This window comes from Papilio machaon, chromosome 25 (assembly GCF_912999745.1).
Source record: "Papilio machaon chromosome 25, ilPapMach1.1, whole genome shotgun sequence".
Classification (NCBI taxonomy): domain Eukaryota; kingdom Metazoa; phylum Arthropoda; class Insecta; order Lepidoptera; family Papilionidae; genus Papilio; species Papilio machaon.
In genome coordinates, this window is record NC_060010.1 from 2,365,567 (window position 1) to 2,437,655 (window position 72,089).

The following is a 72,089-nucleotide window of genomic DNA, read 5'->3' on the forward strand; positions in this document are numbered from 1 at the left end:
ACACCTGGATGGAACAAAGTTCCTTTCAATTAATTAGTGAAAGAACCAATGTTTATTCTATGAATAAAAAACTTAAGTCTTCACAAGAAGTACATTTTATTTCTATGAATTTTCGTTATATATTGTCACGTCGTTGCCATGGTGAAGTAGCGCTCATTCGTCGTTAACATACTTACTATAGCAAAAAGTGTCGTGACAACTTTTCGTAAGAATTTTTTCCGTCTAGCCCCCTTTCACAACGCGCGATAAGGAACTTCGTTCCAAAAAAATACTCCTAACTATTTATTACCTGAAGTAAATTGTGTTTAAATAAGAAGCTAGTTTGCATTAAAAAAATTCAACGTCGGAAGTAGTTTACATTATAAATGTATTTTTATGTGTGAATAATGTTTTGTAAGTGATGTAAAAATATGTTAATAGATGCACGACCGTATCGGACTCTGCATCAAAGAAATATTATAGACATTGATCTTATGAATTATGCATAGACCTGACTTTGTCAGATACTGTGTCTTGTTAAATATTGATATTAAAGGAAAGTATGCATTTTTATTTTATACGCGTTTTCAATATTACGGTGTAAAAATAACCGTTACTAAACTTTACATTTCTGTTTTTTTTTTTTAATATTGCCAAAATAATCATCAATATAAGCTCACTGTACATCCCCACCGAGGGGTTCAGAGCCTAATAATTAAGCAAAGCGTAAAGTTTTACAGTTTTAAATATTTAACTATTTACATATTCTGTTAAAGTGAAATTTTTTCTAGAAAAAGCTACTGGCAAAAGCCTACAAACTAAAAAAAAACTTTCGTATTTTTAATACAAATTAGACATTTTAAGTAACTCCATTAGCATCAATGTTATAAAGTTCAAATTGTTAATAAAGTACATTAAACTAGCTCTGTGCAGACCTAAAACTGAATTATTAAATTAAAATTAGAAACGAGATGTGTCTGACATTTTCTACATCGCCAAATTTGTAGTCCGACAAACTTGTCTGACCCGGTGGATATAAGTTTTTACGTCCACCTAAATTACTTTAACTATATAACTAATAGCTTTTAATATTGACTTAAGTGTCAGTCGAAGTTAAAAAAGAGCCAAAAATTCATATTTTTGTCGAACGGCTACAGTCTGACAAGAATTGTGTTGTTGCTTTGTCATAAATATAGCATTTTTTTTATATAAGAGAAGGGGGCAAACGAGCAGCGGGAACACCAAGATGGACATCTGCAATACCAGAGGAATCGCAGATGCGTTGCCGGCCTTTTCTATGTGTAAGTATGTTTACTTTCTGACAAAAGTGACTGCGGTAATTGCGATAACTTATCTGACAGAACTATGTACGATAACATACTTTTTTCCACAGGTCGGATAAATTAATCAGACTTTACTAGAGAAAGTTATTATTTCTAGTCTTTTGAAATCGGAAACGTATGTCTATCTCTTTGACGTACTATTTTTGTGGGCCGTTTTAAGCTTCATATAGATTTCGCGGGCAACCCCCCCTTGCGTCTTTCGGAATAGCACCCTCTCTCTCTGGCACGTCTGAACGAAACACCCCAGTGCGTTTTGAACCTTCGCGTTGTTAGGACGGGCACTGTCGGTTACCACTTGCCGCGCTGCGTGTTCGCAAATTTAAATTGTAAAATTTAAGTGTAATATTTTTAATAATGTTTAAAATTTTTATTTTTTGTGTTGATATTAAAAATAAATTAAAATTGAATTTACTTTTATAAATTAGTGCTTGCTTGTTATTAATTAAAGTTAAATTTATATTAACTTAACTGTGATTTTAATTAAAAATTAATTAGTGTTTTTAGTGTTGGTGTAAAATTAATGCAAGGTAATTTATTTATATCATTAATTAGTAGGAAATAATAATTTAATTTAAAATACTTTCTTTATTTAATCTTAAAAATTATTAAATGTACGTTAAGTTTAACTTTTTGTGGAAAACAGATTCTACTAATTTATATTATTTAAATAATATGGAATATACTAAAACTGTTATTTTATTATTTGAAAAATAATTAACAATTAAACTTTTTAGCGTCTTTGTATGCTACTTATTTTTACAAAAAAAAAAAAAATTTTTTCAAAAGCCAACTTTTTAAAATATATATACCAAGCATTTTAGGTAAGATTATTTCCTATCCAGTACGACTTAGGGTCCTTTAAGAAGCGAACGTATCTCTATATCCAAAGCCGCGAACGCATCTGCAGTTTTTCTGGTGTTGCGGATGTCCATGGGCATCAAGGATTACCTTGATACTCTCGCCGATCGTTTACCTTCATCTCTTTTGAAATAATAAGTTTTAAGTTGGTTAGTTGTAAGTATTAATATACAATTTACAAAGAAGAAAAAAATATTCTATAGTAACCGGAACCGGAAAGTCCGTGCTAGCCGGAATTTAAATCTGAACTTTTTTATCGCAAGCTCCAAAGCTATTTCCTGCTTTTAAATTAATAATCTATTAGCCATCAGTCGCGGCTTTGAACAGAATGCAGAATTGAAGCTTAAATTTTTTACAGTTATGCATAACTTTTTATTTTAAACAATCATCGTTATATTCCAAACAATATATTTTATCTGAGTCTAATGAAAGAAATATTATATTTATATCTGAAAACTCATGTGGTAATTTTTGAGTTTATTAGTTTAAATTAAAAATGTAAATACATCATTTTCTTTTATATGTAGTGATTAAAATTATTGCTTGTATTTTGATTTTCTTTTTTTGCTTTTGTTACGCCACGGGGAATTGCGTCACTCTACGCCGTAGCGTTAAACTTGAACGGACTTCTAAACAATTAATACGTTATAACACCTTGCTAACGGGAACAGCAAAGATTATTTTTTTATTATTTACTAATCTTGTCATTAAGGGAGATATACCTAACTCCAGTTAGCTCTAGTTTTTCGTTACAAAGTGAATACAATATTCTAGGTTCCAATATCACAGATTGAAGATCGATTATTCAGTTTGGCCAAGTAAGATAAGATAACGGTCAATGATAAGTGATTACTACGACTTTGAATGCTGCAGGACTTTATACATTTTTTTAAATGAGTTGGATCTTCTTCGTGGCTGCAGTCTTTTCAGACTAATCATGGTGAACAGTGACTCCGCCGGCACTCCTTTATAACCTCTACCTTTTTCGCACATGTGTGATGGGGGACAGCTACAGCCATCTGGTGAGTCCATCTAATGGCCGACCATCCTCGTGTCTGGTCTATACTTAGGTGTTAAAACAAACTTTCAATGGTCCATTATGTTTAATAACTTTTTCTTGTCATTCATTTTGTTGATATAATCTTAAACATAACAATGGTGGCAAGGAACAGCGTACAAGGACATGGAAAAAACTAGCCCCTTATTTTATTGGAGGCAATTTTAATATAAAATTTAGAGTATAGGTTATGATAGATATTAGCGATCAAATATCTAGTACTGGATTTCCATTTCATTCATAAATGCTTCAAATATTTCTATAAGCATTTAATATTATTGATGTCTGTTTATAAATATTTAGAAATTCGCGTTAACACAACAAATTTGTTGGATTTATGCCAAATCGTTCTGTGTTCTGCCATTGCATACACGGGACTTTATACATGGAATATAGTTATTCATTTCATTGTATACAAAAAATAAAAATGAATTTTAATCAAATAGAGTTTTATAATATTTTTAAATAGTCAAAATGTAATTTAATTTAACTAGATTTGTGTCTATAAATTCTGTCCCACAATAGAATGAGATTAATGAAAAGAGATCACAGTTGCCTTCCGGACTATACGTCCGGACTTAATGTCTACTTTACGGTCTGTTTCCAATGTTGAAACGCGCCTCTGCAACATATTGTCATACAATTGTGTTTGTTGTCAACATTATGTTTTGTGCCAGAGTTTTGTGAAAACTCAGTGTTAAGCTAATTTTTTTCAATTAGGTAAATATTGTTATTCTGATTAATTTATTTAATTCACACCATTATAATATTTCTTTGTTATTAAAACTGTGTCTACAGTTGTGTGCTTTTTAGTTTTTACTTTACTAAAACCTACTTTTACGATCAATACAAATTCTTTCATTGGACAACGGACCACTATTATCTAGCGTGTTGAATTTGATTTATCAAAAAAAAAACGGAATATGATTTGTAAATGTCCGTATGATGTTATTAACCTAAACCAATCACGAGGAGAGGCAATTAAGGTAACTGTCATGATATCGTTGACTCCAATCACAGGGGGTCGTTGTTGTGTCGTTGTGGGGTCGTTGTGTCCTTGTGGGGTCGTTGTGTCGTAGCGTCCGCGTCGCTGACAGCGTGTTGTCAGCGCGATAGCTCTGTCATCGCTTTGTAAGTGCTCATCGGAATTTCAGATTGTAAAATGGATTGCACATGTAAAATTCAATTAAGTTGAGTGATAGCTTGAAATATCCAATCGGTGTGGTAAATATTTCAACTGAAATTATTTAGGATTTTAACAGCTAGATACGAATTTAAAACCTACAATTTTTACTATCGAATCTCTGTGCTATTAACACTTGTTAAACAATCGTATTGAGAGTATTAGAAGTACAGTTAGTCAAATTTATATGGCCCGATAAGAGATGCGCTTTTACCGCACTTAAGACTGCCAGAAAATATGTAAAACGTCCGTCCATGAATGTTTTACATAATTTTTGACAGACCTACCCGCGATTGCAGCGCCTCTTTCCACGGCTCAGATATCCTTGTTTGATTATAGTTGCAATACGACGATGATCTTATGTCATTTAGTATCATTTTTCCTCCCCGTCTTATCGTGAGGTTACCAAACTATGTACAACCTTGCAAATAACTAACCCCATATATATATAGATATATATTATAAGGTGGCAAATTAGCAAGCGACTACCTGGTTCGCCTGACCGCTGCCCTTAAACATCCGCAATTGCAGATACGTTGCCTACCTTTAATTGACGGAGAAAGGGACGTGCAGAAAGAGAATATTTCCCCTTCCTATGCGTGCCATCCTCTGTCAAATCCACTGCCCCTTCCCATCCTTTCCCTTCCCACCCTATACACTATACGAGTATACAAAAAATTTTGAAAATCGGTTGAGTAGTTTTTGAGTGTATCGTTCAGTAAGATACGGTAAGCGGATATACGTACATACAAGGGTCATGTTAAAATTGATAACGCACGCAGCACAAATTCTCCACTTTATGTTACTTCACAAGTTTATGTTATAGGGCTTCGAATTCCTTTGGATCATGTTTCTCGGTCATTAGAATTAATCTATTTATTGTGAATTTTTATGTGTCATTCGATTGTTAGCATATAAACAATGTGTAAAAAGGTGTTTTAGCAACGCCTTGTCAGTATTAAGATGTTGCCTTGCCAATATTATAAATGCGAATATTAAGATGGATGGATATATGTTTGTTAGATGGTTTTTCCAGCTCGGCTCAACGGATATTGATGAAATTGAACACATAGGCTACTTTAAAGTTTTTTCTTTAATTCCGCGCGGACGGAGTCGCTGGCGACAGCTAGTATTTATATATAATCATAACATGGTAGGTATGTATTTGTAATTTACATTTATTTCTAAACTATCACTTCAAAAGAATGGTGATAAAATGCAAGCAAACTAAACAAAATGAGTTTTTGTTGAAATCTCTCATAATGCCGGACACGTCGTTATCGGTTGAACCCCGTCCTCGATATTGGAGTTATAATTAAGTTAAGTGCAACTCACAGTTCCACACCTTTATAATTTAACTGAAGTGAAATGTAATAAAACACTATTATCGAATATTTTCAAAATAGACCTTCTGAAATTTCTGTATTTCTCTACTGAGTTTATATTTGGTTCTTATTTTCTTTGCAATCTCAATCTAATGCAAACAGTTTATTTTCCAAGCAGAATGTGTGCTTTCCTACAATGCAATTAAATATCATCATAATCAGCTCACTATACGTCCCCACTGAGGGGTTCGGAGCCTACTCCAAGTTAAGGGTGACTATGACATAGTCAACCACGCTGACCCAGTGAGGGTTGACTTCACACATATCTTTGAATTTTTTCTCAGATATGTACAGTTTGCATCACGATATTTTCCTTCACCGTAAGATTAAATATTTCAATTGAAAATAAGCACTTATAATACTTACTAATACAAGAATGTAGAAATATTTGATGGCTTGTTTTTTTTCTTATTATTATTATTATTTTATTTGGTTAATTTAAATTATAATTTAGTTTTATACTTCTACCGAAAGATGCTTATGATTTTTTTTTATTTTGTAGTATCTTAATATAGTTACTACTCATGTAATGGAAATTACCTGCAATAATTTAAAGTTAATTAAAAATAGAATTGTTCAATTTGCCAATTAATTATATATTTAAAACAATTTATTCAGTACTAATTGATATTCCGTTTCAATGTTCGATTTTTAAAAGTTGAAAGCTTTTTCTGTTAATTAAAACTTATTGTAGTTTCACTTTGTATCTTGAACATTCGTAGTTAAAGAACATTTTAACTTTATAATTAAGGTAAAAAACTAAATTGAGGTAGAATAAATTGTTAGTATATTATTAGCAGGTGTTTGTATGTACTACATGTTCAAAGTAATTATTCAATGAAATGACATGTTTTAAAACATTATACAGTTTGTTTCTTGGACCAAAATCTCAGTGTAAAACATGTTGTCATCCCTGTAATTATGTTTGACAGACAGAGATAATAATATGTTCTAAACGCAAATTTTGGTATCAGAAACCTACGATAAATCACAAATATTTGATACGGTATTTGATAAATTTATACAAAAATGTATTGCTGTCTTAGTTTTTTTGAAACGAAAGATAAGGAAAACGATATGTTTTAGTTCATATATTTCAGTTGCCATACTAACAAAACCTCATCCGCAATTTCATTGCTTTGAAGTTTTATTTTTGGGAGAAATTTAAGCTGTTAGGTGGCAAGGCTCTCCAAAAACTTTATCTAAATTAGTTAATTGGGCCTAGCACGAATATTTGTGACAATCGACATCGTATCGTCATCGACAACATTTGTAATAAAATTTGTACAGCACTTCTATCAGGCGTAAAGTACACCAAAAATCTCATATAAATTTAGACATAATTGACATTAACAATATGAAGTCGCTTGTCGCAAATATTCGTGCTAGGCCCACAGTTCTTTTTGCGTTGACAACCTTTATACCTTTATTAATATTGATTAGGTACATAACAGCCTATGTTTCTACAATTGTCCGTGAAGGTTTTACATATTTTCTGGCAAAACCAATCGAAAGCAGCGGCCCTCGCCGGACTAGACATCATTGTTTGATTAAAGGTTGAAAACTTGTCAAAGCGTTACACGTACGTCCTAAACTATAGCTGTTATGGTGACAGTTTGTTGCAGGATACTCGATCCCCAGTGGAAAGCGAATTTAATTCTTTGATTTCTGGTTACTTGTTTTTTAACGACTGCCTATAGTTACTGTTTGCTTCATCCTTGAGCCTAAATTTAAACTATTTTTCTGTTCTTTTTAATATACAATATTGTTTTAATATTGTTATTAATATAACAATAAAAAATTTCTTTGATATTACTATGAGATTCTGCAATTTAGAATAACGAAGTTTCATGAAAATTTCTTTTACGGTTTTGTAGAAGCGTCAAGTGTCGTGAAAATTACTATACAGTTGGCTCAACTCCAATCTCCTCGACTGCGACAAAGGTTTTATCGCTTATGTAAAATCTGCACAAATAGAAATCTAAATTTAATAACTTAAGTTGTTACTGCATTTCCTTAAAATCAGTGAATGTCTATTCTATGTTGATTTCTAAAATAAATGTGTTATAATAAAAACTTAAAAATGTAAAGATAACCGTATAAGCTACTTAAAATCCTTAAACATGTACTTAAATATGTCCTATAGACACACTAAATTTATTTACTATACTTAATACTTATTTCTTTAAATAAAAGTTAAAGAAATAACTTATTAAATTGAATTAAATTTACTAACGACATTTTTAGCCATAAAGATTTATAAGCAGAATTTACTAAAAAGACATGAATAATTAAATAAACTACGAGATTAAACTTCAGGGTTTTTAGTTGTCCTAATAGAATAAATAAGCGGTTAACTCAGAGGGATATATAGAGATTGCTAATTTTCGTTAGCCATGAACCTTCGAATACCTTTTTCAGTCCTTCGTTCCCACATAATAAATCGTAAACATTAAATTCTTTTTAAAAACCAAATTGGAACGTTTACCTATCAAAAGCATATGGTACCAATTAAACAAAATTAACAAGAAATAGTTCGAATTTGAACTTGTTAATAAATTACTTGTCGTCCGCGACTCCATTCGCGCGGAATTAAAAAAAAGATGGAGCCGTTCTGAAGATACATTCTAACAAACATCCATCAATACAAATATTCGCATTTACGAGTATAATCACTTATAATATTAGTAAGAAATAAGATCTAATCTTATCTTTTGTTTTGTTTCAGAATGTTAAAGCAACAGACAATTGTACCATCAATCGTGAACAGATAACAAAGTGAGTGATAGCTTTTTGTATGCAATAATGACTATTAATTTAAGTGATACGTGTGAAAAAATTTTGCTCCAAATGTGACGTTTATAAAGAACAGTGCCAAAACAATGTTTTGCTGCAAAGAACTAAAAGTTATTTACGCTACTGTTGTTATTTTACTCGAAGCGGATTTGTTAGTGAACACTAAAGCAATGGAGTCGCTGAGGTCTTCCAGTATTGCACAAAAAGGTGATGATTTTAAATCATTGGAGCTCTGCACAACGAGAAATCAGCAGAGGCTGGGCAGTGTGTTTGGTAATTTTACAAGACATCATAAGAAAGGTAAGGATGTCACCAATATTTTTGGATTACTCTGAACAAGAATATAAATTAGAATTCAAAAGACTACACTTAGAAATCACAACCCTGGCGGTCATTATTCTTGATAGTGATATATACTTGATAAGTATTTAAGAAGACAGTATTAGAAATCGAGTAAGCCGTTAATTTCCATTAAATTCATGATTGTCGTTGTCCTCATTAGTATCTAGATTAGATTAATTATTAATTCCTTGGTTAGATATAGAATGTTCTAATGTTTTATTGTATTCTAATATTTTATTATTATTTTCAGGTCATAGAAGAAGAACAACTACAACAACATCGACACAAACTACAATAATTTATACATCAACGGATAATATAGAAGACTTTACGACAAACGCCTACATACTAAGTACTCAAGCAACAGTTCTGAACTTACCTAAACCTCTACGATTGTCTTCATTAATGTTAGATAAAGACTACGATGATGTAAATAAATATGACCAGATAAATAAAAATGAAGTGAAAGAAGTAAGCCGGGAAAGACATTCAAAACACTATGAACGAATAAAAAAAGAAATACTTCTTGAATTAGATGACGAATCATTAACAAAATCATTGAATAAAATAAAAAAACTGTACAGGGATTCAGCCACTTCCGCTATTAACAAAGTTAATAGCAAAACAAGCAAAACTGGTATTTTTCTGACTGACAATTGTACGACAGTTGTAGCCCAAATCGGAACAACAGCTATATTACACTGCGAAGTCAGTGACATAACTGAAAATACGGTAAGCATCACACCTACTAAATACTTGTTTGTTAATTCTATCAATAACTAAGATTTTTCTTTCATCAGGTTACTTGGATAAGAAGAAAAGATTTCTCACTTCTGTCCGTTGGTCTTGTTACTTATAGTGCGGATAACAGATTTTTTTCTGCTCATGGGAGGCATGTTAAGGTAAATGTGGATCCTAAATATATCTTATCGCTCTTGAAATAGACATCAAGTTAGATTATCATTTTAATCTCCAGAGATGATGATGAACCAAAAGTTTTACATTTGTTTCTCAGGATTGGGCGCTTCATATAAGGTTCGCCACATCTGCAGATGGTGGATATTACGAATGTCAAGTACCAACACATCCACCAACAAGTATATTCTTTAAACTTGTTTTAGTTGGTGAGTTACGACTGAATGAAAAAGATACTAAACATCTTCTTATTAAATAATTCTTTTTTCAATATTGATATCTGTTTTGCTACCTCATATTTGCAATACCAAATCTTTTCGGACTGATATAAATTGTTATACAACAGAATTTGAACTTGTTTTTTTAATTTATAACACCAAAAATTTGATGAATAATTAGACTTGTTTTACTACAGCCGCATACGCCGAAATTGTTGGGGAATCTGAGAAGATCATTCACGAAGGTTCTATGTTGAAGCTTGTTTGTGTTGTGAAAAGATCTACAGAGCCACCTTCCTATGTTTTCTGGTACTTCGAAAATAGAATGATTAATTACGATTTAAGTGAGTACACACATTTACTCATTATTAATATTGTATTCCTGTCTTTTTCCCTGCGGGTGTTAGCCACAGTATAGGCTTCTAACCATCCTTATCACCCGTCATTTATCCGAATTTACTGCTTTAATACTTATATTCTCTTTAACATAATCAATCCATACTTTCTTCGGTTTTACTCCATCTTTGTATCGTAGTTTGGACTTACATTTACGTAAGAATGTTAATTTTATGACATGAAATTTTACGTTAAATCAGTTCTAAACAAATGGTAAGAATCCATTATAGATTGCTATCTTTTACGTTCATTACCCTAACATTTTCTGCAACATTTCTGCATAGTCATGCTCGTCAATCTCAAATACCTTTTTGCTTTTCTTTAGTGTGTCACCAATCTGGTTGATTTGTTCGCATTCGAGTTTTCTTTGCTATAAATTTTATTATATTATTATTCTTTCATTTACATTAAAGTTAACTTTTTTATTGTGTATCATCTATATCTATATCTAAATGTTAATCTTCTTTATTGTTCTTGTTAATTGTAATATTTAAGAGTACAAAATTACTAAAGTTAATATTTGCAAACGTTTCACATTTGATTTTATCATATTTTAATAATTAGTAGTTCTTTGTTGTCATCTCAAAATCTCCTACCTTCTTATACTATTTTACACGCCGTTTATCCATCTCTTCGTAGGTTTACCCCTAGAAATATCAGACGACCACGCTTAGACATGTACTAAATTCAAAATAATTTGATACATTCAAATTTTTTGCAGATGGTGTGAGTGTAAATAACGGTCGTCAAACAAGTGAGCTGATAATCGGTAAAGCGGAGCCGAGACACGCCGGAAATTACACGTGTGTACCGGCCAACGCCAAAGCCGCGTCCGTCACCGTGCATGTTGTGCAAAGTTAGTATATCTGTTTATTTTATTCTGTTTTACTGCCGAAATACTCGTATATGATACGTATCATGTACGAGTATTTTTATTTGACAGCACTTGACCACAATCTCATCTGCTATTAGTGGTGTGGTCGAAAGATGGTAGGCTCTATGTTAGTAAGTGCCAATTCATCTACCATTATTAGGACGGCTACAAATTGCCTTGTCACAAAATTTTAGATTCAATGGCGAAATAAACGAGATTTTATTTTATTTTTCATCAATGCTCCAAAACTATAGGTTGATGAGCAAAACCCAGGACCTATCTAATCTTTCTTAATATAAAACTGTTAAATTTTATGTGTATCCAACCATTTTTTTATACTCAAATTGCTTGAATATTAATAAGTTTATCTTTTAGGTGAAACTCCAGCGGCGATGCAGCACGGTAACTCATCAGTTATGAAAACTGGTATACATTATACAACACAAGCGTTGATAGCATTGGTGATGTTAATTTTAATATTTAAAGAAAACTATCAAGAATTCGGATAACAGATACTGCGTACTTAATAATATCCTATCATTGTAAAGTAATATAGTATTTCGTATCCAAAAGTTATTATAAACGTTTTCCAGTAACAGAAATATTATCAAATTATTTTGTTAATTATAATATTATTTTTGAGGTTATTTTCTTAGTATATTTTCGATTAATATTCATCACTTACTAGTACTGTTGAAAATAATATCAAATAATATTAAGGGTTATTTTTGTTACTGGTAAATGTTTGAGTTCTTATTACAGTTAAAGTATTTAGTAAAAAAAAAAACAGTTAATAATTAAAAATGGTATACCAAGCGAGTACAATAATTTAATTGTAAATAAATTGTGAATTCTATGCATATTTAAGAATATCTATGTAATTATCTGCTATTCGGATTAAAGAAATAAATCAGTATTTTGAATTGAACGTGCCAATTTTTTCTTGTTTCATTTGATTATATTCATCTAGGAAATGATAAGACATTCGTGTCCACAGTTCATTTAACTTTGGTCCTAAAAATGGGAAACGAAATCGCAGAAATTGTAACAAAAGAGAATCGCGAAGGAAAAAGTTACCTTCAGATTCCAATGCTGCAATATGTACTTGTACTAAAACAAACTGTTGTCTATTTTTTGAATGAGAGTAAAGACAATAATCTGTTTTATGGAAGTATTTCAACAGTGGAGACCAACTCTAAAAACAAACAATCTCTTGCCGCCTGCATTCTAAACTCCTTTAATTTTGACCATATAATAAGACCATCTTGTGAAGAGCCTACAAATTATATGATCATATAAAATTCTAATCTTCTTTATAATAAATCCATCTTGGTTTTAATTCCTTTTCAGCTTTTATTTCTAAGCCTAATTTTCAAAACAAAAAGCAATATTTTGCTTACATTATCATTTTAATTAAACTGTGAAACCGGGGTAAAAGTTAACTTGTTGCTAACTTCAATAGTGTGATAAAATTTACAAATTAGAGAATTGGAAAGTAAGTAACCACTACGTTTCATATTTCATTCTTTATAAATTACGTATAAATCGTCCAAAGATTTTCTTTGAAGATTTTAAATATTTTTTTTTTCCTAACTTTACACTCGATCTAAAAAATCGTTGCCTGTTTTAACTTCTCAATAACATCGAGTATCTCATAAATAATTCATTAAAACCACATCTGTCATTTCCCACAAGTTAATTGGAATATTTTCTTTCATTGTTTTACAAGGCGGAGGAATATTAAATAAACACGAACCTATTAATAAAATTTTGTGGTAATTTTAATATTAGATTCAATTATAATTTAAGCTACATTGTATTTGTTGATTTCTGTAGATATTTTTATAGATTATGAAAACGAGGACTCGTCTGATGTCATGATCACCGACTGTCACCAAACATCACCAATGTCTGACCGCAAATCCGCTTTTGTCCCAGTTAATCTTCGAAACGGCTGGAACGATTTTTTGAATGTTACTCGATGGTAGGTTATGTGTAAGAGAGTAACGTAGGCTGTTTTTTTAATCTGCTCTGACGAGGACACAGGCAACCCCGCTATTAAAAATACATATAAAACATAAAAAATATGCCTATATATATAAAGTTACGTAATGATGCGCAAAGTAGCCATAAATTGCATAAAACGTTTATTTTTGCTTTCCTACACCTACACCGGAAGGGAAGACAGCGACTCTGCTTCCGGTGAAATATTTATTAAGATGATGTATTATGTTTAGATGACAGATATTGACGCTAAACTGAAAGGTTCGCTTTTTCTTGGTCAGTAGGTCATATTCAATCCATTATGGTAAAAAAGTAATATAATGTAGTGCTTTTTTGTTATAAATTTTTGCCTCTCTTACAATGAGTTTTCACTACCAAAAATCTTATTGTTAAGTCTCTCATTTTCTTTTAAAAAAAAAAACAGAGATGGTAATACTTTATTATAAGAGTTACGGTGGAGAAATGTTGCGGTTAAAGGAAAACTTAATTAGCCTATGTGTCTTTTCATACTATATTTTACATTTATGCTAAATGTCAGCGTAATCCGTTGAGCCGTTCTGGAGATACCTTCGAAGAAACATCCATCCATCCCTCCATCTATCTATCCATCGATCAATTCATGTAAACTTTTTCATTTATAATATTAGTAAGATATCCGGTACTTTGCAATCTATTGTTTCTAGTCTGAAAGGCTCCACGGATTTTAAAGTGAGGCGTCATTTTTCAGCAAGAGTAATCCATTATCTGCCTACTTCTTTTTTACGAGCATTCATTTTATATCTTCATAAAAGTATATTATTTAAAATACTTAGCATACACCACAAAACTGTAACATGTTTATCTCAATCATACCATTATAGTATATTAAAACTTTTTATATCAACGTAGCGGCACTTGGAAATCAACTAAAAGTTTGACCGCTTTCTTTCTTAACGGTCTGGTAATAAAACTTTTCTAAGACGATTAAGTCATAAAAATTTCCAGCATTGCCCTCCCGAGGCAATAAAATTTAAACGTTATCAACGGATCTATGTTATAAATTAGTTCTCAAACAAATGGCTCACACTTCGACCAGATGGTAATTAATTATATTATTACATAATTAATATAATAGTTATTTTAGAACCAAAAAAAACTTGATTTACGGTGACCTATGTAACCTATAGACTGGTATTCAAATACACTAGTAATAGATCAGATGTCACGAGCTCTTTTTTAAATATTTTATGAGCAATCCTAGTCGTTACTACCGCTATCAGTAACAAGTGTCAAACTTGATGATCGAAACTCTACTAATTGTAGAATATTTTGATTGCATATTTTGGTTGGTAATGTCCCTTAAATATGTTTAAGTTAAGTAACTTTGCCTTCAGGAAAGAAAAGAAATTGCATGACACTTCACTCTGAAAATTCTTTTTTTTATACATATTATAAGGTGACATATAAGCAAGCGGCCACCTCAATTCCCCACATCCGCTATTGCAGATGCATTACCTACCTTTAATCGATGGAGGAGGGGATGCACAGAAAGGGAATATTGCGCTTCTCCTCCGTCATATCCCAGTCCCCTTCCCTTCCCCTTCCTTTCCTCATAAGAAAAGGGGGGAAGGGAAAGATGACTTAAATTAGGACTCTGGCACTTTATGTCTAACAATATGAAAATAAATGGATGTATGTATGGATCATAATAGAATCGCCTATACTCAATTATTTTTATGTTGATTTGTGTAAAACAGCTTGGAATGTAATTCTAAAGGTTCATTTAGACACAAGCCGGAATCGTACGAACAGCACTCGGATATCGCTTCAGAGCGAAACAAACGTATGGGAATACATGAGAGCGCTATACCTCTACTGATGTCATCGCCAGACAGTTCGAACTGTACGTACGATTCTGTCTTATGTCTAAATGAACCTTACAACTATATATGTAAAAAAATACCGATCTAGAATGATAAAAAATATACCTTGCGTTTACGATGATTATTTTGTTCATATTTTATTTATAAAACGACAGCTTTTTTTTCTTCGTCCTAGCTTTGCTCAAATAGCTAGCCATCAATGATAATGTCATTTTTGCGTGTTACTAAACTAAGCTTGGCATTACATAAATGTACACAGATTAACCTATTTTCCTAATGAGATAAGGTATAAGAAAAACGATGTAGATTTTGATATTTTACATAGCAAAAGTTATTTTTGCCGTCGTTTCTCACTTTCTAAACGCTTACACAAAAATAAATTGTCATCTCTATTTTTTCGAAGGGAATGAAAAAGACGGATAAATGTTATCGAAAAGATAATTAGATTGTGTCAACTCAAAGCTACCTAAATTATCCTGTTGACATATTGGAACGAAGTTCCTTATCGCGCGTTGTGAAAGGGGGCTAGACGGAAAAAATTCTTACGAAAAGTTGTCACGACACTTTTTGCTATATCACCATGGCAACGACGTGACAGTATATAACGAAAATTCATAGAAATGAAATGTACTACTTGTGAAGACTTAAGTTTTTTATGCATAGAATAAACATTGGTTCCTTCACTAATTAATTGAAAGGAACTTCGTTCCATCCGGGTGTCCCTTGACACCTCTCAAGTTTTTTTAATTGATAGTGTATTATAGTATATATTGACTGTTGGTTTCCGAGACATAAATCTCCGTATAAAACATATCATAATCCCTGTTATTATCTTTAACAAAACTGAGATAACAATGTGTTTTAAATGGGGATTTAAGTCTCAGAAACCTACGGTTAACACAGGTTCTTCGATTCATGGACGTACTGTTAGGATAGCGTCCTTGGGTCCTTTTATTAAAAAAATGATACACACTTTACTAACTGCTTATTTATTAGAGAAACACTATTACTTTTGACTACTAAAAATGGACTACTGAAAACGGACTGTTCTGAATGCACTGACAATTTATAGACAACTAGCTGTCGCCCGCGACTCCGTCCGCGCGCAGTTAAAAAAAAAAATGAAAAATAGATGTTGGCCGATTCTCAGACCTACTGAATATGCTCACAAAATTTCATGAGAATCGGTCAAGCCGTTTCGGAGGAGTACGGTGACGAAAACTGTGACACGAAAATTTTATATATATCTATATATATAAAAGAAAGTCGTGTTAGTTACACTATTTATAACTCAAGAACGGCTGAATCGATTTGACTGAAAATTGGTGGGCAGGTAGCTTAGAACCAGGAAACGGACATAGGATAATTTTTACCCCGTTTTCTATTTTTTATTCCGCGCGGACGGAGTCGCGGGTAAAAGCTAGTATTAGATATTAGATTTATACTTTTTGTTTGTTCAATGAAACACGACACTTTACTTTTGATAAAAGAGACTGTTTAATTCTGATACACAACTTTTTAATATATATATATATATATAACAATACACTACGAAACGTAAAATAAACTTTATACAAAACAAACTCGTTACAACGTGAAGAAAAAACACACACAAGAAAGAATAAAAAATAAACAAAAGACAACTCTATTCGATACATTTTTTTTTATAAATAAGTCGCGGCGCCAATATGTGCCAGTTCTGTAAATTATCATTAGTGGCGCCATCTACTAAAATTGAATTGCTCTTAAACACTTTTAGTGACGTCAATGACGTTTTGGGGGTTTCTGCAAACGTGGCAGTTATACCCTATATATTATTCTTAATTGTTCATAACAGTACGAGATACTTATAACAGAAATAAATATAGTTTTCGCGTAATTTACGCAATTTATTAAGTAAACTATTAATACTTTCACGACTTCTATTGTACTTGATAATAAAAAGCTATTTAAAAAGGCTATTCCGTTACAACAATAGCGAAATTTACCATTAGCCTAATGGTTTTTGTAAAAGAAAATGTAAAGGCAATTCATTCTATTATAATTAAATTCAAGGTTGATTATAATCAATTTTTTTACCAGCTTTCAAAATAATATAATCGAATAATGTAAGAGTTGATAGTTTTAAATTGAAAATTCCGAGTATTTATAGAAAAATGAAAAATCACTTTTATAGGGAAAGTACGAATTTTCTGATACTGTAGTGACAGTGACAGTATCTGACTTAGTAATTTGTAATATTAAAATTAACTACCCACAGACAACTGCAACAATATTATGTGTAACAGATAAAAATTTTATATAATCGTTTTTTTGTTATTAGCAACGTAAATAAATAATGTTTACGAAATATTTTTTTCGATATCACATATAGACTCTCCAGTTTTATTAATTTGTGTATATGTATAGATAAACTTTGAGGATATACCCTTTCTTAATTTATCACCGTGTAACCTTTCCTAAATGTGTGTAAAAAGCATAAGTACTGGAATTGACCACCAGTAAACACCCTCAACAGAAGAAGTGCAGAAATTCTTCGCTCCTAGGATCTTCTGGTACTGGTGTATTTACGAATTAATAATATTTTCACAGTGAATTTTACATAAATTTTCTAAAAAAATGTTTCATAAAATATCCTACAAGGTGCGACGCAACACCAAGACTGCAACACTCCTGTCTTCTATGTGGTCGCGGCATTGCAGTGGTATTTCAATGAGCGGGCCATTCATGCAGCAGCTAATACTGCTGCGGACTCTACCACTGAAGAAATTTATGTATCGCATCAAGCGTAATTTGAAGATTCATCTTGCTTATTAATAAACATGTTATTAATACAATTTTGTTCTTGAATTAAAAAATGCCAGTAATTATAAAACACTACAACTTCTGTTCTATAAATGTGCGAGGAAGTAAAAGTTTTGAGTGGTCGCTCGAGAGCTTTTAAGTACACATAGTCGCTATTAAAAAGAAAAATTGCCGGAACGTTGATTGCTAGACGATATTTTCCGGTGTACTGGCAACTTTGCAAATTGCCGGGGAATTTTGAAAATTGCCGTTTCGATGAAACAAGCCACTTCGTTTAAAATATTGAATAGCACAATACGTACGAAATGTATTGTAGTTTTTTTTAATCAGATTAAATTATGTGATATTAAGAAATCGTGGAAAAACATTTTTCTAACAATGGTTATTGAGTTAAAACATTATCAGCAGAACGATAGATGCTAATAAATATATATATATAACGCATAATTATAATTTTTGTTTTTTTTTTTAACTAGTCGTTTCAGATGTCAAAGGCATATAAATACGAATGGTTCAAAGGAACAGAAAGGTTAATAGTTTTCAACTTATATCTGATGTAATAAAATTAAAGGTCCTACCACAAAATAATCAGACAGTATTTCAAAGACATTTTAGGTTAAACATAGCGTACATCATAGCATACATCTAGCGCCCTGCGGGGATTTTTGATATATCATGGTTATTGAAAAATTATTATGCGTAGGCTTGCCAAATGCGATCATTACCAATAAATAATGAAGTAGTTATACCGAAAGCATTGTGGTGATACATATTTATAATGAAACATACAACCACGGTGACGTCAATAATATCAATCAGCGGCATTCAAAGTGTTAAAACACGTGTTTAACTAAACAGTGCCTTACAGTATTTTTGTAGTAATACAGATAGGATTTTATTTTTAGAAATAGATTGCATTAAACATAAAGCTACTCGACTAACATAGCGATTTCTACGTAAATGGCAAATGTGAATAACTTTTTCATATTTATTTCAATTCTATAATCTTAAGATTTCAAATTTCAATATTTCCTCGTCTAAGATTATTGGCATCGTTTCGACTTTCATTTCGTACATTTCCTTCATAGAATACGTTTCAGTTAAATCTTAAACTCGACGTATCGTATTTGATAGAATCTCTTATTTTAAAATATTTCTACATGAATTTCAATTTTATTGCCACTTCAAAATAGTTTTTCCAATTCTGAATTAATGTTTTGCTTGTACTTTTATCAAGGCAAACAATAAAATAGTAAAATTACTCACACATTTAATCAGAAAATGACCTCTAGAAATGTTAATTTAAAACAACAAGGAGCCAAATTTAATGCACCATCAAAATATTAAGTAAATATGGCAAATCGTCAAAAACTGAAGTCTCGAAGACCCCTTTGAGCACACAAAAGTCTCGGCCCACAAAATGAAGAAGAAATGTATAAGCAGATGGTCACGGATATCGGTAAAATCTGAAATGGGCTTACAAAAAAGTTTGGGAATCTCTTGTCCAAACGAAAAAATAAAATGTTGATGTATATTATAAAAGCAACAATAACAAACTACTTAGCTCTTTAATACTCTTAGTTCTTAATTTAAAAATACTTCTTACAAAATTATTCAAATAAAATTACTGTCGCAAATAAAGGACATTAAACGATTTAAAAAATTGCCACGAAGGAAAAAATACGCAGGCCCACAAACATATTTCCACATCTTGATACTTTATATGAATAAAACATTCGACTTGGTTGGGATTTTTTTGTAGATAAGATGTTTTTGTGACCTTAATCAGATGTACGGCCTCATAGGAAATGAGAGAGATGGAATCTAATTTATTAACATTGCTCACATTTTATCAACAGGGGCTTTCTTTTTTTTGATTTTTTTGTTTAAATATTCATACTATTCGCATTTGTACAATTTGATAAGCTACGACAATATGTTTTCTTCAGGTATTTTGGCAGTGAAAACCCGCGGGACGAAACATAAGTCAACAACCGTACTAATTAAAAGATAAACAAACGTAATGAAAAGAGTTTAAAAAGAGAGAAGTTGGATGAGGCAATCTGTCAAACAATTGGGTCTAATTATCCGTCTTGAATTTTGTAGAATCGATTATGTTGTAAAACTCCACAATATGTATGCTGTTTATATGAGGATAATTAAATAAATCTTCTAATATATAAAATTCTCGTGTCACAGTTTTCGTTCCCGTACTCCTCCGAAATGGCTTGTCCGATTCTCATGAAATTTTGTGAGCATGTTCAGTAGGTCTGAGAATCGGCCAACATCTATTTTTTTTTAACTGCGCGCAGACGGATTCGCGGGCGACAGCTAGTATCACTTTAAAATTTAAATTCAGCAGTTACGTAATTCAGTATATACTTCATAAAAATAGGGATTATTATGGATTGATACAAAAAAAAAACACTGAGGGGAATAATACTATGATTATGATATTATATTATATAAAATGCTTTTTCTTATATAAAGTGTGACCGAAAAGTACAAAGTTTGATAACACAAGAGTTAGGACCACATTAACATGTGTTATACGACGCGTCCCCAAAATTAGTTTCCGACGAAACATGCGTAAACTTTTTAATTAGAATTAACAATACGTGACCCTCGTTCAAAATGTAGTTGGTTTTAGTAACTTGTTAGCGTTCGGTGAATTATTTCATAGAAATTTTGATAACATATAGTAACTAACATGTTAACTACGTGACAGGTTAAATATGAAAAGCTAAGCGATACAATCCCCTAACTTGGGGTAGGCTCCGAGCCCCTCGGTGGGGACGTATAGTGAGCTGATGATGAAGCGATACAATGTCACATATTATAATACTATTAAAGTCACTGATTACAATGGCAAAAAAATACTGCTTTCTGTCACATTTTTTTTTGAAAAAAAAAAAAGGTTTTAATATAGAAGACAAAACCAAAAGTCATCATCATCAACCAGTCCTTTTCTACGGAGTGCATAATATACACTTTCCATACATCTCTATAAACAGTCAAATTTGAATTCACTCTCTTAAGCAAATCTACTTTCACACAATCCATCCATTCTTCTCCATATTGTGATGCCATCTTCTAACGAAGATTGGTGATCATCGTAAAAACTTGAACTCTGGACGCAGCAGCTCGTGATATCGCGTACTTTTGTTGTATTATTGACGCAGATCTTTCAGCCAAGATGTCTGATCTAATCCATCCATATTTACCAGTTTTTTTCTATCTTTGTTACCATTTAAAAAAAAATCTTTATATTTAAATATACAATACACCAACAATACTTCAAATTGAGCAAGAAAATGAAACTACTCGTTCACTCGAGTAAACTAAAATTATTGTACCTTTGAACAAACGTTTAAAGCTAACCCATACATATGTTAGTTCTTTTGTATTCTAAACGTACTTTTCCTTTCGATAACGTTTAAAAACGGTTACCACTGTTTTATTATTTTGATTAAAATATATAATCGTTTAATTTAAACATTGGAATAACGATTAGAAAACTTCACGTAACGTAATTGACAAAGTTTTATTAACTCTCCGTATACGTAATTGATGGTAAAAGTTGCTTAAATATTTTACAAACTATTCATTGCAAATAATAATGAATTACTAGCTTTTGCCCGCGACATTTCCTGTGTGGAATTTATTTTAAACTCTTATTTAGTATACTATTGAAGACTGTATTCTATCTTTGTTCGAAAAATCCACGTAACGTGTTAACAAACATACATCCAAACTCATTGGAACAACATCACTTTAAGACTAATTAAAATTTAAATATCGAATTTCAACTGTGTTTTGTTTTTTGATCTATTTAATTACACGCTTTAAACGTGCGAGTAAATATAAACACAAAAAAAAACTTTATCATAAAAATCTGGTCACAAGCTTAACATTAGCTCATTAATATTAATTACAACACGCTATGTTCACGCTCACTAACAAATAGCATGTTTTTCTTGTTTATTCTATTTAGATTGCTTTCATTATAAATTAAAACAGTTGAAATCTGTCAAACAAACAAGGCTAATCGCTAGCAATATAAATGTGTAAAATATGTACAATGAACTTTTTTTATACATTCCTTTTTGGTTCTTTATTGACAGGAAAGGCATCTGCAACTCGCATACTACAAATATCCATCCATGGACAGCGTAGCCGCTAGCTTTTGCCATCTTTTATTTTAATAAAAAGAGAATTCAAACATATACATACATACTTTAATTATTTATTTATACATAGTAGGTACACTTGAAATTGAAGATTACAAAAATAAACATTAATAGTGTAAAATGTACTATGATAAAAATAGTACACCACTGACTTGACTTTTAACAGTGGTAGATCCCACAAACAACAATATTTGTTGGGTGCACGAATTGGCCGGGTCGACCGGTGCAATACCACGACCACACTAAAGACAGGCGTGAAGTGGAAGCAATTCCGCGTTTCGTCTGATGAGTGTGGTGTCAGATGCTTAATTTAGTCCACGTTCCTTTTAAGAAAAGGGTGGGAAGGGGAAGTGGATTTGACGGAGGAATGGACGCATAGGAAGAGAATATATCCTCTCTCTGTGCGTCCCCTTCTATGCAGATTAAAGGTGGGCAACGCATCTGCAATTGAGGATGTCTATGGGCAGTGGCCGCTTCGCTATTTAGGCGGACTCGGTTGACCGCTTTTGCTCGTTTGCCACCTTATTATATTTAAAAAAAAGATTGGAAATCCAAATCCAGCAATCATTACATTTATTACTACGCGTGAAAAAAATTGTATACGGCTTGTTAAAAAGGAGGACCTTCGGTATAAGTTTAGGAATGCTCCATAATTATAATTAACATTAAATTATATTCCAACGTTTTCTGAATTATAGCTAACCTAATTTAAATAAAGTAAAGAAGTACTAGAGGCGAATCTAATTAAGTCTTTAATTAGACTGAATTTGTGTCTTCGTTCTTAACTTGAAATACATTTATTTTGTTTGTTTATCACATCAATTACAGAGAAAGCTTTTGATTCAATTTTACGCAGGTCTTTGTAAATTAAATCTACAATTGTTTCATTGTCTGAAATGTTACGGACTTAAATTCTACGTGTCTTTATCTTGAAGATGGTAAGTTTGTTTGTTATAATTGAATCTTAGAATATAATACTTAAATAATTATTTATTCACGTTTAATAATAATCATTGCTATTTATATGTTCATACATATATTTATCCGACGTTCGTATAATGAAGGAAAACGTAGTGATCCAACCTGAACACTATTGCGAAGAAATTCGAACATGTAGAACATAGTCTGGAAGAACACATAGGCTACTTATTAAGTTATTTTTTAATTCCGCGCAGACGGAGTCGCGAGCAAAAGCTTGTTACCTATAAAAAGATTAGTATTTAAAAATTAAAGTAAAGTCTACTTTCATTTTTCAAATTAAAATATTTAAGATACTTCTCGTCCTCATCGCTGTTGTTTTCATATAATGTGTTAAGATATTTGGAGGTTTGTATAAATTTTTAAGCAGAACGGCTCACAGAAAGAACTATTCAACATTATTCCGTATAAAAAAAGGCGGCTGACACGGAGTACTTTATGTTTTATTCATGAGGAATACCTAAATGCGAAAATGTTGGTACAAATTTGCGTGCCGTTTGGCGCGTGGTACACTCCAACATTGTCAATCTTATGAACATGTATTCTGAAAGATGCGCAAGTGATAGAGAAATTGGTAAACAAAAGAACGTGTTACACTATGAGATTATAGAAATATAAACGAGAAAGTAATGAGATTGAATGTATATAGTTAGAGGTTACAAGTAATCAAGATCGGAAGTATGAATAAAAATCCTAGTAGCATTAAACGTGTTATTATTTCTTAATTAAAATGTTCTAAAATGCAAACGAATCCATATGAAGTGTGTTTGGAAGCGTATTTTCAGTTCGACTATATGAATATAATATAATCGTAGAAGCAATCATTAGATGAACAAGAACACTTCGGAACAACAGAAAAGGTTCATATTTGTATAATTTATAAGGAAACGCAAACAAAACTCCCGGACAAAGCTCGTTAGTACATAATTGAATTGAAGCTTAATTAAGTTACAGTATTATTCTGATATATTCATAGATGGATCAAGGTAATGTTAGTCATGAAATATTAACGAAAACTAATGATTCCCAAAAGTGGTCAAGTTGGACTTCCGTAGTTCCTCTGAAGACTCACCGGGGGTGTACAGTCAGCTGCATAACTATGTATACACATACACACACAACTCACGTCTATGACCAAGAGGGGTAGGCAGAGATCACGGACTTCCATTTGGTGTGGCCAAATGAACCTCCGCAATCCACTTTCCGCCATTTCGCGAGACGGAACGTGACGGGTGGCGAGCCGCGTTGCCCTCTTTTTCTCTCGGGAATTCACACATATGTGCGAGTTGCATAACGATGTTTTCCTTCACCGTACGAACGTCGGATAAAATGAACTAGGTAAATCAAAAATCAAAAACACATTGATACATGGCAGGATTCGAACCCAGGACCTGCAGATTGCAAGTAAAGTGCTACACCCTGAGTCACAGACGCTTTATGTATACATTAACAAAACTTTAGAAACTTGTATAGGCAGTCGGTTTCAAAGACACTTATGCACGTATTTGACTAGAACACGTACTCGTGGATGGAAGCATAGAGACCTATTCACACTTACATACACATTAAAACCATAAGCGTATACAAGTGTATGGAGCTTTTTAAATTGATAAATATTTATGCAGCTGATTGTACAAAAGTGAGATATTAATAAAAAACTTGAGAGGTGTCAAGGGACACCCGGATGGAACGAAGTTCCTTTCAATTAATTAGTGAAGGAACCAATGTTTATTCTATGCATAAAAAACTTAAGTCTTCACAAGAAGTGCATTTTATTTCTATGAATTTTCGTTATATATTGTCACGTCGTTGCCGTGGTGATATAGCAAAAAGTGTCGTGACAACTTTTCGTAAGAATTTTTTCCGTCTAGCCCCCTTTCACAACGCGCAATAAGGAACTTCGTTCCAAAAAAGTTCACAAGTGAGAGTTCACAAGTTGAAAAAGAAATTTAGCGGCACATAGTTCACTGAAACCAAGAAAATAACTAATTAATAATAATAACTAAGCATATGAATGTGGGTACAACATACATAATTCTTAGTTGTGATGCACTTTTTCTGTTTACCAAATTATAAATTATCAATATAAACAATCGAAGAAGAGGGTAATGTTTTCCCAACACACAATCACTACATAATAAAAGAAAAAAACTTGAGAGGTGTCAAGGGACACCCGGATAGAACGAAGATCCTTTCGATTAATTAGTGAAGGAACCAATGTTTATTCTATGAATAAAAAACTTAAGTCTTCACAAGAAGTACATTTTATTTCTATGAATTTTCGTTATATATTGTCACGTCGTTGCCATGGTGAAGTAGCGCTCATTCGTCGTTAACATACTTACTATAGCAAAAAGTGTCGTGACAACTTTTCGTAAGAATTTTTTCCGTCTAGCCCCCTTTCACAACGCGCGATAAGGAACTTCGTTCCAACAGCACATTTGAAAGTTCAAGCAAAAAGATATACTTGAAATCGAAAAGTGGAAATGTATGTTAAAACGATGAAATGTCCAAAATACGGAATGAGGATCACCTCATTCCGTATATAATATATCAATATTACGATATTCGCATGAGGCACTTCGACTACGATATTGATGACGTAATTACGTGTCGTGCAAATACATAACGTACAGCAATAGTACACGGTAAGAGATATGTACATGACAGTCTCGGTTGCGCAGTGGTTATGCAATGTAGTTGTAATCTACAGGTCCGGGTTCAATCCACGCACCTGCCAATGTTTTCGTACTTTGAATTTCATAGAAATTTAGGCCCTTCGTACACGAGGCAATGTAAATTGCGTCACGTCACAATCGTCAAAGTGAATCGTCTAAAATTCGCTTACTGACTAAAATTACAGGGTTTCGAAGATTTAAATGTGTCTTGTGTACGAAGGGCCTTATTTGACAATGATGAATTTTATAATTAAATAAGAGAGTCGTCGAAAACATAGCGATAAAACCTGCACACGAATTAAGTAATTATCTAAATATCAACACTTAGCTGTGAATAAATTCTAATTGTGACTGAAGGTAATCCGCATTGGGCCAGTATGGTTGACTTAAACTTAATCAACCCTTACTTACGGTAGTTTCGAGTCCCTCGGTAAGAACTGACTTCCCTATGAAATTCTGACCGTAAATTTTATCTTGCTACAATTTACAACACAATTTTACTCTGAAAACAAAAAAATAACTTCGGCCACGTTTATTTTATTGTATCCTTAAGGTATTAAATCATTACAAAGGTTATCCGGAGAACGGAAAAACAAAAGAGCTCTGTTTTCAATGGAACCGTGAAGAAAGAAATGAGCCTGTTAGTGGAAAACGCGCTTAGAATTTGTCGCTTTAATTAACCTAGTTTAATTATATTTATGCAAACAACTCAGAAAACATTATTTTATTAAAATATGTAGTAATATTGACATCGGTTACACATTAAAAACGTTTTATAAAATTATTGTCCTGACAAAATTTCTGTCAAAATTCTTTCAAAAATTATTGTGTCAAAAAAAATCATCACCATTTCTCACTAAAAAAAATTATTATTGTGCATTCGTTTCTTTAAAGTCAATAATTTACAGTAAAATTTGTGTTTAAGCAATTAAAAATCCACTACAGTGTGAACTAAACTTTATAGCAGAAATTACAAACCCTGTTGGATGGTGTTCACTAAAAACTAATAAGTTACACATATACGAGTATATTGCTACGTACATATTGCTGTTCCTGGTTTTTGCAATAGAATGAGAGAGAAGACCGTACAGAAGTATTTTGACATAGGTAATTCAATATTATAATACGAATAAAACCTAGATAAGCGGGAGTCCAAGGGAAGGGAATATCGCGGTAAGGTTTCTCGCTTAAGGAGATCGTCGGTCAGGACCGGATAATGACTCTCGCTTATAGAGGTTTCTTACGTATCCACATTGGAACGTTTACTATTTAAAGTTCTCATTTAAGAAATTAATTTACACCAAGTTTGTAGGCCAACTGAAACGTAAACAATGTGTTAAATTTAATTTAAAACACGGAACAGTAACTCACGTTGTATTGTACCGCATTAACGGCAATTAAAAAAATTCCCTCAGCCCACACTTGCATTGCTTTCTGCTTTCATAGCAGGTCTTTACGGTCAGATGTAGCTATGCTAGTAAAAGTGTGGTATAGTTTTTTTTTGTGAAAGAAGCTGCAAGCGGTACTTGCATCTCGAACATTCCAGTTGTTTTATTTTAAGACGTTTTCAGTCTTACAACGGATACATTGACATAAGAAAGGAGTATAGGTGATGTGAATAATATTAAAATTATCAATACTTAAACCATTCAACGATAGCGGTAAATCTAGGAAGAGATGGATGCCGTGACATGATTGAGAGGGGAGAAAAGGAGCAGCGGGAACACCGCAGTGAACATCGACTTCCATGGAGATTAGCAATACCAGATGAACTGCAGATTCGTTGCCTTGATAAATTTTAGTTCGACCGGGAGGATGAAATCCTGATGCACCGCCACATAGAGTGAAGTAATAGCAGGGTGATAATGACTTAGATCAGGGATGACGAACCAATGGCAGTAATGGCACACGACTTAATATTTTGGTCACGTCACTGATTACAAAATTAATTCTGCACTACGAAAAAAAGTGTGTAGTTGGTGCTTATGGCAAGCGAATACGAGCGATCCCTACACTACGGAATATTGCCAATAATCACAAATACAAAATTATTTAATGGCAATTTTATTATCATATTAAACTTTTTTTTAATGTCACATTAATGCATAAAGGTTTACCATTCCCTGACTATGATCATTCAATAATGAATCTAAGCGGGAATATTGTTGTTATTGAGTATTATCATTATGATCATTATTCCATAATTTTGCTTGCATCCAGAAAAATATATACATAATTAAAACTATGTACAAATAATATCGATTTTATAGATACTATATCATTTTAGAAATAAATAAAAGTAGCCGTGGGCGCAGATTTGAAGCATATTTATGGTAAAGAAGCTCATATTGGACTTTTACGAGGAAATAAAAGTTTATGAGTAATACGAACACACCTTTCCTATGTACATTATGGCGGTATCCTAAACGGGAACGACCTAAACTTACCCATTTAGATTACGAGAAATATAAGAGCTATAAACATTGTTACTGCCTCAAGGTGACACTTGTGTGTCCGGACTTAATTCTCTGTTTTAATTTCTAGTATTAAACAAAATAAAAAAAAAAATATTTTCCATTCTAGATTCTAGTTCTCGACTGAAATTCATCTACACATTTCATACAGATCGTTACAGACTTTTTACTTATATGTTAATACACATTTATTAACATATAACTCTATAAAGTAGGTTGTATTGTGTACTAAATAATATACTATGTGCCCATCTATCAGTCCAAAATTTCGAAGTTATAATAAGTTTCAGTAAGAAAGATAACATTATTGTTTACCACACTTATTTTTCGTATTTTTTTATATAATAAATTGGCAAACGAATTAGCGGTCACCTTAATTCGCCGAAACAGCGAAGCGACCGCTGGCCATAGACATCTGCAATTGCAGATGCTTTACCTACATTCGACGGAGGAAGAGACGTACTCAGAGAGGATATTTTCCCTTCCAATGTGTCCTCTCCCCCAAATCTATTTCCTATCATTTCTTTTTTAGAAAAAGATGGGAAGGGTACGTAGACTAAAATCAATCTAAAACTTTAAAACGAAGTAATGTTATAATTTAATACTACTTACTCTTACTGCGGAGCCATTCGCAATATTTCAAATTAGTAACACTTTATAAGCATCTAGCTCATCCCAGGAAACTAGATACTGGAACTAGGTTATGATGAATTACAACGTCTAGATTTACTTTATTTAAAACATCTATGATTAAAATAAAACTCGAAACGATCGGAATATTATTTCAATTTTTTTAATTTACATCAAAGATTAAATAATTTAACCTTGAAATTATTGAGTAGTTTATATTGTGAATAATTTTATTGATATTTAGTATATTTTCAATATTTACGTCACTCATATGAAAACTACATAACGTATCTGTGTGCGACTATGACCAATACACGGATGGCTATAAGCACTTAGATCGTATTGTTCCGCGGTAAGCTACTATATAGTTCGACATATACGAACCATACTTTGCAGTCGTCCCTAAAATGCTAACAGACACCGACTACTTGAAGTTGCCGTTATATTACTTAGAGCAGTCCGTGCATAGCAACCCTTACGACCTGTCGAAGTGGAACCGTCCGAAGAATGTGATAGGCTATTAATTTTATGAATTCCGTTCTTTTCTCTTTTAATAGATTTGACACAAATGTGATTTTTTCTATATTTTCAGCACTCAGTAAATTGTCGTCAACTTATACACTTTTGCACAGAAATAATCAAGAGCCTGTCCAATATTAGGGTTCATTAGGCATTAGTCCCCTAAGTTGGTCCATTGTTGGTTTGGTTGACTTCACACCTAACTTTAAATTTTTTCGCAAATGTTTTTCGATTTTTTCATTACATCATACAATTTATACATGAAAGGGATTAAGCCCGGACCCTTAGATTAGAAGTCAAGTACTTAGTAATTTAATAGATAATATAATACTTGCTTAATTACTATCAAAACTTAATTAAATACCTAATGATATAAACGTTGTAAAATTTAACACGCCAAATGCTTGAGGCGACGAGGTATCTCTCATTAACCAATGTTTGTTTATTAACTAAGGTATAATTTGTAATTATTACATAACTAACATACATGTAATTAACTTGAAGGCGTAACTCAAAATAATAGAAAATTATTATATAAGGGAAAATGAGGCTTAAAGTAATTTTACAGTTATACTGCCGTTTGTATAAGAAATCAAATGATACGTTTTCTTTTTTTATATCATATTTCAGATGCGTTGTCTACCTCTTATCGACGGAGGGACGAAAAGAAAGACAATATTTCCCCTTCCTGTACATTCCCCCCGTCGTCAAATCCACTTCCCCTTCCCATCCTATCCTTAAAAGAAAAGGGTAGGAAGGGAAAGAAGACTAAAATTAGACCTCCAGCACCACACTCATCAGATGAAACGCGGAATTGCTTCCACTTGACGTCTGTCTTCTGCGTGGTTATGGTATTGCACCGGACGAGAAGGTCACTTCGCTATTTTGGCGTAATCAGATAGTCCTTGCATATAAAAATTAACTGCTATCAGTCGGAGAATAAAAGCACGTCTTGGTATTAAATTTTAAAATATCCTAAAACGATTAAGGTAAATTGCAGTACATCAGAGAATGCTAGAAGAATTTCAATGAAAAACCATTATTTCGATAGAAAGATGCTACTGCAATTTACGTAAGCGCTTAAAACACTAAAGTATTTAAAGGTATTCCGCTGCCTTTTAAGATTCCTGTTCACCGCTATTTGATTTACACTGCTAAAGTAAATTAGCTTTTAAAATACTTTATAATTTTAATTAAAATCAAATAAATATCAAATTCTAGATAATTCCAAGTCAGTTTTTTTTTTTTTTTTTTTTTAATATAATTTGGTGAACAAGCTACTAACTGAATACGCAGAAATATCGAAACGACTGCTGACTATAGACATATGTTCTAATCTTCTATGTGATATTGTTATTAGTTTTATATTGTTGTTGCTGGTGTCTACCACTGGTAAAATGATCAAAGTTTCATCAAAGACAACCATTTTATTTTTTAAATCATTAATTACTAATCATTAATCGGATACTACCGTCCGACCGTCAGTGACAGCGGTTTACCGGAAAATATTTTGCGTAAAAAAAAATAGTAAACAAGTGTTTTTCATTGTAAATTATACCGAGAAGTGAAGTTTAGTGTGATATCGATAATTGTTATTGTTATCCAAAAACTATACGCTCGATTTAACCACTTAAGTGCTTGTTATACGTGCGGGAACATTTCTTAGTCTACCGTACCTCTCCGATATAATTTTAATTTCTGATTAAGTGCAATTAAACCGTAGTGGCTACGTAATATTTTTGTAAAATAGTTATTAGTGGTCAAAGAATAAAAGTGTCCGCCTAAATTTCTAAAGAAATAAAACATTTTATTATTATATACGAAATATAAAGTAGCGCCATCTCTTGTCTGCAATGCCGAAGTGCCGTGCGTGTGGTAAATATACGGCTAACGCTGATTGTATACGATGTGCCAAGTGTACAAATGTGTATCACCGCGGCTGCAGCGGCGTACCCGCCGGGTCTACTACCCTAGGGTTCGCTTGCCCGAGCTGTAAGGCTAAACCCACGGATGATATCTCAGCGGAAAGCTCCAGCCCCGGTGAAGATGTAATAGTCCCCGGAAAGGGCAAGGCTGATCATACCCGTATGCTTTTCGAACTCATCCAAGAGGTGAAGGGTCTTAGAACCGACCTGAAAGATACAAGAAATGAGATAAAACAGTTCAAGGAGGATCTACAAGCGTGCTGCAGTCGAATAAGTTCAATCGAGGAAAAGGTTCACGAGGTTGAAAAAAAACTCGAGACAAAAACATTCGCCAATGATCACCTCGAGAGTACGGTAGCCGACCTGAGGTTGCAATTGAATGAACGTGACCAAGAGTTGCTGTTAAACGATATCGAAATAGCTGGACTGCCAGAGGAGAGGAGCGAGAACGCCCTTCATCTCGCCAGCGTTGTCGCTGTAAAGCTTGGGCTAACACTGGAGGAGCGCGACATCGTGCACGCGGAACGGCGGGGAGCCGTGCGGCGCAACCGTGGCGAGGGCGAGGGCGCGTCGCAGCAGCCGCGACCGCTGGTCGTACGGCTGGCACGCCGCGCGCAGCGCGACGCCATGCTGCGCGCCGCACGTGTCCGCCGCGGCCTCTCCACTGCTGACATGAACCTCGCTGGAACGGTCAGGAAAGTTTACGTCAACGAACACCTCACGCGCAACAACCGGCAACTGTTCGGTAAGACCCGCGAGGCTGCTTCCCGTGCACAATGGAGGTACGTGTGGACAAAAGGTGGACAGGTATTTACAAGGAAGGATGATGGTAAGGTCGTAGAACGCATTCGCACCGAAGGAGATATAAACAAAATTTTTGGTCAATAATTAGTTTGGCTATAAGCAACGCTATAATAAATTATAATATCACAACACGTATCTCTTATAAATTATCAGGCATTTATTACATTTATTTTATACATTTATTCAAAACTAGTAGTTATTACTCATTATTCAGATACGTAGATTATATTAGGCTTACAATAAATTTATTTTTTCTTATATACTATTTCAATTTTCTTTTTAATTATCATTTTTTTAAACTGATTAGTCTGCGTGCCGCCGATTTAATCATAATTAATTTTTGCCTATTCCTTGCTAAATTTTTCACCAAGTATACATTGGTCTTACATTTTACTAATAAGTTATATTTTATTTTACTTTTGTTTCACAACTCTTTACTACGGTGCAATATTATAATATTAGGTCCTTACATATGAAATTGGCGTTTTGTATGGGAGGAACAAAAAGTCGAATATTTTTTAATATAATATATTTAATTAATCAAAGTATGAACCATTATTTTCTATGCACTTTTGCCATCTCATAGGTAGTTCATTGATCCCTTTACTAAAAAAATCAGTCGGACGGGAATCAATAAAATCTTTGAAGGCGATTTGGACTGCCCCATCGGAGTTGAATTTTTTCCCTTGCAAGAAGTTATCCGAATTTCGAAAAAAATGGTAATCTGTTGGAGCAAGGTCCGGGGAGTACGGAGGATGTCTTAGACTTTCCAATTGAAGCTCTTCTAATTTAGTAGCCGTCTGTTGCGCAGTGTGTTGTCTAGCGTTGTCGTGAAGCAGCAGTGGCGTGGAGCGATTGACTAGCCTAGGTTGTTTAGCCGCTAGCTTTTCCATCATGGTTTGCAATTGCTGACAATAGACATCAGCCGTAATAGTCTGGCCAGATTTGAGAAAACTGTAATGAACAATACCGGCACTAGTCCACCAAACGCTTACAAGTAACTTTTTTGGGGTTAATTTTCGCTTGGGGCAGGATTTGGCTGGCTGACCAGGATCCAACCATTGCGCTGAGCGCTTCCGATTATCGTAAAGAACCCATTTTTCATCACAGGTAATGATTCGGTTTAAAATACCTTCATTAATGTGCCGGTTTAGTAATGTAACGCAACAGTCGACGCGCGTTTGCCGGTTTGCTTCAGTCAATTCGTGAGGTACCCACCTTTCAAGCTTTTTAATCTTCCCAATTTGCTTCAAGTGAATTAAAACAGTTTTATCACTAACATCGCAGCCTGCAGCTAACTCGGACGTGGTTTGCGATGGATCCGCTTCCATAATAGCCTTCAACTCTTCATTATCAACTTGAGTCTCAGGCCGTCCACGGGGCTTGTTCTGCAGATCGAAATTTCCAGAACGAAAACGTTGGAACCAAAAACGAACTGTGTTTTCTTTTGCAACACGACCGCCATACACATCATTCACCCTTCGAGTCGTTTCCGCAGCACTAGTGCCACGGCGGAACTCGTATTCGTAAATAATGCGATATTTTAAGTTTTCCATTTTGTAAAAAGAGTGACGCAAACAAAAAAAAACAGAAGAAAAAAAACAAATGAATGACGGTCATCGAACCACAAATACATGAGTCTATAGCTGTACAAATTTGAATTTGGAATTCCTTACCAAAGAGGAGAAATTCGTGATTAAAGTGGCCAGTACGAAAAACACCAATTTCATATGTAAGGACCTAATAGTAATATTAAACAACGTAAGCGCCGACGATCCATATGTAATTATTCATGCATCTATACGTTTTAATTTGCAAAGGCCATATATTGATTGTTATTGTTGCATTGTGGAGAAATGTTATACTAACCACCACAAAGTTAACCTAACTAATCTATGTGAAGACGATTTATTCAAAATCAAATTTCTTTCATATAATGTGTATATTGCTAATGTTGTCTTTATTTTGGTCTCGCTGTTATGTTATAGTTTGTGTTATTGTGGCAATGCAGTCCGGTGGGGTCTTTGTTGTGTTTTCATTGTTCATTTGAAGTACTATCTATATAAGTACTTAAATAAATATGTAAGTGAGCGAACAACTTTATTATTTTATGATACTAGTCTAATTGGAATTATGAACGATATTTTTTTTAAATTATTTTTATTGTTATATTTTTATAGTTTTATTGTTTTTCTCGTTTATCTTTTACCATTTTACATTAAATTTGAGCAAATGTATCAGCCGGCCTTAAGTCATCTTTAAAGCTCGGTTTTCTCAACGTCGGCTCACTGAACACCTACTGTGAAGATTTTGTTGCGGTCGTGGAGCGCCATGCTATAGATGTTATGGCAGTGGGCGAGACGTGGCTACGTGCGGGCGAGGAGGGCAGCGCCCCGCGCCCCGCCGGCTACCGGTTGCTGCACGCGTCGCGCCCGCGCGCTGTGCGCGGAGGCCGGGGTGGGGGGGTTGGTTTTTACATAAAGCGCGGTATCAACGCTCACGTCTTTGCTCACCCCGTCGAACCATCGCTCATTTTCGTAGAACAAATGTGGCTAACGCTTAAGATGAACAACAAGATGCTTGCTATCGGTACCGCATACCGCCCACCGTGGCTTGACGTCGATTCATTTTTTGACGCAGTCACCATTTCGATAAACTCACTAGCGTTTTGTGACAGTATCATATTGCTTGGAGATTTTAACATTGATATGCTCCGTCCTAATGATGCGAAAGTTAACAAATTCAATACATTTTTAAACTGTTTGGACTTAGTGCAATTGGTAGCGTCCCCGACACACTTCACGGATCATAGCCAAACTCTTATAGATGTTATCTGTACTAATATCAGAGTAAGGCATATTGAGATAGAACCGGTCGCCCCCCTGAGCAATCACGCCTTGTTAACTTGCGAACTACTAAGCGAAAAGTCGAAAATACATGCGAAAAAAATTAATTACAGACCTCTTAAAGACATACCCTTGCAAGAACTTGATTTATTTTTAGATTCTGTAAATTGGGAAAAAATAGTCCTTACTCCGGACGTAGATCATAAGGTATGTCTCTTCAATTCCTACGTCACGTCTGTTTTTGATATATTCGCCCCAACGAAGACTTGTGTGTTTAGAGAACAAAACCAGCCGTGGATAACCAATACAATTAAAATAATGATGAGACTTCGGAATGCGGCCCATAAACGTTATTTGAAAACAAAGTTAGAATCACATAAAACATATTATAAAACCTTGAAAACCTTAGTTACCCACTCCATACACAATGAAAAAACGGCATATTTCAATCACAACGTTAATAATAATATTAAAAGACCAAAATTATTATGGCACAATTTAAAGTCGACTGTGCTGCCACCGAGGCAAGATACTTATTTACCTTCGCATTTGACAGACCCCGATAAAATTAATAAACATTTTTTAAACTTGCCTGGGCATCCATGTATTGATCAATCGTACCTGAACTATTTCGACGCAAATCGCTACGCTATTGGTGCATCCTTTTCCCTTCAACCTGTCAATGAGCTGATGATTTCCAAAATTATCACTAACCTTAAGTCGAATGCACTTGGCATTGACGGTATTTCACTTAAAATGTTACTTATGACATTGCCACACTCCCTTAAAGCAATAGTTTCCATCGTTAATTGTTCAATAACAACATCCACCTTTCCAAAACTCTGGAAAACCGCCCTAATCCGACCTTTACCCAAAAAACCCAACCCGCAAGAATTTAAAGATCTTCGTCCAATTAGTGTACTGCCGTGTATATCAAAAATTGTAGAAAAAGTAGTTTGGTTTCAACTTACAGAATATCTAGAAAATAACAATATACTACCTGAACTCCAATCTGGGTTTAGGAAAGGCCATAGTACAACCACGGCTCTCTTGGATGTTAGTGACAACATTATCACTGCTCAGGATAACGGAATGTGTACAATCTTGGTGCTTCTAGATTTTTCAAGGGCCTTTGATTGTATAGACTTATCCCTGCTTCTATCTAAAATGGCCTATTATGGATTCGATCCAGATACGGTCAGTTGGTTCCAAAGCTTCCTCACTGGCCGTAGTCAGTGCGTCGAAATAGTGCAGGAAGAGGGTCGGACGCAGCGTTCTGCTTATAGTACCCTTGAAAGAGGTGCACCTCAGGGAACAATCCTCTCTCCTCTTCTTTTTACTTTATATACAACAGACATAGTTAAGTGCATACGAAATTGTAAATATCACCTATACGCTGACGATCTACAAATTTATATTTCATTTAAAGCCACCGAATGGGCCTCCACCATACGATCACTTAACGAAGACCTTGAGAGAATACAGAACTGGTCCCAAAACAACTGCCTCGTCCTCAGTCCCGCTAAGACTAAATATATCGTTTTTGGATCTAAGTATCAGTTAAATAGTGTACCTACAGACTGTCAGGTTAAGTTAGGGTCCGAGAGCATCGAGCGTGTTTACGAAGCCAGAAGCTTAGGATTGTACCTTGATCCAAACCTGCGCTATGAAAAGTATATTTCCGGAGTCATTAGGAGCTGCTTCTATAGGTTAAAAGTGCTGTACAAAGTTCGGAAATACCTCAATGAACAACTTCGCATACAACTGGTTGAATCGCTGGTACTGTCTAAACTGAATTATGCTGATACAGTGTACGGCCCTTGTTTATACGCTAAGACCGGAAAGTTAATTCAGAGGGTACAAAATGCATGCGCCCGGTTTTGTTTTTCTATACCGCCTAGAAGTCACGTTACGCCCTTTTTAAATGAGCACAATATTCTAAAAATCGAATATCGCAGAAAACTACACTTGGCGTGTCTACTTTTTCAGGTTATAAAGTCGCAGGCCCCTAAATATCTGTTCTCTAAACTAAAGTGGTCAAAAGGTAGATGCGCTGAGCGAAAGCAGCGGTTCCTGCAGCTCAGCACGCAGCGACACAAATCTACGGCGTTCCGAGGTAGTTTCCGCTACGCTGCTACCCGGTGCTGGAATAACATTCCGCCGCCAATCAAGAGCGCGCAAACAAAATTATCTTTTAAAAATAAATTTAAATGCTTTCTCATGGAGATACAAAAAAGTAAATAACAATAACTTATTCATTAAAATGCGGATAACTAAATTACGAGTACTTATTGTAGAACCTCCATCGAATCTCTTTTTTTATTTTTTTTTTGCTTCCAATTTTTATTATGATAAATGGAAATACATTTTTTTTTATTTACGTTACTATATTATTATTATTATTTTTTTATTATTATTATTTTATTTAGCAGTATTAGCAGATGTACATACTATCATGATTCTATAATCAATTCAACCTATGTTGGTCTCGGAATTTATCCTAAAAACATTAGACTGCTCTTTAAATTGTAAAGGAATATTTATACTTCACTTATTTTATCACCTGCTGTAACTGACGTGCTGCGGAGTTCAAGGCTTTTGCAGAATATCAGTGTTTCTGCCCCCATGGCAAAGAAACATACAGCTGAGCAAAGGCCCTATCTGTTCTGCATTGCAACGCTTAGTTATAATTTGTTTATTATTATTTTTAGTTTTTTTTTATGTACATTACTTTTCGTGTCCTTAGTTTTAATTATATTAGTGATCTTTAGGTTTTATTTTCTTTTAATGTTTAATTGTATTATAAGTGTTGTAATGTCTTTGAACGGATTAAATGTCTTATTATTATTATTATTATTATTATTAATTATATAAATTGTGATCCTTCTTTGACGTCCTTACAACATCTTAGCAAAGTTTAATAAAAATCTGTCGAATGGTTTACGAAAAATGCATATATAAGAACAAATATTGACTTCCATTTCTTTGCAAATAGACTGGAAATTTGTATAATATTTTCGTGTTTTTTTTTTCCTTTGAAGTTATAAATAGTGACCCATTTATGAATGGCCTAGACTTCTACATTCTAGTATCTTTGAAGTAACAAATGTGGGTCACAGTTTGCTTAGGCCCTTCGTACACAAAGCAACGTAAATCTTCGAAACTATGGTATGGTTGCGGCGCGAGAATCGCCTTGCGCGCGCTCCGTACACACAGAATTGAGTCGTCGACGCGAGTCGTTTACTCGGTCAGTACAGGCGTAGCTATTACATATCAACTGTACAGGTTTACCGTCAGTCATAAATCACAGCGACTTTTCTGACAAAGATCTTGAAAAACAGGTTGCGAGCAACTGGTGATGACGACAAAACAGTAAAATGTCAACGACGTCATTGTAATGCGACTAAAAAAAAATCTTGTGTATGATGCGACTTAAGCTACGATTTATTACATCGTATACAAAGTTATATAACCTAGCGCTTGTCCGTTTGGATTGCCCCATTTCTTTGAAAGTAAAGCTTTCATAGTTTCTACTTTTCTATCGTTGATTGGCATATGGCTGAAACCGTTACCGTTTTTGGAAGACAATGTCAAAGTTATTTAGATTTCTTGGTTCGTTTCAATTTACATCTCTAATGCATAAACAGAACTTAAACAGTATTATAACATATGTCAAAACAAACATAATTGAACAAGAAACACATTTGAACAGTTTGTTAACTAGTGAGAATGCGGCAAAGATAATATTTGTAGTATAATGGCGGAAGATGAGAGTTGTGTTAATTGAGTTATTAAGGTAAACGAGACTTAGTTGATGTGAAGGACGTACTCACATACTCTGTCAGTAATATTCCTTAGAATACTCTTATCAGACTTTCCAATAAAAACCTAACAGATGAACAGTAGATCTCGTAACAACAATATTTGTTGGGTGCACGAATGGGCCGGGTCGACCAGTGCAATACCACGACCACACAGATGACAGGCATGAAGTGGGAGCAATTCGGCTTTTCTTCTGATGAGTGTGGTGCCGGAGGCCTAATTTTAATCCACGTTCCCTTCCTACCCTTTTCTTATAAGGAAAGGATGGAAAGAGGAAGTGAATTTGACGCATAGGAAGAGGATACATCGTTTTTCTATGCATTCCTCTGTCGATTAAAGGTAGGCAACGCATCTGCAATTGCGGATGTCTATGGGCAGTGGTCGCTTCGCTGTTTAGGCGGACTTAGGTGACCGCTTGCTCGTTTGCCACCTTATGATATAAATAAAAAACTAACTTGTCTGTTCATTTTTGCACTATCCATGCCCCTCAAGTTTACTTAGGAGTTTGTTTAATGGGATATTTACTTTTGCTGCGCCGTAACTGGTTACCAATAGCAAAAAATATTGAAATGTTTAAAAACTTTATATCCTCTTTCATTTGTTTTTACTCTGGACAGCCTCATTAGTATGACAATTATAATTTTACAAAGGCGCATAATTTTTTCTCTCTTGCCTTTTTAGGATTACAGTCGAATCATAACTAACAAAGCACATTTCATTCCTAAAACTAAGTTGAAAATAAGTGAATGATACGATATACCTTAAAGTATTTTTCTATAAAACAAATTTACTTTTAAATATGAGTCTACAAGCGCTCTTATCTCCGATACTAGAAGACACTCTTCTCAAGAGTTTGAGAGCATAATAGCTCTGTTGTAATACAACGCTTCTGTAGCACATGTTACTGCGAGTGTCCATTGTCGTAACTATTTTTTTTAAACTGAATATTGCCTTTGAGATGGTGATACGCTCGCTTCTTGAAGGACCCTAAGTCGTAGCGGTTTGGAAATACCGCCGAGGACAGATCATTCCACAACACACGGTAATTCTAAAGGAAAAATATTTTTATGTTTGATTTTATTTTTAGTAAATTACATTGATTTTAGATTATTATAACGCTGGTTGGATCAATTAATAAAAACGAGTATAATAAGCAACATTTATATTACTTTAGCCACTTACCGAGGGTTTCTAAGACTAAAATCCGCCTATAATTCATATAATCATCATGTATCATCATGTAATTTTTGACAAAACAGAGATAACAATTTGTTTTAAACGGAGTTTTTGGTGTCAGAAACCCAAGGTTAATCCGAGAACAAAACATTTAAACGTTTCAACAAAATAAGCCACTAAGGTACAATTTGTTGTAAGTGGTAGCAATAAGCAATATTTCAAAAGCACAGCTACCTTGTCTGGCCATGTTACCAGCAACAATACAGCACTGCATTGCGGTACACTTTATAATATTTTGTCAAAGACCTCATGGTTTACTTGATTATATTATTTAAGAATTATAAAATATACAAACATGTTTTAAATGAAGACCATTAGAGGAAGACCACTTCTTCTTCATGTAACATGAAGTGGTCTTCCTATTGTAACTTTTATCGATCTGATTACTGATATACAGAAAAATAAAGAAACAGCATTCAGTTAATCTATGTTTTTAATAATCCTTATAGGCCTAATTTTAATCCTCTTTCCCTTTCCACCATAGGATGCATGCGTATGAAGGAAGGAATTATTCCCTTTTTGTGCGTTCCCTCCTCCGTCGATTAAAGGTAGGCAACGCATTTGAAATTGCGGATGTCTATGGGTAGCAGTCGCTTCGCTATTTCGGCGAATTCAAGTGATTATTCGCTCGTTTGCTATATTATTATATAGAAAAAAATGTTGGTCACTTGCTTCTTTTAACTAGATTATGATGAAACTTTTGTAGATTATTCTGAAGACACTGGAAATGTAATTTCGCTTTATTTTAAATTAAACTTCTTACATGCTGTATGGCCAGTATTTGGATCTAGACTTTGAATTTTTATTTTGTTATTTTTTTTATAAAATCAATTTGAATTTTTATCCGTAACAAAAAGAAAACATCGAACGTTCGAATGTATCATTAATATTCATTGATATTAGCAATTAGGTCGACGTCAATTTTCCGCCGGCGCTTTAACATAACAGTTTTGAAGCAAATATTTATCTTCTTCAAAATGTATAATAGAGTTAAACAAAGTTTAACGATTATAAAATTAACGTTTTATTTTTCTGATTAGACAAATTATTACTAAGCTTAGTGATCGTAATTATAATCACGTGTAAAACTCAACACATCAACAAAATTACTACATGTAAATCTTTAGATTAGGTTTCTGAGCTCAAATCTCTGTTTGAAACATATCGTCATCCCTGTCATTAACTTTGACAAAACTGAGACAACAATATGTCTTAAACGGGAGTTTTGATCTCAGAAACCCACGGTTATTTGATCGTGAAAATAATCCCACAGCTAATTAAGTTAAGCACTGGACTTATGATTTTAGGTTTGTGTGTTTGTATTATGAAGAAAAAAAAATAGTGAGGAAATCTGTTCATATAGGAATCTATGAAGAAACACACAGGAAAACGTATACATGTGTTGAGGAAGATTTGAGAATTATAAAAAAAGAAAATTGTCAAAAAAAGGTTCAATTGAATCAAACATCGTTAATAATTTTTTTTTTTTCAAAAGGAAATATCAACTCAGATAATTAGGACGACAAAAATCTGAATAACTTCATCAACAATAATGAAATTTCTGGCTAAATTTTCCCCGTGCCTATTGAATTGGAACTTCTATTGGATTTTCGCCCGTTCTTCAGTAGGAAAAAAAGAACTTTTGTACATTTTTCTGCAATTCACTGTACTTCAGCCAATTCAAAAGTAATACAATTAAATACAAAGTACAGCTAAGAATGGATATAAGATTAATTATACCTATTCATTTTATAACTTTTTATTATATAATACATTTATGAAGAAAAACATAAAAAATAAAATCTATCATACTAATATATCTTACTAATATTATAAATGCGAATGTTCAGATGGATGGATGGATGTTTGTTTGAAGGTATCTCCAGAACGGCACAACAGATCTTGATCAAATTTGGCACAGATGGCGAACATAGTCTAGAAGAATACATATGCTACTTATTAAGTTTTTTATAAATTTAAGGCGGACGGAGTCGCGGCCGACAGGTAGTGTATGTAATATATCTGAATAAAGGCTTATTATTATAAGTATTTCACTACTCGTATGTTTTTAAAAAGCGTATAAGTATGTACGTTGAAAATATAAATGTTTCGTTTCCCCTCCTTGTGAAGCAGCGGTGAGCGGTCTGACCCCAATGTTAAACGTTATAGCCAACTCTCAGCGGGAAAAATGTTCCCCTCTTTTATATGATGGCCACTGTAAACTATTTTCATACGATATTTTTAATCTATATTAGGAATATATTATTTCGTTTCAAAATGTTCTGCCATTTGTACATATCATTAAAATGTTTATAAAAAAAATCGGTGTCAATCTTAGAAAGTCGACTGAAATTACTTTGAACGACGTCGGCGTTAAAAAAACAAATCACTAGCTATCTATCTTCCTAATTTCGTTAAGATCCGTTCATCCGTTTTTGAGTTACGTTATAGCAATATTTTTCTTTAATATTATCAATAACATTATTTTAAAAAAGACGATATTTTCAGAAGAGGATTAAAATATTCGAAATCGCAAATTATTTAAAATATAAAAAAAAATTAAAAATATAACCTCCTGCCCTAAAAAGAACATACTTGTTTTAATGGTCTAATATTGGCTTGAATTTTAAATTAAGACGTTTACTCAAATTATGACAAAGGTTGTTCGTATAAATATACTTTTACATTGCCTAACAGAAATTCACGTTTCTTTACCAAATCCCGTAAAACAAATGGCCCATCTTTTACATTACGAGTTTTCTTTTTACCCGTATTTTTCTTGGAATTATATTACTTATATTCTCACGAAGCTTGTTGAAAATGTATTTCAATATTAAATTACGTTCTGTATTTAACAAGAGGATTAAAAATGTTTTTTGTTTTTCGAACGACACGACATTGTTATAATAATGTTCAATGCCATACATGAATCAGTAATTCTTTTGCATATTTGAATAATTGAAAATGACAACCATGTCTTTCCTACTACAGCTCAACGCTAGTTCATGAGCCAGGGGACTCCATACTATTTGAATTTCGTTTTTTTTCGATAAAGAAACCAAATGACGTGAGTGATTTCTTGATAAAATTGAGACAGCATGAGACAGCATGAGACAGCAATATGTGTTAATACATCTATTTCATAAGACACATATTGGTAACATACTGTATATGCGAAATCTTACATAATTTTGAAGCAAACTCAACTTCTTTTTGAAGTCTGTCTATACCTGTACCACAATCAATAAAAAATACCAGGTACAATACTACCTGTATTGTGAAACTATTTGTGTTAACAATACTTGTTAGACTCGTTAGAAACCATTTATTTGATTAACTTGTACCTCACAAACATAGTTAGCTTTTCTATTCTTACTTTGATTAAGTCTCGTTTCATCTGAGTTTTCAAACAATAAGGTACGTACATTTACTATAACTATTGAAAATTATTGAAATAAATCAGAAATTCTTATAAATTATACTCCATAAACATGAGTTTTCAATTGACAAAAGTGAATGTTTGGATGGATAGATATTATGCTTTTTACCACGTAACTCCAGGGTAATTGAATGGATCTGTATGAAACTTGGAATCGACTTGGTTATTTAAATACCATGCACATAGAGTCGGGGGCGACAGCTAGTGTTTTATAATTCTTAATACTTAATACAATATACTGTTATCTATTCATGGAAGTCTGTGACATTTGGAATTTACGACTTATTTTTTATAGTCTTTAATTATACCTCTATGTCGTTTATGTTTTTAAATATTCTACATAAATGGTCTATAACCTCTTTGACATTATCAAATAAAATGAGCTATTTTATGACAGAAAAATATTAATCAATTAAAAATATAATTAGGTGTCGCCCGCGACTCCATCCGTGCGGAGTTAAAAAACTTGATAGGGGTATGAAATATAGATAGTAGCCGATTCTCAGACTTACTAAATATGCATGTATAATAATATTTCATAAAAATCGGTCGAGTCGATTCGGAGGAGTAAGGTAACAAACATTGTGACACGAGAATTATGTATTTAAGATATTATGTATTTAAAAATTGATTCAAACTACATTCAAACTCAAATACCAAACTAATAAATGGAAATCTAACTCAATAACTGTCTGTCACTATTTTTTATTATTATTGATTTGAAGAGATAGATGCGACCCAAAATGCATAGAGAAACTTGGAGGTTACTAATCACTCTGGTCATATTTATAACTAGACTAGCTGTCGCCCGCGACTCCATCCGTGCGGAATTAAAAAATAATAATAAGTATCCTATGTGTTCTTCCAGAATATGCGTATCCGTTCAGCTGTTCCGGAGATACCTTCAAACAAATATCCACCCATCCATCCATCTAAACATTCGCATTTATAATATTTGTAAGATAGTACCTAATTATTATAATTATTTAGTACCAGACGACAGCTGAATAAATATCTTGTGTAATGAAAATACTTAGATGCAAAATTAAATATTAAACGAAATCTCGAATAATAAAATAATAATTTTAATTATATTTAAGTGATAACCCGAATCTCTAAAAAATAATAAAAACATACCAACGTGGCATTCTCTCTTATGAAACTCAGAAACGTTTATCGTACCAAAACTACTCACAAGGGAAAAGTAACAATTATCGTTATAAGTAATGTTACTTACTCCCTTAAGTGTTTCTTAACGCAGCATTTAGAAAATGTTTACGTCGTGATCTAAATAAAAATTAATCGTAGCTAACAAAGTTCAACTGCTTCGAACAAAACATTTCTTAATACAGAAATTCGAGCCTGTAATCAGTAGGTTAGGGAGACATAACAGATTTTATTTTTACTAAAGCGCTCGAGTTTAAATAATTGTTTTTGAGATCCGTAATTTTGAGTTCTTTGACCGAACAAGGACATTGACTTACACATTTTTTTTAAAATGCGCTGTATTAATGTTTTACATGGTGTTAGAATCAATATCGGTTAAACGTTTTTATTACACCATAGAAATTTTCTTACTTTCGTATAGTCCCTTACAAACTATAAAATGCGTCTTATAGGAACGGCCTGCGTGTAATATCACCATAAAACCCGTGGTAGTGATCTTTACAAAATGAAATTTGAGGCTAAGGGGACACGGCAGCGAAAAGGGTTTCATTTACTACATAAAAGATAAAATTGTTCGCTTGTTACGTAATAACTTTGTTTCATTCCATTTACATTTAACTTTAAGCGGTTTTAATAAACACGTATGGAATCCGTGTATGTGATTTTTTCTTTCATAAAAAAGGCGTAAATCAAGATTCTCTGCGATTAATGCCTGGCTTTCGACGAGTTTTTTTTAATTAAAAAAATATGTATCTTTATACATTTTAAATGGTAAAAGACAATGATAAACCTTGCGTTGAAACTTTTTTTATAATATTTGTTAGTGTTAGAACATTCTTACTAATATTATAAATCCCAAAATTTGGATGAATGTTTATTTACAACTAAATGCGTAATGGCTGGAATGATCTGTATGAAATTTGGACCAAAAATTACAGTCTGGAATGGAACATCTATTCAGTTTTAAAAAAATATATATTTTTTTATTTAATTTGGACGAAGATAGATATAGGAAAACAGCACCTATACAAATGGCTATAAAACGTGATATTTTGTGTTTTATTGACTTTCGCCATCTTGACGCTGACGGTCGCGTTTGGTGTCGGTGGTGCGGATTGGAACTAGTAAAGTAGATAAAATTAACATCAACGGATGTGTTGAAGTTAGAACGAACAAAAGCTGTCATTTACAAGCAAAGATCTGTACATTTATACAGCTCAATGGGAAACAGTTATATCGTCACCGAGAAATTCGGTGTCGTCGCCCGATCGGGCGAAAAGTACAAAAATATAATTTTTATATAATTGACGCTCACAAATCGTGTTAGACCCACAGTTAACTATTTTTGAATTTAGAATAACTCTACACTCGTTTCAGTCGACTAATACTTGAGTACCTACTGTTATTTACGCGCAGCGCAGGTGACCTATATGCAGAAATTTTAATAAAATAACTGCATAGAGATGCAATTCAAAAGCTAACAGCGGATACGATTTTGTGAATAGATTTTCTAGAGATCTATTTGTAATACCACTAAATGTCGCTATTTAAACTGTATTTGTTGATCGCAAAGTATTTTTTGTGTGCTAATATTGAGGCATTTAGCAATTATTATAAAATATACGTAGACCGACATGGATTATCACAACACCTTTCCGACAATGTTACATGAGCCTTTTCGTACTGTAGATTCGTGCTATGTTTTTTTTTACTTATCCAGGTCAGAAATCCTTGTAAGAATTACTTAACTTAATAATGAAACTACTATCTAGAAAGTTTAATTTAGAAAATCCAAACAAAGGTTTTTTAAAACTATTTACTAAATTCGACAATCTTCGTCAATGTTTTAAAGTCTAAACAGTTACTTTTATTTCATTTGGACCAAGCATACATCATTGCAACAGCTCGAAATCTCTCGAGAGTGTTTTGTGTACGCGAGTTTTAGAATAAGTTATGAACAGCGGTTCAAAGCTTTTCCACTCGTACACTGCTTACTGGGAGCCATTTTAATAACCTTGTTTTAATTACTTTTTATTAACACAATCTTGTTTTATTTTTATTATTATTGATTTAATAATGAAACTTTTAAATTTACTGAGACATTAGTAACTAAATCTATACATTTAATAAATTTGTAAAAGTTCGATGTATGTTCATCCTGATTTCAGAAACGACTGAATCGAATTTGTTCTTTTTTATTACTTTCACATTTAGTGTTTATTAAATTTCATAATCTTACTAATATTATGAACGCGAAAGTTTGAATGGATGGATGGATGTTTGACATTACATGGTTATTACATATATGGCGGAACGGATTAAGCTGGAATTTGGAATAGGGCTATCCCTATAGATTGCTACTAATAGCGCATAATTACTAATTAAATATTTTTTTAATTCTACATGGACCGAGTCGCGGGCGACAGCTATTAAGTGCATTAATAAAAAGTTATGTCAATTTTTCGGCCTAACTCGATAATATCCAAGTGGTATAGAACAGGTTTTGTTTCCAGCGCGTTTTTATTAATTAATTTTCAAGTAACCGAAATCGCGGGCTATAAAAAAGTAACATAATAATACAAGTATATTTCTGATAAAAAATTTTGCTTAAGCCACGCTACAGACTTTAATCGTGTTTCTAGTTTCACCTACCAAAAAAAATATTTAGCATTTTTATTGCGTACACAAAGGAACTCCATTAGATAGCAATTTCATCAAAAGACTTTCGGAAGCTTTTAATACACGCATATCCGTGCTATTAATACCTATAGGTTTTTATGAGACTTTTATTAATTTAAATATGTTACTCATTGTTTACTAGAGCAGTACATTATACAAATAACCGTGGGTTTCATACACTTTAGGTTGCAATGCTGTCAATATTCTTAAAAAAACCGACATAGTAGTATTTTTTGTAACAAGTTTTATCAATGGAAGTGAACGGTAAATGTGAGTGTACCTTCAGGCGGACCGGGACGGTGATCAAGGCAGATTTTACATCAGATAAAAATCAGCTCTGCTCTACGCTCCTGCCTGTGTGAACGTACACTGTAAGCCGGATTTAGAATAAATGAATCTCCTCGTTGAAATAATTTCAAACCTTTGAATCATACCTCTTTATACTATCATTAATTATTAAAAATCAATAAATCGCAGGTCGTAAATACTTTTATAGCAATTCTGTTATGTATAATTTTATTTAATTATCCAATGTCTCAAATCAGATAAATTATTAGGTCAAAGCAGAGACTGTACTCACTATCAATTTCTTCTAAAGTACTGAAACTAAGAGGTACGTAACAAAATACTTTTTTGACACATTACTTACTAATCACTTTCATTGGAGTACAGTATTATTTTATTGAAGCAAGATACTTCAAATACAAAGGCGAGTGTATCCCCGTCACAGTGGATTCCGTTGTGAGTACGGCTCTGTATCTATTATACACTCTGTCGCCTTTGGTTTCAATCTCTTTGTTAAACTACACGTACCTTGTCTAGTGTGAAAACCTAAAATGTTTACTACAAAATAAATTAATTAAAAGAACTTACGTCTAAGTTCTTTTAATTAATTTATTATGTTTACAGTAATTATGTTTTTTGGAATAACTTTATTTTTGCTAGTTTTAAATCATTCGATTGCATTTTTGTCTTAGTTGGTTAAGGGATTTTGTTTCTTTATCGGATTTTTTAAATTAATTAGAAGTTAATTAAACCTTAAGAATTAAGTGGATATTTAACATTTTTATTTTTAACGAAAGCTATCCTGGTAGATATATAAGTAAGTTTAAATAAAACGTTTCATATTTAAATTTTAACTTATCTAAGTGTAGCTGGTTTTCGAAAATACATATGAAAGTGGAAAAACAAATGGAATACCAATATTTGAAATGAGTTCGGATAGGATTTAACCGTCCTAATCTAAACATGGCAAGTTGCCAGTCGCCGACCAATTATTATAACGAGAATTGAGATTAAACGAACTATTTATTGTAGCACTAACATCTACCACAAATTCCACTTCATCCGACTTCGCACGTAATATTATAACAACAACAAACAGAACAACTAAGTATGAAAATATGTCTCCTATGCTATGTCATCGGTTCAATAAACGATAACATACGACTTATCTTATAACGTCAACAAAATTATCGTCCGTAACCCTCAAGTCAACAGAGACCAATAAGTTCCATTTTGCGCGGTCCTGACACACCACTCTCATCCCCATTCATACATCTTCTAACTGTAGCCCGCGACAACGTCGAATTAAAAAAATTAAAAAGTCGCTTATTTGTTTTCCCAGTCTATCTTCTGTATCCATGGTAGATTTCATCCAGATCCTTTAAACCGCTCTGGAGATTCATTGTCAGTTAAATGGGTAGAATTTCCTAGATTTACTACAACAATTTCTACCTACTGAAGTAAACTAGACTGAAATAAAAAATACTATGTTTCTTAACAGAACATAAGTCACTAAAAAAATCACAAACGGCATCGCAGCTTTAATGGAACGTCTTATCTTTTTCCAATTTCGCAAAAGGTCAAATTTACGAGCTAGTAAGCAATTTAGTTTTCTTTCTTTGACCTAAAATCTTCTCGTGTTGTTACCTTAATAAGAACTATTTTTTTCCTAACACTACTTAGAATTTCTCCTTTTATAACTTTTAACCTCAATTGCGTAGTGGAAATTTATCTGTAAACGTTAACAAAGATTAAAATTACAATTATAACCTTTCATAATCTTTTCGCCCTTGTCCCTACGTCTTGTTAGTTATACTACCTCCATCTTCCATCTTCCATACATTCCTATCAGCCGTCATATCTAAATTCAATCACTTCTTACGAATTCTCATTCAAACAAAGTATATTTTTAAGTGCTCCTTTGCCAAGAAAATAATCCTCTAAATTATATTAAATATTATTAATTTGCATTATTTAAAATTAAAAAATCTCACTATTTTAAAACTCCAGAAACATACTCGTATATACAAATACATATCTCTCTCGTCTCTTTTTTTTTAAATTGAGAGGTATTAGAAATTGTTTTGGTAGTCGAAGCCTAGATATTTTTAGAAGTGTCATATTTGTATTCATATTTGATTAAAATAGCGTAATTTTATAATTAATAATCATAGAAAATGTACCTAAATTCGTTCATTTCGAAGAACAACAAAAGTTAACCGTCTTAATTCAAATCAAAATTAATATTATATTAGATCACAATGTTATGACATAAGTTAAGCAAATTACTTGAGTAACTTCAATCGTTAAGTTACGACAAACTTTCTACGAGCTTTAAATGTGTCGAGATAACTTTTAACGGTGTTTTGAAAAACATAATATGACATTAAAGCTTTAATAATCTTTATCATTTAGTAATTGTAAACTGTTATCTTTTTTAAATTAATAATCTTATGACAACATAAATGAAAGAGGTAACTTGAATTTACCATAGAAATAGGATATTTCCCTATCCTATGCATCCCTTCCTCTTCCAACTCTCTTCATAAATCCACTCTCTTCCTTATAAGAAAGGGGTAGAAGGGGGAATATGCCTATTATTAGGCTGATCAGACGAAACACGGAGTTACTTCCACCAGTTTTAGCAGTACAATCGAACTGTTCAGTTAAATCTTACATAAATTTAAAAGTAGACCTCGAAAGGGATCTCAAACATTTTTGAAATTAGCATAAATTTAATATATTAAATGTTAAAAACATTATCAAAATTAAAACGTTTCCCTAGAGAGTCAATTTAATTATTTTATTCTAAATAATATTTGTAAATGGATACTTTGTTATTATATTGAATGGATATTAATTTTATTTTACAATTCAAAATAATTCCAAGATTTATGTTGGATTTCTACGATCGAAATTTCAATCTACTATGAATAATATTAATGTTTTAATAATCTTTGTTAATATATTATTATTAATAAATCCAATGAATAAACTTGAGAGGTGTCAAGGGACACCCGAATGGAAAGAAGTTCCTTTCGATTAATTAGTGAAGGAAACAATGTTTATTCTATGAATAAAAAACTTAAGTCTTCACAAGAAGTACATTTTATTTCTATGAATTTTCGTTATATATTGTCACGTCGTTGCCATGGTGAAGTAGCGCTCATTCGTCGTTATCATACTTTTATAGCAAAAAGTGTCGTGACAACTTTTCGTAAGAATTTTTTCCGTCTAGCCCCCTTTCACAACGCGCGATAAGGAACTTCGTTCCAATAATACAAACAGACATGTGTTAATGTCAATAATTTATCACAGTTCACGGACCAATCGTCTGCAATTCGCCTAGATAAATTGTAAAGTGTTGAAAAATCGCATCTCAAATCTCATACTAATTAACATAATGGCCGATGACGATACGAGGGCGTGTGTCGCAAATATTCCTGATATGCCCACTGATCATAAATATAAAACGACTGGGCTTTTCCTTACGAAGGATCGACATAGCGTGCACTATTTTTTCGTACATCTATATCAGCACTCACTACTCTCACGCATATCACTTATCACACTATCCATACATACTTTCTTCGATCTTCCTCTACATTTTTGTATTCATTTACATTATCTCATAAAACGACTATAATACATAATCGCAGTATACAAGTATTCTTCACAAATGTGTTGGGGAAATGGCTTGTCGCCAATTTTATGTTGAAAACTTGCAAAGTTATTTGCCCGCTCCAAGACATAAAGTCACGGAATCGTTCATTATCAACTTTGATGCGAGTTCAAGAATTTAAATCTGTCTATAAAAAGTTAGAAAATTATATCAATTTTAAATTATTTTTACAGTACGTATATATTTTACTACTCTACTGAGCCATATATGATCAATAAGAACGTCCCTTAGTGTAGTTTTAGTATATAAAATCTCACTTATGGATTGTTTAATTAACCATTAAAAGACTCTGAGTGCGACGATTATTAACATAATAGTAATTTATTAACAACATTAAAATTGCAACCTGACTTAAATACAAAACAAAGAATTTCTTCTAGAATGTAAAACAGAGCCATCTATCGGTTTAAATTGTATAATTGAATCCTATATTATGGAATTAATAGTTTTCGTAACTAAGCTACATAAATTTACAAATTCTCTTTTTAACACGTAGGAAAAGAAATAAACAGCGGGTCACCTGATTATAACTGTAATACTTGCATAATACTGACGTATATTTTTAATTATAAAATCATGAGAGAACAGCAGGTATCCAATTATAAACAACTGTATCGCAAACATAGAAGCTCTTTATTACCAGTCACAAGTATCTACTTCATTTGTATTAATTGGATCTTATTTTTGATTTAATGATAGTGACCTCAAGTCGTTATTTTTAATGATAGAGTCGATAAGTTTTGTTTTTTACAACTTATATAGGTATAATCTGTTGTAGAATTTTTCATTGAAATTAATACATTATAATAAAAGAAAACTATCTACCTGATACATATCAATACAAAATAGACATAAAAGATAAAGATTAACGTAAACATACACAATATAATTGATTATGTCTTCATACAAGTTGGTTAAAATATAGCAATTATCTTGAAAGAATGAATATATTCATAGCTTTTTTATCAAAAGGTGGCAAACGAGCAAACGGACACCTGAATTCGCCGCAATAGCGAGGCGACCGTTGCCCATAGACATCCGCAAATGCAGATGCGTTGTCTACCTTTAATCAACGGAAAAGGGGACCCACCGTAAGAAGATATTTCCTCTGCCAAATTCTTTTCCTTTCCCATTCTTTTCTAATAGGAAATGGCAAGTCGCTAGTATGTTTTATCTAGCAAACAATGTTAATTTAATAACAAACAAGTCAGTTTATACGTGAATATTACAAATGCGTAGATAATTCATGAATTATTTTTATAAGAGAAATGTTACGAGCCTTAAGAAATCATCTTAAAGAAAATTTTAATGTGGAAAAGTTGTAAAAGCCGGCTTTGGGATATAAACTCTGGAAGACGTCATTATCGAGTTTGATGTAAGTTAAAGAATTTATATTTGCCCGTAAATCTCTGTAGAAAGACGTATAAATGTGAATTCACTTAACGACTTAGAAAACAAACTGTTTAAGTTTTGATACGCATTAATTTTTACATTGTTTCAATGTGCGATCAAAGAGCAATTTAAGAGTATTAAGAAATTGGAGAATAATCGCTATTTAGCGAGTTAGAAGTGATGCTGATTGACATGGTGTTGAAGCACCGTAACCCACGCGTAAAACCGTGTTTGCGCCGTGGCGATGTAATAACAAATGACTTTTAAACTTAATGTGTAAGTAAATAATATTACTTCTTACATTTAAAAGTACCTGAATTTATTTTAAGCTTTGTTATAATTCCTTTACCTTTTTTAATGAAGTCTCTTTTAACTTCTAAGGATTCTTGCAGACGCCCGATTTATTTTAAGTAATACTCGGCGAATAATGTACGACAAATGTGAACATGGACCAAATACCAAAATTAAGTCAACCTTTGTTATTCAGTATGTTTTAACGGGAAGTCCGACTTATTGGTTGAACAAGTCGTGACGAACTGACATGAAATTAAAAAATAACTAGTTTAGTTGAAAATAAGAATAGGTAGAATTAGATTAAGACTCTACACACGGTACACTTTTTTCTTTTTTGATTGTATTTTTTGTGTGGCAATAAATATTTTTCTTTCTTTCTTTCTTTAGAGTACATCGAAGTGTATCTGTATGAGCTCTAGTGTTTCTTGATTCATCCATACAATTGGAAATAGTACAAATATTAATATTGCAATTTCTGTCGTAGTAAATACGAACCTTTACAATTAGAAGTATTCACTCAAAAACATTTTTCATGCTAAAATTCATTTCATATGAATTATAAACATAATATAATTATTTTCGATTATTCAACATTCTTCTGTAGGGAAATTCGTGTGTTAACGCCCTTATGGTTCTTTAGTCGATCTTAGAGAACTTTTTCTATTTTCACCTTTACGAAACGCCTTCAGATCTCACTCATACGCCGTGTTCATGTACTTGTATGGGTCGTTGCCTTCCTTTGTTATCGAGAAACCTTTCTATTGAAATAATGCGAATGTTTTGTCTGTGTATTTTAGAATACAAACTACAAAATTAATTTCAATTATGAGTAAAAATAACTCTCGATTCAAATAGAGTTTTAATTACAATTTTTGTTAACATTCTTAGTGGTATTAAATTTTCATAAGTAGTTAAAAATTTATACACCATATAAGAAAATCAACACCTTTACTTATAATATTTACTGAGAAAAATACATTTTTCTTGACCATGATCTTGTTTCCTAAACAAATTAAGGTACATGCACAAGTTTAGGAATCTATTAGCTACAATAATTTTACTTCTCGTGAAAAAAAAAAGAAAAGTAAATGGAAATCAAACGACTGAACTTTAAAGCTTGCTTTTGTCAGTTCATAAAAATTATGAGGATATTTTAATAAGAAAGTCAATAGACGGAGAAATAAAATGACGGCCGTGACAAGAGCAGACGATAATAAATTTAATATTGGGGTCGATGTGGACTCTAAGGGCTTTTTATTGGAATATTGAATGACGACTGATATTACATTTTTATTACGAAGTTATTATTCAAAAATAAGAATATACCAATTAGTATATTAAGTATATTAAAAAAAAAAAATTAAATTAAAAATTCATGTAGAAAAGTGTAAACAATGTTAATTAAAAATCTCTAGCCACACTATGAACTGACATATAACATTTCTAGCCAGCTACACTCTTTAGGTTTTAACATAACAGTCGAACTGTACATATAAGGCTGACGAGTGTAATTTAACTCTCCGTTAAACTGTACAGTGGACCTAACACGAATATTTGTGAGACAATTGCCATCGTATCATCTTCGACAAAATTTGTATGAGTATTTGTGCAGTAGTAAAATATCGGGCGTAAAGTACACCAAAGGTCTCATACTAATTTTGATATAATTGACAACGACGATACGAACGCAATTGTCACAAACATTTGTGATAGGCCCACAGTTCTCAGTTTTACCTACTCATCTCAGTTTTAACTGAACAGTTTGTCTGTTCAGTTTAGTATGTTTAGTTAAAAGCGAAGGCTTTACGGAAACAACATGATTTGTATCAAAGTCCTGCACTTACTATATCTCCATATTATAGATACACTTATTTAAGTAAATGTAACATAATAAAAAGTTTGAGTCAAGTCTAAAATAAACTTTTTTTATTTTTTCCTAAAACTTTTACTTCGATGACTCATAACTAAATGAGAATTTCCTCGTTAAAGATTAAGACAAATACAAATACAAAGTTATCCTTAAGTTATAAACTTTCGGTGTTGTTTGTAATTTTGTTTTCAATTTGTGGTTCTAAGTTGTTAAACTCCGTACTTTGAATCTTAACAAATACCTTTCGAAGATTTCAAAGATTCAGTCAATGAGGTTTCGCGGCAAACATTAAAGATGAAACACTTACTGGATTTATTCGGTTTTCTAACAAATAATTGAAATAGAATCCCTTCATTAAATCTTTTTACGTTTTATTATTAATCAGTAAGTCATCTAAAGCTGCTCGATCACGGAGTTATTCTTTAGCTTTCACATCAAGGTGGATACGAGTAATAACGCAACACTGTCCCATCACCACCAAACTACTCTTTAATACATCGTTGAGTGTACAAAGAGCCATACGAGAGTTACAAGTCGAGACACTGATATATCTAGTATAGGATAAATAAAAAGATATTGTATTCGAATACGATCGTGATAGAATCCATAAAACATATTGACCTAGAGAAATTGAATGAAGAAAAACGTTTCCGTCAAAAAAGCTCTCAAACTATGTTTTGGGAAATTGAAACACAAAGAAGTGTCGGACAATAAATCTTCTATTGTTGTTGACGACAATAGTTTCAGTTCTTTGTTGTAAGTGCTTCATTTAGGACGTGCCAAATAGTGATGTGTCAAATTGTGAAATGGATTCGTGTCACTTACAAACCAATACATTTCTGGAATAAATTTTCATACGAGCTATGCAAATGTGCACGAGCGAACTGCATTTAATCAAGTCAAGTGACATTAAACTTGAAACTAATTTATCTATATATATAAAAGAAAGTCGTGTTAGTTACACTATTTATAACTCAAGAACGGCTGAATCGATTTGACTGAAAATTGGTGGGCAGGTAGCTTAGAACCAGGAAACGGACATAGGATAATTTTTATCCCGTTTTCTATTTTTTATTCCGCGCGGACGGAGTCGCGGTTAAAAGCTAGTTTAATAAAAAATTAACATGGTATGCCTTGCAATGTCAACGTAAAAGAAACTCAATGTTCAGAACAACCTACCAAAGATTCATCAAAATCTGTTCAGTTTAGGAGGTAACGCATCGGAGTCATTTCTTTTTACCCGACTGAAAAAAGCGTAACGTTTTTCTTGTGTATATAAGTTTGTTTTAAGTAAAAAACTACTTTGATCTTATATTTTGTTGCATTAGCAAGTCATTTTTTCGAGGATACACAGAAATTAGAAGTAGGCGTTACATAAAACGTTACCGTTTATTTAGGTTAAATTAAAAACTTTGTTTTGAAATTCATCCAACAGATGTCGCTGTTTTATCCATTTCAGGAAATTAGTCAGTTTTTTTTAAATTAAAATTGTATTAAATAGAAATCAATTAAAACCGTTACATGAATTAATATATGTAATCTCACATAAATTAATCCCTTTATATCTATACATATTAATAAAGAGTGTATGTTATGTCGAAAAAAAAACATATTTCATAAACATTATGTATTTGCGTATCTGATAACGAAAATTAAAATATTTAAAGTTTTGTCTATCTGTCTGTATTTTTGTCTGTCCGCCATTCCTCATATGTTCCGGGTAATCTCCGGAAAGGCTGGACCGATTTCAACGGGACTCGGACGGGGAGACAGCTGATACAAGCGGCCATATTGTATAGTACTTTTTTTTGCTACTGCGCAGACGAAGTCACGGGCGACTGCTAGTATAAAAATCAATCTTTACAAATACAAAAAGATGTTCGTGGACGTTAATGCTTGCGTGCCTGTAAGTAATTTTTCCCCAGTCATTATACGACTTCAGGCTAAATTAGGTTTTTAACGACACTTTTTATAGAGAAATACATTTAGTGCACATTTACTCTTTCGACATGTGGAAAAAACATACATAAATGTTCCTAATAGTAAGTGAAATTCATCGCTAATTAATTAAGAAACGGCTTAACTCACGTTTTATCGTCCGGTGACGGCACCATCTTCAGGGCGAGTGTTTAATCCGAAGACTTCGCGGTCGCGTCGCGTCTCGCACTGCGGGCCATAGCGCGTAGCGAAACTAGTCGGTGCCGTCACCGGACGATAAAACGTGAGTTAAGCCGTTTCTTAATTAATTAATTATGATGTCTCACGAAAGTTTAAACGAAATTCATCGCAATAAGCAAAACAATCAATCATAATTAGATATGTATAGAGTTACTATCTTTTATGAATCGGTGGGTAATTTTTTTTTTTGCTTTTATTGACATAACTAACCACGGTAACAGTGCCTTCTTCATCGGGCCTGATAAATCTGTGGGACTATAAACTGTCATATAAATATACTATCGTTTTAATTTACTATAACCTATATAAGTACTATTTAAAACTTTGTTTTTGTACACTAAAAGAAAAAAATTACCAACAAAAAAAACATTTACTTACTATTTACAAAATGAGAGAGACTACTTTATATTAATTACTACAGCAATACTGAGAGATTCTTAAATATTCTAGAATATTTGTATATTAAAACAAACTACCCTTTGGTATAACTTTGATCTTATCGTCGAGGACAGAAAGGGTTCCTATCTATACATACACTATCGTGTCTGACAGTAAGTGCACTTGAAAAAGACCTGACACCGCTCTAGACAACGGAATTGACCGAGGAACATACGATAAACTACGTAAAAATATAAAGCAAATTCATGTCAAACTTTACTGGTACCTTATCTTACTATATGGGCGCAGCCAAAACTTTATAGTTTATAAAACCCTGTGTGCCGACCCCACGTGAGTAGCCTCCTTGATTTCCTTTTCACGCATGCCATACCGCTTGCATGGGAGAGCCGTTTTCATTAGTCGTTAGGACCCGCATGCTTAGGGCGATAGTACTTACTTTTCCTTGCCGCGCATTATACACATCAACTGAGTCCCCGCACAACTCTTGCTTTACATCGACCAATCATTTTCATTCGTTTTCTCGTATTCGGGGATTCTCGTATGCTGTATAACGACGGAGTTATCGACTAATGAAATTACGCCCTTTTTCTGAACGCTGAAGGTAATTCGTATTTCGGGTATGTAAGCATTTATGTAAGCTTATTATGTCAAATCCATTGTTATTCCAAACGGTTGAACAGATATTAGCCAGGGAGTGTTATTTTATTCGTTTAATATTCTTCCGCGAAATGTCATAGGGAATCAATCTACTTTTTTTTCAATGACACATGAATTTCGTTGTCTGCTGATTTTAAAAATCGAATTCGGCAATATGAAAAAATAAAAGTTCGTGTAATTAAAAAAAAATGCAAAACCTATCTTTAATTACTTAACTTTAAAATATGAAAGAATATCACGATAAGTTGTTCAGATTCACCGTCTCGATTAATCTGATTTGCATATTCGTCTAGACTTATGAAGTGTCGAGATAGAAGTGTTAGTACGAGAGTTATAACATTTATGCATATACTTGTATGAACATTTAACCTTTAGAACTTCAATCATACATACGTATAATCAAACATTTCATTTTATCTGTACCCAACATTCGTCACAATACTATATTTAAATAGTAACCATCTACATTATATAAATCTATATAAACCATACCAACCCGCACTTGGCCAGCATGGTTGACTATGGCCTAGTCACCCCTAACTTGGGGTAGGCTCCGAGCCCCTCGGTGGGGACGTATAGTGAGCTGATGATGATGATGATATAAACCATCAGTACGGCAGCCAAAGTGCGTTTTTTCGCTGTTAAAAATACCACGGTACGATAAAACCCTATTGTATATTTAAAACAATAATTCACCAAGCTCTATTCACTCCTATATCTCATTGTTATTTCTTCGACTTCCCGCGTGGTTAACATTTTTTCATCTATTTTTTCTTAAATAAAAAAGCAAAGGTTCTTAGTGGCCAGATACCAGCGCTTTGGCAGAATGCTAAATCTTTGTCTACCAAAGAGATCTAGTATGTAAATCTTCACTCAACAATATGAGGAAAAGTTATGTCAGTAAAACTGATGAACATTTTTATTATATTTTTTACATTGATACATATTACATTATGTACTTTAAAATATATTTTTATTACATAATCCATGAGTCTTGTAAGCGATACATCTACAAAGGTTATAACTATTTCGGTTGCAAAGTTCAGAGGAATTTCAAACACGATTAAATACACAACATATTTCCGAATCTTCGAAACCTTATCACACAAGATCAAATTCCTAATCGTATTACCTGAAACATTAAACAAACATAAAACCATCCAAACATTTTGTATATTTATATATCTTGTACCTTTTTCGTCATGTTGTTAAAAACTCTTATTTACTAATATTATGAATGTCTAAGTTTCGATTGATGTTTGTAACTACGTAACTCCACAACGGATGTAAGGATCTGTGTTAAATTTAGAATACGATAAATCTTACTAATATTATAAATGCGAATGTTTGGATGGATGGATGGATGGATGTTGTGTGAAGGTATCTCCAGACCGGTTAACGAGTCTCGATGATATTGGGCATAGATGTAGATCATCATAGGCTGGAAAAACACATAGGCATTTTATTATGTTTTTTTTTTTAATTCCGCGCGGACAAAGCCGCAGGCGATAGCTAGTAGATTATAATCTGAAATCGCGTATAACCTATTTTTTCCTAGAAAAAGGATAGTTCCGTTTAAGGTTCAGTGTTTTGTGTGGAATAAGGTTCTTTGTTTGTTTTTAATTTTCAATCTAAACTGAGTTCAAAAAAGCTATTATAGTCGCGGGCAATTAGTAGTATGTTATACACGAAAGAAATGTTATTTCACGGATGGCAAATTGCCACGGGCAAGCAGAGATCTCATTGCGTGGTGCAAACGCGATGACTCCATCAGCTGCGGTCATAAAGCTCAGCTGAATTGTCCATTAACTTTTATTGTTATCTCTGCGCCAGTACGGCCCTGTCGACACTGTAGCATGTTGTTGCTTTGAGTCCTGAAAAGTATTTTTAAACTACAATTACATATGACGACTCAATAAGAAGGTGCGCTTTAGTAAAGGTTTAATGATTAACTTAATATTAACTGCGTTATTTTATTGGGATAGGTCGACGCATCTTAGGTAGGCCCTCCCGCAATATGGACTGATGCAATAGTCAAGGTTGTGGGAGTGCGTTAGATGCGGGCGCCACGGCCATTGAGGACATTGTAGCAGTCAATGTCTCTCAATGACCTACAATCAAAAAGTTGTAATTAATATGGGTCCTACATATATCAAATACCAACTGGAGTTTTTTTTTAAAAAATAGAATAGAATCATATAATGAAATCTTTGCACGTAGCAGCACACGTCTTAAAACCTTTTGATAGTAGGGGCTTCAATAAAAATGTAAATAAAATAATTTTGGGTCCAAAGATAAAACATTTTACCGCTCACCTGGGGACATTTAAATACTCGCTATTTAAAAAGAAAAATGGCAGCGAAATGTTGATGGTTATATGGAACATTTTTTACACCTTTCATTGCCAACGGTAAATTGTTGAGTTACATTTCAGTTTCAAGATTTAATCTTGTATTGACGTTTGTTTTTAGTATAATTAAGAACTAGTGAACGCATTTATTAAATGGTTAGGTAGTGTAGTTTTTTTATCGTCGGAACTCATACCACCATTGTAGTAAAATCATCATCTTCCTGCCCTTTTTCCACTCATATATCCTCCATATCGATCTATCTTACGTCAACTCAGTCGTCACTTTCTTCTTGATCACTTCACCGGTCCCAAAATCCATTCATCTCTTAATAGGACTAAAATTTACATATACTAGCAATCGACTTTGTCAGAGCAGATTAAAAAAGTAGCTATAATATGCCTCCTTGTATCAGCTACCTCGCCGTATAAGTTCCGTCAAAATCGGTCCAGCCGTTCCGGAGATTATCCGGGACGAATGCAATCTTGTGGACAGACAAAAAAAACTGGTATTTCATTAACAATAACGCAAATACATCAAATGTAAGAAATATTAAACATAACGGACACTCAAATTTTTACTAAAATGTATGCATTAATAAATTTTAAAAATGTTCTTGTCTTCATTAGAAGTTTTAAAATAAAACTTAAAATACTATTAAAAAGTCAGAACTAATTTATCTGACCTAATCTAGGTTTAATTAGAAGCTTAAGAGCTTTGAAAAATTGCTTCGACCTGTTTTATACTAGCTAATATTTTCTCAGCTGATTTAATTTAAAAAATCGACATGATTAAGAACTCCATTAAGCTCTCCTTTTAGCAAGTCTATGTTAAATTTATAATGATATTTTAATGTTAAATAACTAACATGCAAATTAGTTGGCTGTTGTAAATTAGTTTCACAGGAGCTGCTGTAATAATTTTCATTTTCTAGTGTTTCATGTAAATTAATCTAATTTTTATTTGAAGTTTTACTATATCAAACGTTTAACTTTATATAAAGAATAGAGAGAACAATTTGTAGGGGGAGGCTATAAACTTTAACTAATTTAACTTGGTTACCACAGGCGAAATATATCTCTCTCATTCCCTATCGAAAGAAAAAAAATAACAATATCCTTTTATGCAGCTATTTAGACGGTGGAAAACATTTCTTCTTCTCTAATTTATCGAAGGTGCGAAAGATTATCTTTTAAATTAAAATATTCAAATATAATTCGAATAAATAAAACTCAATTACGATTGAATATTTCCGAACAAACGTGTTCTCTTTTTAAATCAAGAAAGAAATTCCAAATGTTAAAAAAAGAACCATTCCTTACAGAGCTTTTCTACATCCCCTTTGATTTGAGTGGATTGTTTTTGCATTTATTTACGAGAAACTCGCGACTTCGTAATGAATTTACCGATGTCGTGTTTTCATTCTTTCATTTATTCATTTCGTATTTGTATAGCTTTTCAAAAAGGTTTCTTTTTTTATTAAATACGCGAGCAGATTATTTTATCTATACATATTGATGAAATTGGAGTGTCTGAATGTAATATCGAGAAAAAAATCATATTTAGTACACAAAATGTGTTAGTGTTGCTGATAAGAAAAAATCTATTATAAAAAATGTTTGTCTGTCTATATGACGGTCGGTAAGGCTGCGTTTGTTCCGGGTAATCTAAAGAACGAGTGGACCGATTTAGACGGGACTTGACGAGAAGGTAGCTGATGCATGTGGGTATATAATAGGCTTCTTTTTTTAATTCTACGCTGACGAAGTCGCGATTTACTGCTAGTACAAATTAAAAATGTCTAGCTATCATAGCTGTCGCCCACCATTCCGAACGTAGGGAATAAAAAACAAACATAATTTTGTAGCCTATATGTTCCTTCAGACTATGTTCTACGTCTATACCAAATTTCAGCGAGATCCGTTGAGCCGTTCTGCAGATACATTCTAACAAACTTCCATCCATCCATCTAAACTTTCGCATTTATAATATTAGTAAGACTAAAATACGTGTATGAAAATTAAACCTTTTATCATTTGAAGTTCGTATAATGATGTAAAGTTTTAAAATAATTAAAATTCTAAATAAAATCTGTTACAGCAATTTCGTTAATATTTTAAGGTAACATTTTCGGTAAATTACCTTTGAAAAACTGGTCTGAAACATTTAAAAACATATTGGATTAAAGTTGAATTTTATTGAGGACCGAAACAGATTTAGAATAATGGACTAAAGGGTTGTTATAAACGATTTTCGACTCCATATTTAAAACCAGGCGTTAATTGGACTTGTTTAGAGTTAATTGAGTTTCGATCGAATATTTTATACATTTTTTTATAATTGTAATATAAATAAATATTTTTCAAGCTCTGTAAATTGACTCAATTTTAATCATGTTTTAATGTCAAATTTAATTATTTCGGAATTTTATATCTAAAATTATTTCTTGCACGAGTATATTTTGAACTAAATATCTTTTGTAACTAATTTAAGAATTTTATTTATATCCTGACTTGAATAAAAAATCTAGAATTTTTTTCATATCTAATGATTCAATTTAAGCTTACTTAATTTGTACAAGTTTTTTATGAACACAGATATTTTTACTAATTTAATTAACATTTTAATTCCGCATCATATCAAAATTCTTGCCCACTTGTAATAAATAACCGCTAATTAATTGTCAACAACGGGTAAGGAAGACAAATTTTAACTCTAGATTTTATAAATTAATTCTGAAAAATATATCGGATTTAGTATGAATAATCTACACAGCAGTAAATAGCGAAAATTACTTTCTTATTTCTTCGTATTTTTACTTTTGTTTTAAATTTAATTATACGTACCAATACAGCAGTAACATTTGAAGCAAGAATAGTAAAAATAAATTATAACCTTCATTGTGCATTTGAAATGATTAAAAAGAATCCCAGATCCCAAAAGTCCTTAAATTAATCTACTGTTTTTCAGTCCTTGAAGACCTTCAAAGGAAAGTTATCACACAGATCTTATTTGAAAATTATTATCTTACAAATAATGGCCCCTGGGAAAAATTTAGGCTTTTCCCTATGGGTTAAAAAGATCATTTAACTTTTATCCTTTAGCGTATATATTTGCTGAAACGCCTGTACAAAAAAACATATTTTAAAAATAAGAGATGAAATGTTTTTCTACAGGTGTTTTCGCAGTGAAAATCCTCAGTTACAATACCAATATGGTTTCCGTTGTTAATTTTGACGTCGAATGACAAACAAAACGTGAATTAGTGCTATCAATTAGAGTGGAAATGTTATGTGGCCACTAAATAAATTGCTATGCAAACAAATTAAATTAACAAAGTATATTATTTCAAATGAATTTATTATTAACAATCAAATAGTAATCAATTCTGATTGGAATAGTTCGCTTCTACTTTAGATACCCTTTTGATTCCTGCTGGCCCTCCAGTAGCACTGGCTACTGGAGACCGTTTCTCCAGAAGATAGAAAAAGAGACATGTTTTATACGTTATTTAGAGTTTTCAAAATATTTAGACTTCAACATAAAAGACACAAGACATAAAATCTAATATCCAAAGCTTTTCACACTCAAACCATGGAAATATTTGTTATATAAAAAAACCCTCTTAATATTGAACGTGACCAAATTTCAATAAATATATTCTGATTGGGGCGTCGTGCCTGAGAGGCCGAGCGTCCGACTTTAATTTCACAGTAGACGAGCTACCTGACACCGATCGATTCAGGCGTTGCCAATCAAATACTGATAAATGCAATTCTATAAATTGATATTTATTATTTTTCTTATTGTGTTCTAACAGATTTATTGAAACACTACTGTTGACTATGGCCTTAGTCACCCTAACTTTAGGTAGGCTCCTGGTCCTCAGTATATAATATTAACTGATGGTGAGACGAGAAACTACACTTTTAGGTGTTTTTATGCGGATAAATTTTACATTATAAAAAGAGATAAATGTATGAAATAATAATTGAATAAGAAAAATAATTAGGTTGCGGGAATATCGTGGATGCTGGTTGCACAGGACCGATCATTGTGACGATCTTTGGGGGAGGCCTGTGCCCAGCAGTGGGCGTTACGAGGCTGAATGAATGGATGGATGGAAGATAAATAATGAGTATACTTCGTATAAGTCTTAACACCACTAAGAGCCTTTGAGAAGAGGGGTTCTTAGGACGAGGGTATGTTTTAAGAAAGATAGAGTCCGCAGCAGAATAAGCTGTTGGAACAAAGATCCACTAAGAGGGGCAACGCAACGATCACACAGAAGACAGGCGTCAAGTTGAGTCTTCCAAGAAAAAGATGGGTAATAAGTGAGTATTATTTTGGAGAAGAGATGTAGAGGAACGGAAAATAAATAAACTTCCTCTCCTTGTTTCATTAAAGAAAATTATGTTCCTATTTCCTATTTATAATTTAGTAAAAAAAACGTTTTTTGTACCTACGTTTTATCTGTAAAAATTTACGATTATTTTGTTATTCTAACCACTCTAAACACGTAGATATTTGGTATGTCATTCAGGTTACCGTGAATTTTCGAAGCGTAGCGTAGGAGCTAACAAGGTCGGTAGTAGCTTTACTTGCGGTATTCCTAATTTAAATTCGTGTGAAGATGTTGGTAATTAAGAGTTTTGTAACAACTTTGCTCAAGTTATCCGCATCGCCTTTAGACTTAGACAAACTTAATAAGTAACTTAAAATTCCTTTCGACTTAAAATCACCGAATATATAATTAGATTAATAAAAATTATTTAAACCAACAAAATACATAAATCTGAATAATTTGAAAAAAAATTGAATTGAAAAAAATATTTTCATTTTTGACAATCTAATTGTTAAACGTGAATATAGAGTGCTGAACATCACGCAGAGCCTTTTGTAAGACGGGCAGAAAGACAAAGTTTCGCTAATCGATAAGTGACTCTACAGTATTCAACTATACTTATATTATATACTATATTATATACTTAACTATACTGTAGTATTAATTGAATAGAATGTTAAGTCATCGTAGTCGCATTGTTCTTCGTAAGTATATGTAGAGACAACTGTGGTATTGAAATGTATAGAGTATTATGATCATTAAATGTTTATTGACGTAGAGTATTAGAGAATAACTTACATCGAACAATACTCATTAACGTAACAACTTGTGCTTAGAAAATGTACCGTAGAAAGGAAGCCAGGTATAGTCTTTCCCTTAAGGACTTGACTGTCTGAATTTCATCTCTTAATTAATGTTTCAGATTTTAGATACTACGTTCATTTAAAATGTTTGTACAAGTACCTTGGAATATTTTTTTTGAGCCAGACTACAGTTTTCATTGGCTGATAGTCTGACCTGGTTGGGTTATCAAGCCCACATTTCATTATACCAATTCTGTGTAATGTCCGCACAAATTATCTGCCGCCAAAAAGTCTGCAGTGTGCGTCTGTCTTAGTGTGTAAATATCTTACTTATTTCTGTCGAAACACATGTATAAAAATATCATGTCATGCTTATTATTTACTTTAAAACTATAGAGACAAAAAAACAATATTTTTTTTCTAAGAAAATGAGAGCGACAACAGAATTTTTTTATACGGATGTTTTGTCAGTGGAAACCGATGTTTATTACTAGAATAACAATATTATCGTGTAAAATAATGTACTGTAAACTTATTGATTAAATAAAGTTCAATTAATTATTAATTTAGACTTAATTTAATTAATTATGTTACATTAATTACTTTAATTGATTTAAAATCAGAGTTATAAAATAAATTAATGAAATATATTAATTTGTTTTGTTATAAAAGTGAATGTCGTTTTGTATAACTTGAGAAATCTATTCAATTTTCCACTTCGATTCATTCATTAGGATCCGGTATTGCCCTTTGCGTTTCCACGGCTCTTCCTTAATTTATTTTCCTACTGAACAAACTTAACAATCTATAATTGTATACTAAATGATTCTAAGAAATAAATGACTCCGTATTCCGGTATATCAAGAGTACAACAGACAACTATTTAATACAATGTTTAGATTATATACAGGATGATCTAAAAATTAAAAATACTTGTCATGACTTAATATCAAATATAGTTCCATACTGTGAATAAAGACTGTGATCATATTATATTGAAAAAACCTTAATTCAGACAGTCGAAAAATATCTTAATTGTTCGATTAATATTAACAGATAAGCTTTTTGCTTAATTTATTATTAACATGAAGATTTCGTTGGTTAATTACATTTTAAGGGATATTTTTAAAATTATAATTAGACTTAAGATACGTAGGAGTGTATTTAAAATGTAACGTGACGTCATTCCTCTATAAATGCAGTTTGTGTTGAAGAGCTTAGAATAATCCTATTATCTTGTTCAGTGTCGGGTGCTCGGGGATTACGAATTAACACAGAATCACGCATTTCTGATGCATTTCAACGCAGGTCTTAGATTTATGCAAGTTCTCTTTAAGCGGTTCAGAAGAGATTTTTAATTTAATTATTGTACAAAGTATATTTCTTTTATTTATATATATAAATAAAAAGGAAAGTTATACAACGCTCTGGGCTTGTATGACATCTCTTAGACTAACTAATTTTGATTAGATTTCTTAGTTATGGTGTAAAAATTTAAAAACGAACTTTTAACCCTTAATTAATTGATCTACTTTAATACAGTAATTTAATTTCGCCGAATTTGAAATTTACGTAGATTTAAAACTAGTAAATGTAAATTAAAATATCAAGACTGCATACTACTAGAAATTAAACTACATAAGATTTTCTGCAATATATAAAAGCGAGAAAAGAAAAAAATTCATCCGTTAAAAATAAAACCGATTCAGTTATTGCCCACGAGCATGTCATGTCATATATAGTAAGATTGTAATATTGAATGGTTCATCCAACCTTTATATACATTGGCTGACCTCGTATTAATTTTTTACGAGGCTGCAAAATTTTTTATAACATTGATGTTACCGTACGGAACTTTACGTGAAGTACAATTTCCAGTTGTAAAATCCACTTCGATGAATGAATGAAAGATTGAGTGAGTAGTGGACCGAATAAGGGAGTGAATGAATGATGCGCTTGTCCGTGTTTCTGTTGCTGATTTACCAACGAATATCAACGTGAAAAACACAATATATTTTTGTTATTATGCTGTTATAACTCTTAGTAGTATACGACGAATAACTTGAAAATCAAATAAGTTATTTTTTAAACTAATCGCATTTCCTAGTAATTAAAAAACAATAAAAATACTACTGAATTGGTACTGAAATCTTTATCAATAATGAAACTTGCATTGAAACACAATATTTTTGTCTGTGTTTTTTCCAAAGGAAACAGTGCGACGACAACATGTTTCTCAACAAGTGTATCGAAAATATAAACTCGCCGTTAAGTCCTTGATTTAGTCATTACTTTAAAGTTCTCAGTTCAGTTACTCTGACGTGTCGGGGCTTCGCCTTTGTTACAAGTAGAGCCTGCCATTTGGACTTAAACAACTTCAATTACCTAAATGAACTTAGTAATTACTTAATTACAGCTTAAGTCTAAGTCAAAATGTTGAAGTAAGCTGTAAGTATGAAGTGTTCTGGTCAAGTACAACAGAATAAGTTAAGTACAGCCAATCGTTGTCTGAAAGTTTATTTTAATATTTTCTTAATACTAATTATGAATAACTTACTTTATATTCCTTTCTTACTAACTTACTATAGAAATAACTATGATTATAACTTACACAGAATTAAAAAAACGACTATCTGATCGTTGGTTTCTGAGACCAAAATCGCCGTTTAAAACATATTGTTATCTCTGTTTTATGAAAAATACTGAGGAATAACGCTATGTTTTATACAGGAATTTCGGTCTCGTTTTTTTTTAATTATGGTTAGTAAGTTAGTTAGAAAACTCACGTATATTTGTGACACATTGTCGGCACCAGCTAGTTTCGAGCCCATCGGCCAATAAAGTGCCCCCTTCATCAGAGTGAGTGGTACTGGTATTATTTCGCGGACGCGGCCCGTCGCTCACTACAGTTAATTTTTAGGGTGTAGTATATGTATTCATTAAGATCGTCTGTAATATCAATTTATACTAATACATACCTAACGATTACAGCTCTCACCGGTCAAGATAAATTTGTCGCATAAGTGCAGAAAATACTATTTTACAGACTTTCTGATTGATTTTTTTTTCGGATTTTCTTATTTTATTATATTAATTTCTTTAATTTTAATACATGATACAATATTTCGATGGTTTAAATTTTATTCGGCTTCATCCTTTTATAGTCAACATTTTGATTTAAACAATTAATTTGTCTTTCAAAATCAATTACTTGTAGAAAATTATCATTAAGGGGTGAAATAATAATTTCCAAATAAGGTTTCTCTCTGATGAAATATTATTATGAAGGTCTTAAAAAGTTTTAAATAAATCCCTTATTTAGCGTACCTAAGGAACATTTTTCAACAAACACTTTAAACACATTCAGTAATAAGTCGTGTGGTTCTATATTTTATTACTAAATTGCTTATATAATGAGTACGCAGGCATGTCTACTTTTAAGTTTCCACTACCGATAACATGTACAAAGACAAATTATGGTCTTTTTTTAAAGAGATTTTGAGGGACATGTTTGCGTACAGGTTTCACAGCAATGTAAACTCACAGACATGAATCCGTAAACATAATATACTAAGCTACAATTAATAAGTAAGATTTCTTAAAATTAAACAAAAAATATCTTTACATCGAACGGAATTTAATCTAAATTTTTGATGGAGGCACCTCGCCTCCAGCGCTTTTCAGTGTCATCATAATATTTTATTTGAAGTCTTCCTACAACATTAATGTTTAATATTTACTTACATTATGTAACCTTACAACGATACCTTCGAGCTATTGTCTACTTAACTTATGTCTTAGTTTTCAAATAAAAACAACATATATAATACTGTATGTGCTTCCATCGCAAAATATTTAAGTACACAAAAATTAGCTTTAAAACAAAGAGACCATTTTTGTAAAATTATGACATCAGTCAAAAATAAAACTATATTTTATAAATTCACTAGCTTTTACCCGCGACTCCGTCCGCGCGGAATAAAAAATAGACGGACGGAATAACGGAGTAAAAATTATCCTATGTCCTTTTCCTGGTTCTAAGCTACCTGCCTACCAATTTTCAGTCAAATCGATTCAGCCGTTCTTGAGTTATAAATAGTGTTACTAACACGACTTTCTTTTATATATATAGACTAGCTGTCGCCCGCGACTCCGTCCGCGCGCAGTTAATAAGCTTATATGACACGTTCGTAGATTTACCATAGCAGCGCCATCTATTGATTACTTACTCAAACCAGTCAAAAGGTATCGACATCTGTTAGAATCATTTGGAGTTAACAGATAATTGTGACTGTCAAATAATAACAGACAAATAATTAGCAATAAATTAAAATTGCGACTATAATTTGAGATTTAAACTATCCTATCTCTCAAGTTGGATCGAACTGCACATGGTGTGCGAATTTTATTATAATCGGTTAAGTGGTTTAGGAGTCCATTGAGGACAAACATTGTGACACGAGATTTATATATATTAAGATTTAATTTCGTTACATTAAGCCGTAGTTAATGTAATATCTAATATCTGCCTACGACAAACCATCAAATTAATTATAGCAAAAAACGTAAATGTGATTTAACAGTTTTTTTATTACAAATATTACACTGTTCATCTACAAACTTAGATGGTATGTGTAATAATACAATAATATACAGTCGAGGAGCTTTATTTTCTATGATTGCATTTATATGTCATTTAAATTGCACAATGCAATTATGTTCACTTGTTATAACAACATAAGTACGTGCTATGACTCTTATACTAAAAATTTGCTGCACAATATTTCCGTGAGAAACAAATTTATTTCTTTGACTGTACACGTATTACACATTTGATACCGTAGGCGACGGAGTGTGTAATCACTCGGGATCCCGCAATCACAATGCCACAACTGGCGCATGAAGACTATTTCCTCCTCTTTGAAAAGGCTAGAGTTGAATTTGATTCAACAATACTGTCTTATAATATGTTATTTTATGTACATTTTATAAGTAGAATTTTTCAATAAAAATGAAACGTAATGTTTCGTGAGGATTTTGATTTTACAGTTTATTGAGAAATCGTTATAACTCTAAAACTCTAAAACCATAAAATATGAGAACTATTCAGGGCAGAACATTAATGTGGCAATCTTATCCAGTTAGCCTATTGATTAACCCTGACCTAATATCTTTAATGGTTTAATTGCTGTAATCACATATTAGAAATGCGTTGCGGAACAAATATTCATTAGATTTAATTTAAATAATTGGATAATTAATAAGCATTACTTAGTTTTTTTTACTTAATTACATAATCTATTTTTATGGAAAGGATTTTTTTTATATAATATAATGTGGCACGTGAGCCAGCGGCTACCTGAATTCTCAGAAATAGCGAAGCGATTCCACCATCACCATTCTACCATCGGACGTTCAGACATACGGCTGGAATCCATCCTTATGTAGTAGACGTGCCACGCGTTCGAACGAAAAAGTTTGAATCATCGTTCCTTGTACGTACTGCTAAGGATTGGAATAAGTTGCCGGCGTCAGTTTTCCCGTCCAAGTACGATGTGGGGGCCTTCAAGAGTAGAGTGAATAGGCATCTACAAAGCTAGTGCGTACCATCTTTAGACCACATCTTCACCTCACCGGGTGAGATCGTGGTCAAGCGCTAACTTTTCCAATATAAAAAAAAAGCGACGGTTGCCCACAGATATCCGCCATTAAGAATGCATTGCCTATTTTTTATCGACGGAGGAGGAACGCACAGAAGGAGAATACTTCTCCTTCCTATGTATCCATTCCTCTGTCTAATGCTCTTCGGGAAAGAGAACTAAAATTAAACCTCCCGCACGGACTCTCATCAGGCGAAACGCGAAATTACATCCACGTCACGCTAATCTTTTGTGTGATGAATTAATACTTTATCTATAAACATTTTAGCTTTAATTAATTGGTAAATTACAGGCAGATAAACTGGGATAGTCGAGCAATGGCCGGCTGAAATGTGGTTGTATTTTGAGTGTTTGTCATATAGATATAGGCTGATGAAGTCTATCCGCTTACGTTAGGATGAACTCAAATGATCCTAATGTGCATCTGTTACTCGGAAGCCTTTGATTTGCTAGTGGAAATGTTCCGTTTGATTTATCTAACTGGAATCGATACATATCTGACCGGGTTAACATCGCAATATTACAACATATATAGAAATAGAAGGAAAATACTGACAGAAAGGAAATTCAAACATATTGATTTGTACATATATTTGTTAATAAAAATTGTGACATCACTTAAGCCCTTTAACTTTGTGATATATTTTATACTAGCTGTCGCCCACGTCTCCGTCCGCGCGGAATTAAAAAAATACTTAATGAGTAGCCTATGTGTTCTTTCAGACTTTGTTCTAGATCTGTGCCAAATTTCATCAAAATCCAATGAGTCATT

At 32.7% G+C, this 72,089-nt stretch overlaps 2 protein-coding genes across 2 annotated transcripts; both read left to right on the plus strand.

Moving 5' to 3' along the window:
- Nucleotides 1-1,827: 1,827 nt before the first annotated feature.
- On the plus strand, nucleotides 1,828-11,859 carry LOC106711251. Its single transcript, XM_045684275.1, has 8 exons — nucleotides 1,828-1,849; nucleotides 8,534-8,901; nucleotides 9,194-9,675; nucleotides 9,744-9,845; nucleotides 9,959-10,067; nucleotides 10,274-10,420; nucleotides 11,194-11,328; nucleotides 11,722-11,859. The coding sequence occupies exons 2-8, from the start codon at nucleotides 8,688-8,690 to the stop codon at nucleotides 11,853-11,855; spliced, it is 1,323 nt and encodes a 440-aa protein (XP_045540231.1). The 5' UTR covers nucleotides 1,828-1,849; nucleotides 8,534-8,687; the 3' UTR covers nucleotides 11,856-11,859.
- A 19,703-nt stretch (nucleotides 11,860-31,562) lies between these two features.
- On the plus strand, nucleotides 31,563-32,401 carry LOC123722436. The gene has a single exon (XM_045684298.1). The coding sequence runs from the start codon at nucleotides 31,574-31,576 to the stop codon at nucleotides 32,297-32,299; it is 726 nt and encodes a 241-aa protein (XP_045540254.1). The 5' UTR covers nucleotides 31,563-31,573; the 3' UTR covers nucleotides 32,300-32,401.
- Nucleotides 32,402-72,089: the final 39,688 nt, after the last annotated feature.

Bases quoted from the DNA above. Each gene is read 5' to 3' on its own strand.
- LOC106711251 (XM_045684275.1), top strand. From the start codon at position 8,688: ATGTTTTGCTGCAAAGAACTAAAAGTTATTTACGCTACTGTTGTTATT. The intron at 8,902-9,193 runs GTAAGGATGTCA...TATTATTTTCAG, and splicing joins TACAAGACATCATAAGAAAG to GTCATAGAAGAAGAACAACT. The intron at 9,846-9,958 runs GTAAATGTGGAT...TTTGTTTCTCAG, and splicing joins CTCATGGGAGGCATGTTAAG to GATTGGGCGCTTCATATAAG.
- LOC123722436 (XM_045684298.1), top strand. From the start codon at position 31,574: ATGCTTTTCGAACTCATCCAAGAGGTGAAGGGTCTTAGAACCGACCTG.